A 72,089-nucleotide genomic window follows, 5' to 3' on the forward strand; every position below is an offset into this window, starting at 1 on the left:
TACAGACAAAGCTCTACACGAGATCCTGTGACAGGTATAAAGTTATCCAAGAAGTAAAGTCAGCAATTTAAATAACTTACCCTTCATTAGGGTAGAAAATAAATAATGCAAATATCTGAATTACAAGAGAGCTTTTTAAAATTAATTTTTAAATTGATTTATAATTCATTTAACTGAAATTAAATGAATGAGGCAGCCTTCTCTTTTCCTTCTGAGCTCTGTCGATTGGACTAAGACATGAGAATCACTAATGGTCATCCCATCTCTATTTTGTCATTGATCAGTATTTAAGGGGAACTTGTAAAATAAACTATACCTAGGGACTATGCTTTTCTACCTCAAGTGCTGATAAAGCACTCCAATACCCCCAAAACCCCTCAATTTGTCACATTGTATTTCCCCCCGAATCCTTTCACTTTCTTCTGGAAAATTTCAACTATATACAGAAGTAGAGGGAATATATAATGCACACTTATGTACCTTTCACCCAATTCCAATGACCACTGATGCTTAAACCATCTTGTTTCTTCTGCATCCTCACCAGCCCCTCCCCACTACACCCAGGCTAGATTACTTTGAGGCTAATCTTAAATATCATATCATTTCTTCAGTAAATATTTCAGTGTCATCTCATTGTTTTTTATAATTTTCTTTACATTTTAATGAGTCCCTAATGTTTTAAGGTATTAATCAGGCTACTTCACAGCCTACAACATATGCTAATTTCCCTTCTATCTACACATATAAGTGGTAGAGTTGGCCCATCTATTTTAAACAAATTATCACTGAAATCATCTGTAAGCATCATCATTTTTAATCATCACCGAGCTTTTGCACAGCTATGTATCTGAGTTTACAAGCTCACACTTTGTCAGTCACTTCCACACTATTATTTTGAGCATGTTAGTACTTGCCATTTATTTATTTAGAATATTTTTATATTATAATGAGTTTCTCACATTTTTGTTTTCTTTCCTGCTCCTCTGCAGTTATTGATCTGTGAAAGTCTCCTATTCCAGGGAACAATTATTCAGTCTCAAGGGAGGGAGCTACGCCCAGTTCATGGGTCTTCTTTCCATGTGGCATTGAAGGGACCAAAGCATCTAGTTTAAAAGAAATGACCAGGAAAAGCGTCTAAACACCTTGGGGATTCTTACGGGGTAGGACAAGCTCCTTGTGGTGAAATCAGCAAGAAAGTGAAAATTACATCACGAGGTTAAGTAGACAAGATGAATTGAAAAGTCACACTTCTTTATTCTAAATGAAGAATTGCACTCCCAAGCCTCACCTCTATGAGGAAAATGCAGTCTTATGTTTAGAGGGCTCAAGCAAAGCATTAAAGGGGAAAATAAATTCCCTGGTGCCTATAAAAAGTCAGCCTGCATTAGTCTCTCCTCACTGCCCAGAGTAAAAGCAAAAGTTTTGCGACGTTCAACAATAGGTCAAAATAACATCCTGTGTTCCGCACACCATATTCCAACTCAAGCAAAATGTCTATGGATATATATTTTTTTAATTTCAAAGCCTTTTGATTAAAGTATACCAGAAGGGCACTGACAGAGCAGGCTGTTTCTGTTCTTCTGTGGAAGGTTTCAATGGCCGCTATAGACTCTCTAAATCTATTTACTTCAAGGCTGGAATGAAACAAACATGACAGATGGCTTTAAAAAAAAAAATCAAAGGGGAAGTTCTTGGAACACATCCTTCAAAATAAAATTTTGTTTCTTTTTTTTTTTTTTCCGAGCAGCTGAAATGATTTTTCAGAACATCTGATGAGCGATTTTAATACTTCAACTTTCTCCTCCACGAAGCAAGCCCATTCATTTGGAGACTTCTGTTCTTTTGTTTTATTTCTGTGAGTGTCTTTCTTTGACAAGACATAACGTCTGAAAACGACAATATGCTAAATGAATGGACCCATCATATATTTGGCTACATAAGAGCTGCTGGAGCACACTTTGGATTTTGATGGGAGAACAGAATGCTTAATGGAAGAAATCTTGAAGAAATAAAAAAGGAAGTTAATGAGACTCCATGTTTGTCACTGCTCACGTACAAGGGACCAAGCAATTTCCCTTCATCTGTTGCAAGGGCAGTAACTAGAAGGCTAGTCCATTCTCCCAAAGGCTGGGGAGCTTGATGGTCAGGAAAATGCCAAGAAAGTGGGGAGAGGGCTGAGGGACTCGAGGGAGGGTGAGGGGTGCTCCTGTGAAGAGGCTGCTTTCTCCCACCCATGATCAGAAGAGCACTGACTTAACATCCCGGCTAGGATCTCACTTACAAAGCTAAGATTTAACTTCAGGACACGTGAGATCAACCATCGACATTAGCACAGTCTGTCAAAGCAAGTAATGGCCCTTGCTCAGTTCTGATGTGGACTGGATGAGAGGAAGGGGGAGGAGTCTGGGCTGGGTTACTGGGGGTGGGTCACATGAGTCCAGGGAATACAGGAAAAGAGCCCATTTGGATACTAACACTTTGACTTTCAAAGGCATATCTATCTAAGGATGTACGAATGTCAAAGTCACGCCATCCCTTGATCTCACAGCTAGAAACAGAAGGACTTAGATCTCCGCAGAAAAGCAACTTGAAGATATTGTATTCAAACACATACTTTGGAGTGAGAGAGACGTGGATCAAAATCTCTGCGTCACCGCCTCCTGGCCGTGTGACCAGAGATGATGTGGCCCAGCCTTTCTAGGTTCTGTATCAATGTCGGTCAAACATTGATCACTGAACCTACTTCTTAGGATTTTAGGAGGCTCAAAAGAGAATGTGTAGGAAGCCTCTATCATAATAGAAATAGAACCTTAATAAGCTATCTGCCACTCAGGCCCTGTAGTACCAGCCACAGGAGAGTATATTCTACAGAAACACAAGGATCTATGCTGACCATAACCTCTACCCAAGAAAACAGGGCATTATGCTAAGTGAAGCCAGTCAGAGAACAAATACTGTATGATTCCATTTATATGAGGTATCTAACATTGTCACACTCATAGAAGCAGAAAGTAGAATGGTAATTGCCAGGGCCTAAGGGCAGAGGGAAAAGGGAAGTTGCTATTCGGTGGACATAGAGTTTTGGTCATACAAGATGAAAAAGTTCTATTGCTACACAATAATAGGCATATAGTTCCCAATACTGTACTGTACACATTAAAAATTTATGAGGGTAGACTTCACATTATGAGTTTTTTACCACAATTAAAAAAGAAATTAAAAAAATAAAATTGTGCTGTCAAACTCCCATCAGCTCCCCCCATGGTCCCAAACTCTGACAGCATTCCTGCAAGGACCACCCAAGAGACCTCACCAATAGTTATCCTGGTTACAAGCATAAAAAGATAATAATAATGCAAGGGCAAAATGATAAATACTAAATGCTAAACAAATAGTAATGACAGCAAACAGTTCTCTCTTTGAGTTACAAAAGAGAACAGTCACTTTCATCAGAGGGGTAAGAAGATGAGGAAGGACAGGGAGAAACAGCCAGCTTTGACTGAATGCTTATGCCAGACCCTCTCCCAAGTGTTTTCAGAAAGTACAGCTGAAAGAAGAATCCAGGGATAGATCAACACGTCTCATCCTTTAATATAGTTCCTGGTCCAGCTTAATGTTTCATACACGTTTGGGGAATGAATGCAAAATCCAAATTTGACAAAACCATCTACTACAAATTTTATTTATTTAGCTGATACAAGTTAATGATGTCTTTACAAAGCTTATAATAAAAACATTTGGTTTGGCAGCGTCATTTCAGACTAATGATAAGCTTATGCTCTGACCCAGACATTCCAGTTCATCATGTTTGCCTGAAGAACCCTGCACAGAGCACAAGGAGATATGTACAAGGATGTTCATTATAACATTGTTTGTCGTGGCAATGGCTGAATAAATGTGCGGTCTGCTTATACTGTGGAATACTACACAGCACTGAAAAGGAATGAACTAGATCTTTTAGAAAATGGGGATAACCTTTGAATTCCTTGCTCTGAGCTGACAGTGCCACTTCTTTAGAATTGTCTTCCCTAAACCCCCTGGATGAGGCTTGATCTAGACTGACAGCCCTCTAAGCTTCCTTACAGCACTCTTCACAATAATAACTGACCGTGAATGGCCAGCACCCTGCACAGAGGCTCGCTCCCAGTGAGTGCTAAGTAGTTACCAGTTAAAATGCTGAATGAATCATGACATTATAACAGTAGCATAGAACATTTACTGAGAGCTTACCACATGACTGTTTCAAGAATTATAAAAGCATTCACTCATTTAATCTTTGCAACACCCTCATGAGGTATAAAACACTACTTTTATATATTATGATGAAGACTACAGAGGCAAAGAAAATGCTTGAAAAAATAGAAATAGAGCAAAGCCTACTAATCAGTCCATCTGGGATGAGACCCTGTAAAGTTGGTCTTTTTAACATTGGGCTTTAGCCAGCTGGGATAATCAGACCTCTACCCTCCTTGAATATATCGCTTCCTTTAACAAACTAAAACACAAGGAAAATAGTCATTCTTTCTGAGCAAGCTTTTGCCCACCATAATTGTGGACTGGAATTTTCTAGGGAAAATAATGACGACACTGATCCGAAAGTTGGTTGGATAGCAGAAAACATGGTCCGGTAACATTGCAAAAATGCATGTGTTCCCACATGTGTTCCTAGAGTTCTGGGCCCTGGAGACTGCTCTGATTCAGGAGATAGAAGCACCCCGGAGACCACGCCCCAGAGGGAATGGAGAACTGCAACTCCCTGCTGGAAACGACACGGGCCTGGCCATGACCATGGGACACATTCTGGTCCTAGGAGAGCCCTAGCCACAAAGGATGCATCTTCTCCCTGCCACTGGGATAATAAGGCTCATTCTCCAGCTGAGAAAAAACAATCTGGTCACTTTGACTAACCTGCTTTAGACAAAGTTTATACTCAGAGAATCACATGATGTTAGGGGAAGCACAAGAAATAACAGAAACAGAAGGCCAGTTGAAGAGCTCCTCAGAGGATGTGGCAGAGGAGAACAAGACACAGAGAACTGACAAATTGAAGGGATTACTAAAGATACCTGATACTTATCCAAAACTGAAGTTAAATGTAAAACATGGCCCGGAGGACCTTGTAATAGATGAGGTCTCTCTTCCACCATAATATTTGCCGAGATTTGTAACCTGGGCCAGTAGCCACATGTTCCTAAAACCACAGTCTCTTCTAAATACATCCTTCCTGAGTGGGTGTATTGGGATATGGGGATATATGTATACGTATAGCTGATTCACTTTGTTGTACAACAGAAACTAACACAACATTGTAAAGCGTTTATACTCCAATAAAGATGTGGATAAATAAATAAATAAATGCCTCCTTCCACTGGAAATTGATATGTCAATTTTTCATTGAGAAATGATTAGGTCATTAAGTGTCTCATTCTAATAATTAGTGTAAAACTGAGAAAATCATCAAGATAATTCAGGGATTGCTTTAAGCGCTTTTGGCTACTATCTAGATATACCAAACCAAAATTGTTTTAGAAGGAAATTTCCGAGTATTTTCCTATGTCTTCCTTGTTACTTGACATTGTATATACACACAAAACAAAGGTAACTAGAGAGGGAGATTCAGACTGTAAAATCTGGGGTCTTTTCCTCTCTTCCTCCCATCAATTTTTTTCAACTCTTTTGGGGTAGAATTGATGAGTGGAAATTGTCTCCCATAAATTATGTACATTAAAATAATGTTTGCTTCTTTACGATTTTCAAATTTTGTCTGCCTGTAAAGTAATTCTTAATGTTTTGTGTGTCACAACCAATTAGTTCAAGAGATATCCCCAAATTCTCAAAACGATTTTTTCCCTTCATTTTAGGTAGTTTTCTTCAATCTGTTTAGCACATTAGCAGAGGGAACACAGAACTTCAGCAGGGGGTGTCAGAGATTTAAAAGGGCAGTCTCAGAGTGTGTCACTCAAGATTGGCAATCATAATGTCAGGGATCCTTCATAGCTGACTCACAGATTTAAATTAATGGAAAGCAAGGTCCTTGCCATGTTATTATTTCCACAACAAGCTTAGTGCTGCATTTCATTGATTCTTTCAACAAATAATTTACTGAGCATCTTCTATGTGTAAGACCTCTGCTTGGCACTTCAGGGCAGGAGGGGAAGAAGGCAGAATAACAAAATTAAATAAGACACAGAGCCTGACCTTTAGGAATTTACACCCTAATAAAGGACATAAGTTCATTATCTAAATATAAGGAAGAAAAATAGTGCCAGAGAGCACCATGGCTCTGGCATTTATGGAAAGGAAAGATGAACTTTAGCAAGGAGGGTATTGGGAGTCAAATTTGGAAGTTCTTAGAAAATATGCGTTTTAATGAAGTCTTAAAATGTAGGTGGAGTTTTGGCAAGCAGAGTTAGGAAGAGAAGGGAACTTATTCCATAAAGAAAGCTCAACATGAATAGAAGCTCATCTGAGAAAAAGCAGGGCCACGTCCAACATTACAGAAAGTTCCAACTCAAAAGCATCTTATTAACTGTCTATCTCTTTGAAAACCACAGCCCTCTTAAAGACCCAGAAATGTTATCTTGTGCTTTCATTGTGAGACTATCTACTTGATTCCTTCCGGATGACTAAAACGGAATCACAAGGCTCTAGATGCACTCCAGTCATTTCTCCTCTGTTCAGTGTCCTCTTGAGCTTTTCCTTACAAAATAAAGCTAAGTGTATTTGGATGGGTAGGATCTTCTTCACATCCTTTTGAAAATGCAGAGTAAATATTCTGTTGGCTCCTTTCTGCACTCAATTAATGTATCCTTCTTGCCAATGTCATAAATATAACTTGTTTCAGCTGATGCGTCTCCTGTTGCAGACACGTGCTATTGATAATTACTTGTTTTTGAGCTCCTAATCGCTTGTGCATGGAAATACATCTGAGGTTTAAATGTTAAGACTATTGCATTATGAAATGTCTTCTTTTATAAGTGAATAGGTCATCACAAACCCTATTCTATGTGCTAAAATCGCACTCACCAAAGGAATCCATTTCCATACTGAAACCCTGAAACAATCAGAGGTTCTTGTAAGAAAGTGAGTACAACAGCCTCTGTGCCCTCTCTGTAATCAATTTCCTGCAGCTTCTGTATGATGGCAGCTTAGGAAATTCTCTGGTTTTATTTTCTGTGCTTAGATAAAACAATCATGATTCAATTAAAGATGCTTGGTCTTGAAAATGAATTTGAGGGAGGTCCTGTTTGGGTCTAGAGTAAATAATTATGGCTTTCTTCTGTGGAACTATTATGGGTAATGGGAGTAGGGAGGGTCAGGACAAGCAATGGAATGAATCACTGCAGAGACATAAGGTTCCCATATTAAAACATTTATGCCTGTTTCTGCCCCTTTTTATTGCAACGAGGGGCGGACTGTTTGTCTTAGTATAGCTCAATCATGAATTTTCTGCTAGACCCCCAAGGAGGGTGGGAAATACAGTTGTTTTTCTAAGTGTGAATATTGCATCTTTAAAAAAAGAGCCTTTGAGATTTAGAGCTTAACGGGCTTCTGTTCTATAAATTCGTGGGTCATGTTTGAGAACATCTCTGCCACTTCCTGTGCTGAAGTCAGCACACAGAGCCCTTCACTTTAAAACCAGGTGGTATGGATTTCCATCTACCATCACCCAGAGTGAATGTGCCCACTGGCACGCATGCCTGATTGTTTTATGAAATGTACTGCAGTTATAGCTAAAAAATTTTCCATAACAAAAATTAAAATAATAACAATAATAATAGCTTGTACCCCAGTCCGTCTAGGATTCTGACTCATTGCAATTTTAATGAGCCAATGTGGCCATTTCTGAAGCCTGATTTGTGTCAGGGTGTTTTCAGACTTGTATTGCCTAGCAGGTCTTTGTTGTGAGACATTTTGTCCATTTACTTGGCCTCATTTTATAACAATAGTACTCAGCTTTATGAATAAGGGAAGGTCAATGGATTAAGCCATGGGAAATAAACTCAAACCTCTTTAGATTTATTGGAAGGTCCGAATGAACTTTTTTTTTTTTTTTTTTTTTGTGGTACGCGGGCCTCTCACTGTTGTGGCCTCTACCGTTGCGGAGCACAGGCTCCGGACGCACAGGCTCAGCGGCCATGGCTCGTGGGCCCAGCCGCTCCGCAGCATGTGGGATCTTCCCAGACCGGGGCACAAACCCGTGTCCCCTGCATCGGCAGGCGGACTCTCAACCACTGCGCCACCAGGGAAGCCCCGAATGAGCTTTTTTAAAGTGTGAATTATAAAATTTTGAAGGAGTTCACTACTACTTATTTTTAGCTGTAATAAATTATTACTAAGTAAAGGTCCTCAGACAATGAATACATATTTGTATTATGTGTAATTTTCCCATTAGTTGTTCAAATGTAATGATGCTCCCAGATGATTGTTAGTTACATTATTACTCTTAAATAGGCTTGAGCCTGTGGTCAAACTAGTTGTCAGTGTTCATTTGCTCAGTAAACTTGTACATCGATCAGGCAACTTTGACTGCCAGCCTAGCCCCTAGTCTAAATTATTGACGTTTATTTAATGACAATGATGCTGCCTTAATAGCAAATTTGCTTTGGCTCAGGACAATGTTTCAGTAAAGCACTTAACCAAACACGACTTGCTGTACCTTTAAAAAGCACATCAACATCATTTTAACCCAGCACCATCCACAGAAATAGAATGTAAATCGCATATGCCATATTAAATTTTTCTAATACCCACATTGAAAAAAGTAAAAAGAATCAGGTAAAATTGATTTTAATAATGTATTTTATCCAAATACATTATGTATGTATGTATCCAATACATGTTCAACATATTCTAACTTCAACATGTAATCAATAGAAACATTGTTGAGATATTCTGTTTTGTTTGTTTTTTTAATCTTTATTGGTGTAGGGGGTTTTTGTTTGTTTGTTTTGTTTTTTTGCTTTACTAAGTCTTCGAAAGCCACTTTACATTGGTCACAGCACATCTTAGTCTAGACAAGCCACAGATCAGTGCTGCAGCTGGTGGCTACTGTATGAGCCAGAACAGTCCTAAATAATTACAGATGGTTCCTGCCTTAGGAAGTTTCGACTTAGAATTTTTCGACTTTACAATGGTGCAAAAATGATATGAATTCAGTAGAAACTGTACTTCCAGTTTTGACTTTAGATCTTTTCCAGGGCAATATGTGAATTGATCCTCTCATGACGCTGGGCAGGGCAGCAAGCCACAGCTTCCCAGTCAGCCTCAAGGTCATGCAGGTAAACAACAAACACATTGACTACCGTTCTGGACCCATTCAACCATTCTGTTTTTCACTTTCAGTACAGTATTCAATAATTACATGAGATATTCAACACTTTATTATAAACTAGACTTTGTGTTGGATGATTCTGCCCAACTGTGTGCTAATGTAAGTGTTCTGAGCATGTGTAAGGTGGGCCAGGCTAAGCTAAGATGTAGGTTAGGTGTAATAAATGCATTTCTGACATGGTATTTTCAACTTATGATGGGTTTATTGGGAGGTAAAACTACTTTTTTTTTTTTTTTTGCGGTACACGGGCCTCTCACTGTTGTGGCTTCTCCCGTTGTGGAGCACAGGCTCCGGACACGCAGGCTCAGCGGCCATGGCTCACGGGCCCAGCCGCTCCGCGGCATGTGGGATCTTCCCAGACCGGGGCACAAACCCATGTCCCCTGCATTGGCAGGCAGACTCTCAACCACTGCGCCACCAGGGAAGCCCATAAAACTACTTTTATATATATATATATTTAAAGATTTTTTTGATGTTGACCATTTTTAAAGTCTTAATTGAATTTGTTACAATATTGCGTCTGTTTTATGTTTTGGTTTTTTTGGCCACAGGGCATGTGGGATCTTAGCTCCCCGACCAGAGATCGAACCCATACCCCCTGCATTAGAAGGCGAAGTCTTAACCACTGGACCACCAGGGAAGTCCCTATATGTATTTTTTAGCTTTGAACTTAGAACCCCCAAATTACTATCTAAAGAAAGGGGATAAAAAGGAAATAAGAAGGGAAGAAAGAAAATGAGTTTGGCTTGTATTTTTTAACCTGACCTCCAAGGGGCTTCATGGTCTGGCCTCTACCCCCTTGGCAGCCTCATCTCAACTCACTACCTCCCCTGCCTTCCCTTGAACTTGACACTCCAACCAAACAAATTCTAATTCCCTGACTATCCCAAGCTCTCCTGCCTCAGTCTTTTTTTTTTTTAATTGGAGTATAGTTGCTTTACAATGTTGTGTTAGTTTCTGCTGTACAGCAAAGTGAATCAGGTATACGTTATACATATATCCTCTCCTTTTTGGATTTCCTTCCCATTTAGGTCACCACAGAGCATTGAGTAGAGTTCCCTGTGCTAGGTTCTCATTAGTTATCTATCTTATACATAATAGCTTATATATGTCAATCCCAATCTCTCAATTCATCCCTTGGTGTCCATACATTTGTTCTCTACATCTGTGTCTCTATTTCTGCTTTGCAAATAGGTTCATCTGTACCATTTTCCTAGATTCCACGTATATGCCTTAATATGTTATGTATATGCCTTAATATATTTTTCTCTTTCTGACTTACTTCACTCTGTATGACAGTCTCTAGGTCCATAAGACTCGCTCTTTTCCTGCCTCAATAAATCTTTCCACTCCTCTCTGCCTGCTAATTCCTCCTCATCTGTCAGTTCAGCCTAGAAGCTCTCCCAGCACTGCCTGGACTACATGTGCCACTGAAGCCACCACGTGGCCTTGCACTTTCCCTTCCATGTGACCTTTATACATTTGAGGGTCTTCCTTCTAGACTGTAAGTTCCGCAAAGGGAAAGATCATTTTTTTTTTTAAATCATTGCCTTCCAGTTTCTAGCACAATGCGTGGCTCATTAAAAGTGCATACTAAGGGCTTCCCTGGTGGCGCAGTGGTTGAGAGTCCACCTGCCGATGCAGGGGACACGGGTTCGTGCCCCGGTCCGGGAAGATCCCACATGCCGCAGAGCGGCTGGGCCCGTGAGCCATGGCCGCTGAGCCTGCGCGTCCGGAGCCTGTGCTCCGCAACAGGAGAGACCACAACAGTGAGAGGCCTGCATGTCACAAAAAAAAAAGAGTAAAAGTGCGTACTATATTGTGTTCAATGAATAATGAATGAATTGATGGTGGAGAAAGAAAGAAACATTGGAACTAAAATGACCATCTCTTCTCTTGTTCCCATCCTCTGATTTGGATGTTGCAAAGTTGATTACTGTGTCACACTAGACATGGTGTGGGGATCCCGACATCTCCTAACATACATGGGTCACATGAACTGCTTGGTTTAACCTGATTCCTGCTGTTAAGTCACCCTGTTTGATGCTGAAGTCTTCTGGTCCTACACTGGCTAAATGATTAATTCATTCTAGAGCTAGATGAGAAGACAGCAACATTTGTACTCAATGGGTATTAGGTTCCTTGGTATTCTTTAGAAGGAAAGTGTCTGTATCTGTTCAACTCACTTCTCCTTGGAGATATTTTAAATGTAATGCAATGAAGCAACACATCGAAGTTGGGTCTTATTTTTGTGGTTGAAGGCCTCCACTTTCTAGTCCCATACCTATCACCTCCCCAATTACAGAAACCTCTGTGTTCATCAAATCACTAAGTCTGTTATTCCCCAAATGCACCCCAAGCTTCCCTGTTTCTATGCCTTTTCTCCTCATGCATCCTCCTCCCGGAAGGATTTTATCCCAACACCACCTGTCAAGTCCTCATTCAATGCCAGCCAAAGACCCTATCTTCTAAGAATTTTTTTTCTCTAATTTCCAGTAAAGCTATTCATTCTTCTTCCAAACTTCCTCTAGTACTTTATGTCATTATAGAGGCTGCAATCACATTCTGATCTGGGTTGTATAACTGATTCACTTTGTTATCTCTTGTGCTGGACTTCGCTAAAAGATAGACTGGGGCATTTTTCAAATTGTAAGAGTTCAAAATTGATTTAAATTGGGAAGTGCCAAATCAGAAGTGGTTAGGAGCGCTCTCCAACAGGAGCCCGAGAAATACTTACATAGAGAAAGTGCAGAAACAATGAAAGGAAGTTACTGCTTGGCTATAGCTTAAAACCTCATTGGCTGTTGGTGATTGGTTGTCCTTAGGTTTCAGTTTCATAGCCTTGAGGCATTTACAGGCTTAGATTTTGGTGTCTACCTAAACTGCCACACATTAAAGCCACCTCAGTCTAATGACCTCTTGTTTAATGAATTTAACAATTTATAATTTCTTGGAAATGAGGCAATGATGTTTGCGTTGTTACATATCCTCATAGCACCCAGCAAAAGCCTTATCTACAATAGTTACTCAACAAGAAAAAGCACTGAAGTGTCTCTAAGCCCAGAAAATATACCATACAGTATAAAAGTCTTCAATAAAGTTTTTCTAGCAGTAACCAGAGGCTAATCCTACACCTAAACCTTAGGTCGATACAGCTTTTAAAATACTGACCATAATCCCACTGTATATAAATCATGTTTTCCAGATGGTGGGCTGTTTTTTTTCCATCCCTTTCTGCCTTAGTGAGCTCCATAATAAATGTATAACTGCTTAAGTTCTGTAACTGAGTAGCTGCATGAGCTTGGATCAGATTGAGCCCCTTTGGAACTCAGTTTCCTTACTTGCCAAATTAAAGAACTGAATTAACAAATCTCTACTGTCTTTTTCAACTTGAAAATGCCAATTATTTATTTTTTTAGAGCACTCTTTCTTTGCCTCGATTACAATAGGAGCGGTGGATATAACTCAATATTTCACTGTAAATGCAGCCCTCGGGGAGGATGAAGATATATAAGGGTCCAAATTCACCACCAGTTTTAGGTATTCACAGAAGCAAGCAGCAATCTCCATTATGAAATGTAGGCATAAGCCTGATTTCTCTGTAGATTTATCTGGGCAAAGTTTTCATTTTAAAATAAATGAGTACAATGTTAAGATTTTGAAGGTCAAAGAGATTCTAGGTAGGTTGTCTATTGATTCATCTCACACTACTCCTCTCAAGAGATGGTTTCCTGATGCCTAAGAGAGTTCTTCCTTCCACGAATCTCATCATTTTATCTTTGGGAAAATCCAGAATGTAATGTGAATGGTAATGTACATGATAGGGCACTGCCAAAGATTAGAACCAAAGTTTGTTTTGATTCATCTTGATGGTCCTTTTTTTTTTCTGGAAGAGAGAAGTGCTGTGTAGCTGCTGTTGGTTTTCTTTAAACTAACCTAATCTGAATGCCTCTTGTTTGTAACTGAACGTTATTTAATATTCACTATACACCTTCTGCAAACAATACGCCAGGCAGAGCCCTTGTTCTTTTGGAACTCACAGAGAATTCAGGGAGGAGAGGAGGAGATAGGATCTACATTATGTAAATAAAATGATCTCTAATGAAAACATTTTCCTTGAGGCATGAACAAGTGTACTAAGTACCAATTTTGTGATGCAGCAATCAATCGCTTTCCAGCCCTAAAACCCTCTGGTACAACAACAGCTTTGTAAAGACTGCTGGATTCCAGATGTAAGAATTCCTCCTCCCTTTCCTCGACCCTACAGGATGGATTGCAAGCTATCCCCCTAAACCCCCTTTGCAAGGGACTCTGGATCTACTCTGTGGAAGTTTGGACCCAGCCGGAAGACAGGCCCTTCTTGTTCTGCTCATTTATTTCACTATTTTATTTTAATTGGAAAGAATAAGAGCCTTTTATGCCTTGCTTCTCAATACGGTCCCTACTGGTCAAATATTGCTCATGTGTGGGGCCTTGTCAAAGCCTTTGGGGATCATCATTATTATCAGTCATGATGTTAATGGGCTGTCACCGTTGGCTGAAGTTGACTCATTCTAGATGCCTTGTTTACTCAGCTAACAAAAAGGCAGCTTGGAATTAAAAAAGGAAACGTGCCAAGCAATTAATCCATAACTTGGTTGGAATGCTTTGGGGATTTTCTAACATTTCTTTTATTGAATTTTTGTTTAAGTGCAGTATCCTTTTTTCCTCTGAAATTTCATTCTAGAGTTTTTTTATTACATGCCATTTCTGCAGGAGGCACATTGAGCCATTGAGACCTTCTGGGTAAATACCACGTGTTTTAAAATATTTATCAATAATGAGGCTACTTGCTCACACATTTCCTGAAAATGCCAGGCTGTGAAGCCAATTCATCACACAGGTTTTAAAAAGATATCAAAATGCATATGCCATAAACATTTTTGTTACAAGGCACTTTTTTTGAATAACATACCAAATCAATAACAATCCAAAAACAAACAAAAAAATAAATAAAAATAAAAACCCTGCAATTAGAGAATGAAATTCAACTAAATCTATAGACTATAAATACAGAAATTCTTTAAATGTTAGCAGTCTAACACATAATATGGAAATTTCTCTATAAAGAGAGCAATAGTCATCTATTAAGCACATATCCTAGTAATACTTCTTAATTTTCTTAAGAGAATGTCAGCTCTATCTTTTGGCTTGGTTGATTGACTGCCAAAACATATAAATCTGTCTTCAACCAGCTGCACACAAAAAAACCTCACCGCATAATTTTTCCAGAGACTATTACCTTGAACTCCTTGCTATCCAAAGGGTTGTATCAAAAGCTTGACTGTGAAGAATAATATTCATAGTGTATTGCCTGAAGAGGACATGTTCTATCAATTTATCTAGATGGTCTAAGTTTGCCTTTATTTCAAATCAAACCGTCAGAAAACTGCATCCTTTGTTGCATTGATTTGCATCCTAAAATAGCATTTATTAAATTTTGCTTTGGCATTGTGCCAAAGTTTGCTTTGCCAGTACAAATAGAATTGTCAATGAAACAATGGAATGAGGAGACAATAAACAAAACTCACCACTGTATTTATTGTATTTATCGAGGCTGTTGTTGAAAATGTGATCTTACCATATCACACTGTGTCCTCTTTCGGGTCTCAGAAATGCTGTACTTCTGGTCAACTGTCTTTTGTTTTGATTTTGTGTTTTTTTTTTTTTAACTTCAGGAACACTATGTCACTTACAGGTGATTATTTTCCTTCATATAACTGATCATCTTCCTTCTTGGCTTTGCATGTTACAATGTTCAGAGACCAAAATCATGGCTCAATTCTTGCAAATACACAAGTTGCACTCTAAATGTGTCATGATTTTATACACTAACTCTCGCCTTAGATTTATTTTATTTTGTTTGCATATTCTCTCTTTGCCTGATATCCTCACTTCTTTATCTTTGTATCTTTATAAGTCACCTTATGTGTGTTTTTCTTGGTCATCTTACATCAATTTTAGGGGCAAGATGGACCATACATCAATCTATAACATTGGTTTTTGATAGGTCAAAATTAGACATACTATAGGCCCAATGACTTGGGAAAATTTAGAACAGAGGAAAAAAAAAAGTCGAAGAGTTAGAATACAAAGTCATAGACTGAAGCCTGAGGGCTGACAAAAGCCATCCTTCAGTCTGATATTTAAAATGTGGAGCCTGAAGTTGTGGGCTCACTCTGGGGGTTGCAGAGACTATTGGACTCCAAGTTCATATCCAGGGCAAACTGGAGTGCTGGGGTGAGGGAGGAAGCAGAAGCAACCTGCATACCTGATACCTGCATTCACTTACTTGAGTCCTGATCTTGCTGTGTCCTCTGTACTGCTTGTTTGCTGGTCCAGCAAACAAGTAAATCAAACTGAAAGCAATCTCAGGTTTGAACTACATGCTTTCGGCTCTAGCTTAGACCTTGCAGCAGACACCACCAGTGCCCCCTACACACTGTTCTGATATATGCCACACCCTCCCACCTTGGCACCTGCAATTCTGCCTGAGGGCCTTCTCTCAGGTGCACCTGAGCTGACCAGAAGTGCCAGAACCTGGACACTTTCTTCTTTATTCTTCCATAACTCACCAAAATATGCAAAGATATGTTTGATTATAATAGCTATCATTTTCATCACAAATATTCTTCCCACATATTCTTATTTCAATTGGAATATCTTTAAAGTTTTATTTAAAAAGTACTGCCTACTCTTGTGGTTGCCAAGGGGAAGGGGGGTGGGGTTTGGGGAGGGATGGAGTGGGAGGCTGGGATTAGCAGATGCAAACTATTAGATATAGAATGGATAAACAACAAGGTCCTGCTGTATAGCACAGGGAACTATATTCAATAGCATGTAATAAACCATAACGGAAAAGAATATGAAAAAGAATATATACACATATGGATAACCGAATCACTTTGCTGTACAGCAGAAATTAACACATTGTAAATCAACTATACTTCAATGAAATAAATGTTTTAAAACAGTAGTGCATGCTCATTACAAATAATTTCAGAAAATGACAAAAATTATAAAATAGAATGTATCACATAGACATTATTTTTAATATTTTGGTGTACATCATCTAACATTTTTTTCTTTGTGTGTAAACTTACAAGTCTTTTTCATGATTTACCCATTCATTTTATTTAATTTTATTTTATCCTTCAAACTACTTTATTGAAAACTTACATTTTAATATAAAGATAGATTCATACTGTCTATACAGACTACTTCTTTCTGTATCTTTTTACTTTGTGGAAATCTTTCCATATGTTGAAGAAAGACCTACCTAAGCATTGCAAAGGCTGCACGGTATTCCATTGTATAGGTACAGTATAATATTTTAAGTACAGTCCTTATTGATGGTCCTTTGAGTTTATATTTTCTGCAATTAAAATTATTGTTTTTGTTTCATACATTGTATAATGTTCATAAGAAAAAAATTGTCATTTAAATGAGTAGATAAAAGAGTCCTTTGCCTGATTATCATTCTGAATGACTGCACAATTTACCTGCCCAAACCAGAGTAGTAGATTGTTTATTTTCTGACACCTTCATCAATAAGGGGACTGATTTCTTCCTCTTGTACAATATGATATCTCAACATTTTATTGCATATTTCTTCATTCATTTGTGGGAAGTTTAGTGCAAATTTTTGTGTAGATTTCTCACTTATATCTTTTTCCCTTTTTTTTATTGGAGTTGTCACCCTTTTCTTATTGATGTGACAGACTTCGATATAATTTAAAGACAAAGATCCCTTTGACATGTATGCTTCAAACGTATTTCTTACCTTTCCTTTTTTTGTTTGTACATGGTATTTTTTTAAATTGATGGATAGTTAATTTACAATATTATATTAGTTTCAGGTATACAACATAGTGATTCAAAATTTTTACAGATTACACTCCTTTAAAATGTATTATAGAACATTGGCTATATTCCCTGTGTCGTACAATATATTCTTGTAGCTTATTTATTTCATACATAGTAGTTTGTACCTTTTAATCTCCTACCCCTATCTTGCCCCTCCCCCCTTCCCTCTCCTCACTGGTAACCACTAGTGTGTTTTCTATATCTGTGAGTCTGTCTCTGTTTTGTTATATTCATTCTTTGGTTCTATTTTTTAAGATTCCACATATAAGTGATAACATACAGTATTTATCTTTCTCTGTCTGACTTATTAGCATAATACCCTCTAAGTCTATCCATATTGTTGCAAATTGTAAAATTTCATTCTTTTTTATTGTTGAGTAGTATTCCATTGTGTATGTATCCCACATTTTCTTTATCCATTCATCTGATTTTTTGTGTGTGTTTTGTTTTGGGGTTTTTTGGTTTTTTGTTTGTTTTTTTTTGTTTGTTTTTTTATCATTCATCTGTTGATGGACACTTAGGTTGCTTCCATATCTTGGCTATTGTAAATATTTTGATCATATATTTTGTTTCTCATATTTTAATTTTTCTTTGTTTTGTTGTGACCTTATGTGGTCTAATTTATCAATCTTTTCTTTTTATGATTTCTATCCTGGGTATCAGGCATAGAAAGGCCTTTTCCACCTCAATATTACAAAAATAGTTCTTAAATTTTATTCTAGTTATTTCATAGTTTCATTTTTTACATTGAAAATCTTTAATCTAACTAGAATTTCATTTAGGTTAAAAAATATGTGAACTAGAAATGTAAACTTTTAAACATAATCTGATTTAAATAAGGTTAAATTTGGGTAATTTTAATGGTTTAATAATTAGCCTATTGTTCCAATGTCAATTACTGAAAACATTTCCCCATTGATTTGAAATACCACCTTTATTATATAATAATTTCCGTATATAATTTAGTCCATTTCTGGACTGTTTATTATGTTTTATTAAACATAGATCTTAATGGCTTTATGCCTGACACCACTTTCAATTCATCTTCTTAAAATCATCTACTACATCTGCACTGATTTTTTTAAAGACCATTGGGTCACCTGAAGAATTCTCACTTCTCATCTGTTACGTGCATTTTTTAAATTAAAACAAGTCTAGCACCATATCCTTTTAGCTTTACTGAGGCAAATATGAGGTCTCACCTGTCAAGTTCAAGTGGAGCATCAAATAACACTGGTCTTGATCAAATATAATGAGTCATTAATTTCCAAGCCTTTCCTTGTTTGCTTTACAACTTATATCTGACCTTTTTCTTTTGGTTTTTCTTTCCCTCATTTTTCCTACGCATCTGCCTGAGCCTAAACCCACCCACCAACTCCCACATGCATCTGTATTCTCATTACTTTGCTCTTTTCTTACATATTTCTCCCCTGCACCACTCTTCTCCCAAAATCCAAGCAGACAGCCTGTTAAAACCAAATGGTGAAAGAGGCATTTAGGAAAGACGTCAACTCATTTCACATTCATCAGAAGCAGAAAGAGCCCTGGGAAGTACCTAGTTCTGTTCTCCCATTTTACAAACAAGAACCCTGGGTACCAGCTACGGCAATATCCTGCTCACTTTGACCTGATTGGTATTGGAAGTCAGGTCTCCCTGCTCTCAGACCAAAACTCTGAGTCTCAGTCCCCCCTGTCCCTCCACTGAGAGGTAGGATGATTGGAGTTACCTTCCCTGGAAACGAGCTTTGCCGAAGCCCTCCATAAGCAAGAACATTATGCCTCTTTATTATAGACCTTAAGAGCCAATGAGCACTGGAGTCAACATATTACTGTATTTAAGAAGCTAGGTGCCCTCTGTTAAATTCCCTTCACACAGGCAACTTCAGTGACTCTCCCTTATGGATGGAAGAAGCAGCAGGGTTAGAGACAGACACCTACTTAACTACACCATATAGTTACAGTGACATTAGCTAACATTTTTGGAACACGTTATATGTCAAGCACATTACATGCATTATCATGTTTCATTCTTCCAACAGCCCTGTATAGCAGGCTCCTATTAGCTTCATTTCACAAGAAGGAAAGGACAGCTCAGGGAGGTGTAGAAACCTGCCCCCAAATCCCATGAAGACAAAGTAGCAGAGCTGGCCCTTGGCCCTTGGTCCCAGGCAGCAGGACTGCTAACCACTCCTTACAGTGCCTTTAAGACATAGCAGCCTCCAAGATTTGGCATCAGCCTGCCTGAGTCCAAATCTCAACCTTACAAGTTACTAACCATATGAACATTGGTGTATGTCTCAATCTTGCTAAACCCCAGTTTCCCCATCTGTAAAGGGAATGATAAATATCCCTTCCTCATATGATTGTCATGAGAATTAAATGTTTAGTGCCTGCCAAGCAATGGGGAAATAATGGCCACGTAGGAAAGAGTATGCCTGACTACTTGAAGGCCAACAGTCCCAGGGCACTGAGAAGCCCCAAGAGCATACCTACACCCCAATGTTCAGACCCATTCAGGAGGTGGGAGTAGTTTTCTCAAGCACCAGACTGAATTGAAAATGACCAGCCGTGGAGCATACTCCCTTGGGTACCACTGGAAGAGAGAAGAGTGTCAGGGATTCAGTACAGCTGTGAGATCCATGGGCAGTTTCGTTGGTTGTGATGGCAGATTTAGCATCTTGAACTTGAGCTTGGTGAACCTCCCAAGCACAGGGAAGAACTGTTGTGCCCTGAACAAAAATCATTTTTTCTGACTTAGAGTCTCTGTACAGAGAAAAAAAAAAAGTGATAAACCGAATCTCCTTGAGGAGGCCTCTGAGCCCTCCTGGTACTAAGAAGAACTCAGAAGGAGTCTTTAGGCCAATCGGTACAATTTTCTGATCTGTCTGTTGCTGATTGCCCAGGTAGTTTGAATTTGCATCATTAACGTTCCCCAAGATACATTGTCATCTTAGAATGCAGAGAGAAGAAATCATACCTGTGCATTCGAACAATACAATCATGGAAGCAATTTATTTTGAACATTACTTTGGAGTGAGGCCTTTATGCAGCCAGAGATTTAATAAATACAGGGATATGAGACTGCATTTTTCACTTAGGTTCATCAAACACAGAGAGATTTCCCATTATGGAGAGAGAGAGTTTGGAATCGGGCTGAGGTTTTCCTTGCAGAGATTAAAAAGACAGATGGCAAGGTGATGTACTCAGGGAAAAAGCTTTTATAATCAAAGAATTAGAATTTATTCCTCAATCTGGCATTTACATTCAGCCTCTATACACTGGGTCAACTCATGTGCTACCAAAAGATTCTCTTATTTCAACTTCCTGTGGACCATCAAGCCAACATTACCAGTTGGGTGAGTCTCCGGGTAGACACACTTCAGGATATTAAAATATCTATTTCAGTGATGTCTAATTCCACTGCATAGATGTATGCATATAGGTATTTACACAGTCAATAAATGGCACTTCCATCACAATGATGATCACTTCTATTGATTTAGCCCTTGAGCTTTATATACATTCCTACATTTAACCATCTCGACAGCTTTATGGGGTATATCATCCAGATGTTGGTTGGTCACTTGTCCACTTGCACTGAGCTGTTTTAGCCCTAAAGCAATCTGGATACAAAATCAGCCCTTTCATTGGTCCCCACAAGACATCCAACCACATCAAGTATTCTATAGTTTTATTTTTGTACTTATTTAAGAATCATGGGATCTTGGCAAGGAATTGCAATGCACAAGATTGTCCTTCATAAAAATCAGGGGTGTGGACAAGCCCTCTTCCTGAGTTGGCAGAATGTCCTAAGAATTCATTTATATGATTAACAGAAGTAATATGAGATGAGATTCTCTGAAAATGTGACATTATTTGAAGACCACATTTCCATTTTAAGGAACACATGGATTAGTGAAGCTAATCACAAAGAGAATCCCCATTTGTAAATGAGTAGCCTTTTGCAATTTCAGTGATCAGTTTCATTGCGTACCCACTGTATACCAGGCTCTGTGGAACTAGAAAAAAAACACTGTCCCTGGCCACCAGAAGCTGAAAATCTGGTTGGAGAGATATCATAAACAATGCCCCAAATGTTCAGGAGTTAAACAGTAAAACAAGTTTGTCAGGAGGTGGGACACATGGATGTACTGAAAGATCCTTGACCAGAACTGCATAATCATAAGAGAAGGAATTCCTACTGTGGAAATGAATGAGTCTAGGCTTTGGAGGAAGATGGAGTTAGGATGAACAAAGAGAAAGGGGGTGGGCAGGGGAGCTAGGAAGGCTCACCTGGGTAGACAATGGGTCAAGCAAACATGATGTTCATCTCAGAGACCAGAAAAGACTAGAAAAGTGGGAAAACTTGGGAACCTTGGCAGAGAAAAATAAACTAGTAGATTCATCATTAATTCTCCTCCCAGCTCTTCCGTAGCCCTGGAGTCAAAGATTCTGAATCACGTGTAAATTCACTTATAGGACGTATGATGTCATCAAAAGGTATCATGGCCATATTCTCTCACCCCAAGCTTCCCCTGCTCAGCTGTGCTCTTTGGTATGTGGTTCAGAGGTGACAGGACCCTGGAGGATGTTGTCTCTGGCTCTAGCTAACAAACCCAGCCTTCACACCTGAACGATGCCCAAAGGAGTTAACGGTGGTAAAGAGCTTTGAAAAATGGTCACCTCACATGACCACACAATCAGTCAAAAGTATATCTCAGGCACGTACTTTGCACCAAACTCCTATTAAGAACACTAAAAAGCACCATCATATGCTATTATATATTTCAGACTCTGTCATGAGAAGTGGAATGAATTGCGGCTTCTCCACACCCAGTCAATTCTTCTCAAAAAAGATGTTTAAGGCACTTGTGGGTTGAATTGTGTGACCCAAAAAATATGTTGAAGTCCTAACTCCCATGTCTTAGTCTGTTTGGGCTTCTTTAACAGCATACCATAGACTGGGTGGCTTATAAGCAACAGAAATTTACTTTTCACAGTTTTAGAGGCTGAGAAGTCCAAGATCAAGGTGTTGGCAGATTTGGTGTCTACCTGGTTCATAGATGGATGTCTTCTTGCTGTGTCCTCTGGAGGCAAGAGGACTCTCTGAATTCTCTTTCAGAAGGGCACTAATCCAATTTATGAGGGCTCCACCTTCATGACCTAATCACTTCCCAAGACCTCACCTCCAAATACTATCACATTAGGTTTCAACATATGAATTTTGGGGGGAAACAAAAATTCAGTCAGTAGCATCTCAGTACCTCAGCATGTGATGTGATTTAGAAATATGGTATTTACAGAAGTAATAAAGTCCAGATGAAGGCATTAGGGTGGGCCCTAATCCAATATGACCAGTGTTCTTATAAAAGGGAGAAATTTGGGCTGAGACAGATACACACAGAGAGAAAATAAAGTGAAGACACTGGAAGAGAAGACAGCCATGTAACTGGAGAGATGCACCTACAAGCCAAAGGATATCTGAGGCTTCCAGAAGCTAGGAGAGAGGCTGGGAACAGATCCTTCCCTAGTGCCTTCAGAGGAAGCAGGACCCTGCCAACACCTTGATTTCAGATTTCAGACCCCCCGGAACTGTGAGACAATAAATTTCTGTTGTCTTAAGCCATCCAGTGTGTGATACTTTGTTACAGCAGCCCTAGGAAACTAATACAGCACTTGTTTAAAATCCCTTCTGAAATCATTTATGGATGGTAAAGGAGAGTGAATGAATATGTGTGAGTCAATCTTTAGCTGTTTTAATGCTATGATTCCTTCTTTTTTGGAAATATGCCAATGATCAAAGATGCCATTTTTTACATTACTGGGTTAAATTTCACTCTTGTTCCCAACAGCAAGGAATGTTTCCTTATTTTTACCTCTTATTGCTATTGGGAGAGAAAAAAAACCCAGAGAGTTCTTCTGTAAGGCATTATACTCTGAAGTTATTTAGTATCAGGCTGATTACTGAATAAAAAGATCTGGTTACCGTCACCTCTAATCCGCCAGAACTGAATTATATCTACTACATGGTTTTCTCCTACGTTTCCTCTAATTTCCCCCAATCAACCACCTTTGAGTACATTCCAGTTTCTAGCAAATGCTGCTGAAGCTTCAGCTATTTTCTTTAGATTATATAATTTTCCAGAAAACTCAGAAGTCGATCTGCTTAACAATGTATTCATTTTTCCTCTAAAGAATGGTATTATTTTCCATCCCTAAGAAAGTGAGCTTTGTAACATTTCCTCTCCAATTTAAAAAGAAGCATTAGCCAGCTTGCACTGAATATTAAAAAAAACCTGAATGCTACTCTGATTCTCACCAGAGTGAAATATTTTCTCCATGAACCAGAAATAGTGATGGAAAAATCTTTTCCTTTCACACAGTATTTGAGCATAATTGATAAAAGACTTCAATTATGGATAAAGTCTTATAAGAACTAGTCTTTCTCTCCACAAGAACTCTAACCCATTCGGATTTATGTGACTCTATTAGCTGAAGCCTTTCTATTAATAATATGAAATGCTTTTTTAAAATTTGCACAGAGTATCTCCCATGAATGTCTCCAGCCATTTCACCACTTCATCATAAAATTTAGATGTAAGAACACTTTGCACCTTGGTGCTGTTTTATAGAAATACTACATGACTAGCAAGTTACAATAGTACTCTACAAACTGAGTCTAAGATTGCCCATCAACATAGAAGAACTGTTGAGATAAATTAGCTTAAATAATTGGGCATTATAAAAATGAATTATTAAATTCAAAAAAATCTTAAAGATAAATTATCCCTTTTCTCATATTTAATAAAGAGACTTGACTTTGAATAATGCTTAACAGACTATAAACTCTAAGACACTCAATTTGAAGGAATTGTGTGTGTGTGTGGAAATTATTGGGCAAATTACAGGACTGAGTATTGATTCTTACACTATTCTCCTGTAAGTTCATGGGCAAATAAACTCATTTCTTTTCATTTTCATTTTCAGTCTATAAAATAGAATAATAATATATAACTAACAAAATTCTTAAGATGATCCAATAATACAATATGAAAAATATAATACTGTTGATTTCTCAGGCTTGACAAGAACCAAAGTGGGTGCACACACGTATCAAATTTGTGGTGCAAATTATTTACAATGAGACGTTCTACACATAAATACACAGAACGTGCTCATGCATATCAAAACATTTGCTATAAAATTGTAGCATCTTAATCCAATCTTCTTAAGGAATATTAAGGCAGGAATAGTCCCTACAAAACCCTTCAAAAGTGGTCACCCCACCATTGCATGAGCACCTCCAATGGTGGGGAGCCCACTCCCTCACAGGAAGACTCATTCCATTTTAGAACAGCTTCAGCTATAAGAAAGTTGTTTTTGCTGTACTCTTTTTAATTTCTCGTGTTCTAGATCTGTGTTCTACTGCTATATAGAACAAGTCTGATGTCTCTTCCACATAATAGCTCTTTGGTTATTTAAAGAGTAATATCCCCACCCACACATACAATGAATAACAGATATCACTGGATCCTTGATAGGGCAACCTGAGGTAGGAAGCGTATTTACATTGCTCACAGATGAAAGAACTGAGGCTCAGAGAGGGTAGATAACCTTTCCGAGGTCACACAGCTAATAATAAAAAAGTCAAGATTCAAACCCAAGTCTGCCAGACTCCACAGTCCATGCTCTTAACCATTATACCTTACTCCTAAATATTTCTTCTTCAAGTCAAACATCCCTGAAGCTCAGTTCCTTTAGTCCTTCCTCACTGGGAACATGACCCAGACCTTCCTTCATTCCTGCTCCATTTACAGGACTCTCTTAACACCTCTGTTTAATATGCCAACCTCAAAATGAATCACCTACAATGGCCAACGCACATGCCAACCATTCCAGACACTCTTACTATACTTGGAGGTTTGCTCCTCCACTCTCCCAAAAGACAATTTCATACTCTCTCTTTTCTAAAACTGGCTATACCTCCTCCACCTTCCCATTCTCAGCTGATCACTGCATCTCCTACTCCTTTGAGAAAATAAAAGCAATCCAACTGGTACTCCCTCACAGTCCCATCAGTAAACATGAGCCCAACTGCAGTGTCTATACCCTGTCTCATCCCTTCTGTCACATTTGTGTCCTGTCTCCATGTCTGGCACTTGTGTTCCCACCTTCTCATGGACAGCCTTCCTGGAATGGAAACTTCTTTCCCCTGCACCATTGTTCTCCTTCAGTCTAATGATTCATCTCCATCAGAACACCAACAGCACCTAGTACTTCCCACTTTGAAAAGAAGAAAGGAAGGAAGGGAGGGAAGAAGGAGAGGAAGGGAGGGAAAAGGAGGAGAAGGGAGGGGAAGGAGGGTCTCAACCTCACTACCCCATTTCCCATATTTTGAAAGTGATACCATCATTTCCTCCTGACCATCTGTCCAGGCCACACACCAAGCTTCAGTCCACAGCACGCCCTGTAAATATTCCTACCATTACCTTCCACACTTTTCTCCCTAGTTCACTTTGCTCCAGTCCCATGGGTCTTCCTTATGTCTTTCAAAAACGTGTCATGCTTGTTGCCATGCTATGACTTCATCTCATGATTCAGGTCTCAGCCTAAATGTCCTCTTCTCGAAAAGGTCCCCCTCCACTCCCTAACCCAGGCATACTCTATCAGAATTTCCCTGTTTCATTTTCTTCATAGAATGTATTATTCTCGGAAACTATTTATTTGTCTCCTTGTTTACTCTCTTTTCCCAGTAAAATGAGAGCAGGAATCTTACTTGTCGTGTTCACCACTGTATCTCCAGTGACTAGAACAATACCTGGCACGGGGTGCACACTCAATAAATATTCTTCTTCTTTTTTTTTAACGTAGGGTTTGTTTGTTTTTTTAAAAATTAATTAATTAATTAATCTATTTATTTTTGGCTGTGTTGGGTCTTTGTTTCTGTGCGAGGGCTTTCTCTAGTTGTGGTGAGCGGGGGCCACTCTTCATCGCGGTGCGTGGGCCTCTCACCATCGTGGACTCTCTTGTTGTGGAGCACAGGCTCCAGATGCACAGGCTCAGTGGTTGTGGCTCATGGGCCTAGTTGCTCCGCGGCATGTGGGACCTTCCCAGAGCAGGGCTCGAACCCGTGTCCCCTGTATTGGCAGGCAGATTCTCAACCACTGCGCCACCAGGGAAGCCCAATAAATATTCATTGAATGAGTGAATGCTGTCAACAAATTAACCAACAATACTTTATAATGTGACAATTGTCCTAACCATGACCACTGTTTTAGATTCAGTAAAACCATTCTTTCAACCCATCGTTCATGTCATTAAATTAAGTGTAATTTAATTCAAGACAAACTTATTAAGCATCTACTATGTGCAAGGCACTGTGGTAGATGTTTCGTGTGACATGAGGGTGACATATTGTCACAGTCCCTGCCTCTCTTGGGAATGTGTAGGGAAAAATATATCCAGAAGTAGTGGGGATGTTCTTGAAAGGTTAGTCTCATAGAATTTATAATTTTGAGTATTTTGAAGCTATGGGGAGGTGTTGTGACAACTCAAATAAATAGCAGGGCTATTGGAAGGATATGAAACACTACAGAATTTCTAAGGACATTGAGTGAAATTCCTCTTGGAGGAGGATCTGGGTAGACTTCTTGAGCTAAACTTGGAAGAATGCGTTTGGGTTTTGAAACAACATGTTCTAAGAGGAGGGAAAACATGACAAAGATGCATAGGCAAGAATGCCGGTATTCCCTGCAAGGTAGAGCATTTTTCTAAGCCCTTCTCAGTGAGCACCAGTGGTCTGACTCCACACTTAAGGCCTACGACAGCTTGAAAGTCCATGAACCTGCATGGACCATTTCCAGGTTCTAAGTTCTCCTCAGAATTTAATCCAGATCTTAGAGATGTTCACACCTGGTTCCGTTTTGAGGTAGACTCAGAAAGGATCTTCGAACTCACACCAGATTTGGATAAACACACTCAGACACACTCAAAGACAAATCTAAGGGGGAAGATTTCAGAAGCATTTTGAAGAGTTAAAACCACTGCACTAATATAAGATGGTGTTGCTGTTAAAAAAGTAAACCAGTTTATGGAGAATTATTATTAAATGGCTCCAACATCAGTGATAGAGGATAAGTGAATCCAAAGAGATGAAGCATAGTTAATGTAATTACACATCCATTTCTTGTGATGTACGACCATGTGAAGCATTACTAATCCCCAAACAGATACCTGCCGGGAAGACTATTGAAAACAGCTGTTTGGTCCGCAAGAAATGAACCAAGTGAATTCAAAGTACCACGGGCATTGAACTGATGGAGTCCCAGAGTCAGACCCTGTCCACTAAACCCAGGATTTATAAAGAATTAAAGAGGATTCCATCAGAAGGTACATTTGTTTCAAGCATAAATCACCCTGCCAACTCATTTATTATTGTAATAACCTCTCAGCATTTCCATTATTGGAGAGGACTTCTTTTCAAATGAAAAATGGCGTACCTGATTATTTGCATGGGACTTGGCGTCATACTCATTTCGGTTTTTTGTTTGAAGCAGTGAGAGGGCCAAGGAAAGGCCTTTACATCCTTGCACGCATATCAATTACAGTTAATGGAGTTCATGGGTTTATTACGCGTTGGGGAGTGAAAAAGCAAGAACTGTAATGATGGAAGCTGTACTAATCCTACTGGTATATCCAAGAAAGAGACTTCAAGCACTAAAAATAGTTAAAACTATTCTCAGAAACACTTTATATTCAGCAAGGATAATTGCATGGGCCTATAACTGTTTTCCATCATATTAGAACACTTTAATAACCTATATTTTATTTATATCTAGTTGCTAAGTTTATTAGTGCTTATTATAGAATATGTTCTTAATTTTATGTTTTACAAAACAATTTGAATAATCAGAATTACTTTTGTGAATTTTTTTCCACTTGCAATAAGATGAGTGAATTATAAAAAGCCATTTTCTAAACATGCTAACAGGTGCAAGAAAGATTGACAGAGCGATATGAGAAAGCATTCTTAATGTAGGCTTTCCAAGATTTTAAATGGAATTTCTTTAATGAATGCATATCAGCTTTAATGGGCCCAGCTTACTACTCAGGGGATGCTGAATATAGGATATAACAGTATATTTCATTCAACAATAACCATAATCAGAGTTACATGATATATGGATGTGTGTACAAAAATGAGAACTAATCAGAATTCATTATCTAAAAACAATTTAAAAGCAACACTGTGACAAAATACAAAGCGGTAGAAACTAATAACTTTGATTATTGAAGGAAACTTCAAATTACAGGTACAGATGGAAAAAAAAAATGGCCTCATGAAAGCAGAAGGAGGTGATGACTTTTAAGCTTTCCTTTGAGCCTATGACCATGTCCCTGTCACCAGTTGACTTATTAATTGAGCCAAGTCTTCCTAAGTGCTTGCTGTATGGGGCCCATGTGAGGACACAAACTTCCCACAGATAAGCAGTTCCCTGTCCAGGGGATGGTCATACATTATAAGCCTGAATCAAGACCTTTCCTGGTCTCTCAAATATATCACTCCCCCTCTACTTGACTGAGACGTGCCTTGGTTATTTTTTAAATCACTGTATATGAATCACCAAAATTCCTTCTGATTTTTGTTCTCAGTTTTTCATGCCAAAAGGAATGTTACCTGAGTACGGTTCTCAGAACTGAACTCTGATGTGAGACCTCTGGGAAGTAAGTCGCCTTTAAGAAGTTCTGAACATAAATTGAATTACCAAGAATTCTATTCATTGAAAAACACATTATATTGCATCATGTCCTTTTCAAATAGAGTGAAACTTGCTTATATTAAATTTCTAGGAACCCGAGGAAAAAATTTGATAAAGGATGGAATTTGATATACTCTAGAAATATTACATGTGCGTGTTATAGACCTGGATTTCCAATTTGATTGCTATACACAGGGATTCAATATAGGTGGGTTCAATATTAGGGGGCTCATTGAATTTGCATTTGTGTTTTTCAGGACATATATGGTATATGTTTCCTCAAGGTAAAAATCAGATTGCCTCCTGGGTTCAGGAAAGCTAAATATTCATGGGAACAGGAATTCTGGGAGGAATTTGACCAGATGAGGGTAGTGCAAGCAATCTAGTTTTCACTTCATTCCACTTTAATATTAATTTATTTGACTGGGGTTCAGACTATTGAATTCTGGAATGGCATCTTTCTCTCTTTACCTAGCCCTATAATTCTCTGGCCTATAACTTCTTTATCCCTTTATTCAACATTTTAATATTCATCTGAATGAAAGTGTTCAAAAGAAGGGAATTTACCAAAAAGTTTCAACAGGTGAAGAAATTTTTTGTCCCTAAGAATGTCACAAGTCTTAGAAAATCATAAAAAGAATGAAAAAGTGGTGACTGTTATAAAAACTGAAATAAATCATATTAATATTTAATATATAAAATGTACTACCCCTTTAAATTATAGACACTGAAAATTATTAGCATTTTCACACACACTTTTATTGTTCCATTGTTTTTTGTTTGTTTGTTTGTTTTCATTCTGAACCCAAACACCATCATTTTAGAGACTCACACTTGGGTGGGAGAAACAGCTTTATCAATCTTTCCCTCCCCCACGGAACACTCTATCACAAGGAATTCCATGGAATCAACCCTCTTCACCAAAGGAATGAATGTGTTAACTAAGGATAAACTCCATTTAGGAACCCTCGGATACTTTGAAAAACATGTTTCTTTTACTTGAGAGAACCAAAAGCTAAAATCATAGAGTTTGTCACCATACAGCTCTATAATAGCTTCTAAATCCTACAGATTTTACTCAGTGTTCCAAGTAAGCAAATGTAATGAAATAAATAGAAACATATGTTTTGAGTACCATAACAGATTGACTTCCCAACAGATAAGGAACTCTGAGCTATTTCTCTTACACACAAGTTAGGTCATACAAACATACAAAACAATACTAATCTCTTTCACCTGAAATATTTTACATGGTTGCTTCAAAAACCATTTTCATCATAAAAATGATACATATTTAGCCCGCTAAGCTCTTCTTTATACACAGGGTTATACTAGGGATTCGGCAGTTTATAGAGAGAGCCACTGCTTTCTTAGGCTCTGCATATTTAGTTTACACCACAAAGGAACCTCAAACCAATGATTGACTTCAATGACTATTTCACTGAAATGGCAGAGCATCCCGTGCAAAACCATTGATCCTGTAGTATCGTACAGCTCCCTCTTCAGTTACATCAAAAGGAGGTGAAACTGACATATATCTAAAGGAGGTACCACAGAATAAACATAAACAACACACAAAACTGAATTAAATACTTGGATAAATGATGCAGAGTTCATGCAAATCTTACACATTGGCTCCATGAGAACTTTCCTATAACTGCTAACTCTCTCTCTCTCCTTCTGCCCACCCAACCCCCTCCCCCAACACACACACACACACACACACACACACACACTCACCAGCTGCCATGGTTGAAATACTGCCTCTGGAGATGCATTTTTTTTTTTAATTCCCTCTTGCATCTCCCTCCCTCCCACTGGAGATGCATTTTGGTTGACCAAGTATCTTGTTTCTAACAACAGGCTTGGGAAGGAGGTCACACATTCACCTGCTCATAATCTTTGGTGCTTTGCTGTGAATTCTTTATGGCCTTAACCCTGGAGACATCTAGCTGATTGCTGTGATCTGAAGGAAGGGAAACAGCAAGGGAAATGGTGATTTGGAAGAAGGGAAGGCTGGGGACTGCCTTGAAGAAGGGCAAGGCTTGGGCTTCCCTGGTGGCGCAGTGGTTGAGAGTCGGCCTGCCGATGCAGGGGACACGGGTTCGTGCCCCGGTCCAGGAAGATCCCACATGACGCGGAGCGGCTGGGCCTGTGAGCCATGGCCGCTGAGCCTGCGCATCCGGAGCCTGCACATCCGGAGCCTGTGCTCCGCAACGGGAGAGGCCACAACAGTGAGAGGCCCGCATACCGAAAAAAAAAAAAAAAAAAAAAAAAAAAGAAGGGCAAGGCTGGAGGGGACATTGTGTTTGTGGGTGAGAGAGGGTGACCGGCTACGGAAAGGACACAGAAGAGAGAGCAAGAAGACCTGCCTTCTCTCTCAGTTTCGCCTCCTTTTTTTCCTGCTGTTTGCGTGAAGCCAGCCCCTCCAGCCAGAGCTTCCCAGCGTCTGTGGGGTGGAGGCCTCCCAGTTGTAAACACTCCCGACACAGACGTCTACGGGGTTTGTCTGGCAGCAAGCGTGCTGTTTCTAATTCAATTTTATATATAAATATTTGCAGTGACTTGGAGATTACTGGTGGCCAAAGTGCCCCCGAGCGTCCCCCTTGTCACCTGCAACTGACCACGGGGCACAGCAAGGAAACTTGGTCTCCATTAAGTAGCAGAAAGGGGGAGCTTGGTAGCTGCTTGGTTGTCCTCTAATTCTACGGCCATTTGCCCACGTGGTTTTGGACATTCAGATTCAGTTCTCTCCTTGAAGGCAGGGACATTGGGTCCAGACTGCCTGGCTGGCAGACTTCTCTCCTGTTCTTTACCATTCGACATTTCAGGCCAGATTGAAAGCCCTGGGACTTGTCCAGTGTAATATCTCAGGTGAAGCCCCACTCTGGAAGCCCCTTGCTCCATGGCATTGATAACTCCAGGTGGAACATTTTTTTCTTTAGTTTTTATTGGAGTATAATTGATTTACAATGTTGTGTTAGTTTCTGCTGTACAGCAAAGTGAATCAGTTATACATATATATATGTCCACTCTTTTTTAGATTCTTTTCCCATATAGGTCATTACAGAGTGTCAACTCTGTGCTATACAGTAGGTCCTTATTAGTTATCTATTTTATACAGCAGTGTGTATATGTCAATCCCAATCTCCCAATTTATCCCTCCCCCTCCCCCTTCCCCCCTGGTAACCATAAGTTTGTTTTCTATATCTGTGACTCTATTTCTGTTTTGTAAATAAGTTCATTTGTACTTTTTTTTTTTTTTTTTTTGCGGTCCGCGGGCATCTCACTGTTGTGGCCTCTCCCGTTGCGGAGCACAGGCTCCGGATGCGTAGGCTCAGCGGCCATGGCTCACGGGCCCAGCCGCTCCGCGACATGTGGGATCTTTCCGGACCGGGGCATGAACCCGCATCCCCTGCATTGGCAGGCGGACTCTCAACCACTGCGCCACCAGGGAAGCCCGTGTACCACTTTTTAAGATTCTACATATAAGCGATATCATATGATATTTGTCTTTCTCTGTCTGACTTACTTCACTCAGGATGACAATCTCTAGGTCCATCCATGTTGCTGCAAATGGCATTATTTCATTTTTTTACAGCTGAGTAATATTCCATTGTATATATGTATCACATCTTCTTTATCCATTCATCTGTCGATGGGCATTTAGGTTGCTTCCACATCGTGACTATTGTAAATAGTGCTGCAATGAACACTGGGGTGCCTGTATCTTTTTGAATTATGTTTTTTTCCAGATATATTCCCAGGAGTGGGATTGCCGGATCATATGGTAGCTCTATTTGTAGTTTCTTAGGGAACCTCCATACTGTTCTCCATAGTGGCTCTACCAATTTACATTCCCACCAACAGTGTAAGAGGGTTCCCTTTTCTCTACGCCCTCTCCAGCATTTACTGTTTGTAGATTTTTTGATGATGGCCATTCTGACTGGTATGAGGTGATACCTCATTGTAATTTTGATTTGCATTTCTCTAATAATTCGTGGTGTTGAGCATCTTTTCAGGTGCTTTTTGGCCATCTGTATGTCTTCTTTAGAGCCTTTCAAAGGAATTGAAGTATCTGTCATTTGCCAAGCACATGGCATGCACGAATCCAACTTTGGGTGGGTTTTCTGCTTCTTTAAGGAAGGTATAGGATTTTATAAAATAGTTTACTTATAGAATATTCTCTTGACCACAAAAACTTTGATGTTTTACAGCTTCACCCCTTCCGACCTCAAATCCAACTGCTGCTATTCCAGAACAGAGGCCCTTTCAAGGAGCAATAGTAATTCACCTATTTCTGAATTTCACAAAAATTGGACAAAGACTGTCCTGAAATTTCGCTTCGTAATCCCTGCTAATATTAACCCTTTCTCTTTTCTCTTCATGTATAAAACTATAAGGAAACTTTAAAATACTTAAGAACAATTTTTTTCAAATATCCTACAGCAATTTGGAAGTTCACATTCCCTTCAAGTTTGATCATCTTATCTATTCATTGATAGTCTCTTAATGATCGCTACTTACACAACATTTCTTTAGCCTGATTTGTAGTGTTTTATTTTTTTTTAATTTGTAGCTTTTAAAATTTTTTTAGGTGTTTTTTCCTTATGTGGACCATTTTTTAGGTCTTTATTGAATTTGTTACAATATTGCTTCTGTTTTATGTTTTGGCTTTTTGGCCACGAGGCATGTGAGATCTTATCTCCTGCTTTGGAAGGTGAAGTCTTAACCACTGGACTGCCAGGGAAGTCCCTGTAGTATTTTAAAAATAATCAAATGGCATCTTTGTAATCAGCCTGTCAGTGATTTCTTTCTAAACAGGCTGAATTTAAGTGGGAGAGGGAAAAGTCGTCCCTTGCAAACAGACAAGCTGCCAGAAACCACCCTTATCTCCTCCACATGGCCCTCACTCTCCCTGGAGGCTGGCATGGCCCATCACAAGCTGGCACCAGGAGGGACCCTGGATAGAGGGTAAGCATAAGAAGCCCCAGCCTCCCAGAAACTTCAGGCTTCATCACTTCATCCAAAGTCTCAAACCTCAGTTCTGGATCTGGACCACTTGTTGCAAAGGCTCTGATCTAAGTACCTCATTAAGTGGACTCCAAATCTGCCTTGACCCCTTGACCTTGACCTTGACTCCTAATAGAACTGTTCCCTGAATTCCTCACTGAATTCAGCAGCTTGCAGCTTCTCTCCCCTGGGTCCTTTCTTCCCTCATCTATTTACTTCCAGAGCCAGCCAGACACAGCAGTACAGAGCCCCCCAAATAAAATACACTGAAGTCCATTAAGAATCACCTAAAATGTCAACACAATTCGAAAGCGGGCTATTAACAGTGCACCTGTGAAGTTGACAGTACTTGTGATAAGCAGGAAAAACAATGAATACTAATGTCTTATATTTGTATAGCACCTTAGAGTTTTCAAACTGCTGTCATAACACTGTTGAGATAAGCAAATGGGGTATTATTTTCCCATTTTGCACACAAAAACACCTGAGTTCGGAAGGGTTAAATGCATGAGGCAAAACAAATAGAATTCAATTCTTGGACCCACAACTGTTCTGTGTACTATACAGGATGGCCCCAGGAAAACAATTGGAAAGTACTTGTAAGAGAGTCAGGCTTTGGGAACTTGTTTTTAAAATGCTATCAGTTTCCCCAGTGTGGCCATGAAGCACCTGCACCAGCCATGAGGACTGCTTATCACGTATGCAGACCCCCAGGCCTTGCCCCAGCATACAGAATCAGAAGTGGGGCAGGATTAGCATATTAAATAGTGCCCCCAAGTAACTCTGATGTACCCACCCTAAGCGAGATAGAGCACACGAAGAGTCAGTCCCCACCTAAACAGGACTTTCCTGATGGAGAACTACAGAGAAGCAAGGTCACCATGAACTGTCATTCTGAGGAGCAGCCAATGAGTCAGGATGGCATTGAGGTCCTACTCATCAACCTTGGAAGGCAACTAATGGGGCAGCTTCCCTTAGGGGTTAAGATCATGGGCACTGGAGACAAACTACATAGGTTCAAACCACAGTCCCACCCGTTACATGTGACCATGGGCAAGTCACTTAGCCTCTCTCTGTGCCTCATTTTTCTCATCTGTAAAATGGGGATAATAATACAGTTATTATTATACCTCATGGAGTTGTGAGATTAAATGGGCTTAGCGAAAGTAAAGCACTCAGAAAAGCACCTAGCATAGAGTAACTGTTGAATGAGTGTTGAATATTAATAAACAAAGACTCCCTTTCCTTATTACAGATCTTTGCAGTGACACACATTGGTCATAGTCAACACTGTAGGGACTCAGGCTGATGAGATTTCCAGCACCTGGCACAATATCCACAATTAAATACTTGCCATGGTAAGTATTTGATAGATAGTCATTGTATATAAAATGGTACAAAGTCCAACATTTTACCCAGATGGACGATTTAGAAATGAACTAGATGGGATCAAGCATCTGTTCTTTGGTCCTACAGACCAACCAAATTCCCAAGGCCTTTGAAGTGTGTCCTGAGAAGAAGCAAATTATATTTTGTGAGTTTTGTTTTAATAATCCTTCATGTAAATTCTAGCTGAGATCAGCATCATTAGCCGTTCTGGAGGCAAAATAGGGGGCTCCCCCTGCTGAGTTGTGATTGTCCTGTGCAAACATGCCCTCCAGCAACCTTTATCCACCCCTGCCCTCTGTTTTCCCTCTTCCCTCCCCTCTTCCAACAGAAGCCACATTCACAATCTACTTTTGCTGTTTATTATCTTCTTAATGCAATGCCTTAGACATTTTGGAGAGCAATGCAAGAAACAAAATACTCTAGCTGTTATTCAATTTCTAATGAACAATTGAATTGCTGATATACTATTCGACTACAAAAAGTAGCTGATAAGTTTTGAGAGCTTCTCAACTTTAATGCACACATGAGTCTACCCAACAGGATTGTAGTCATTATGCTATTTTAAAAAGCTTAAAAAGAAGCTATCACTCGGCACATGGTAAAAATGGCAGCCACTTGGAACCACCCATGAAGATGTTAAGGCTGAGCTCTTGGGGAACTGTAGATATTTTCAGCATGGGCAGGAAAGAGCAAGTTTCCCTAAAAGAAAACACATTGACAACAAGGGAACAGGTTGCTTCTATTGTCAATGCCCTAATGACTTTCTTAAATTAGCTTTTTATGGGAACCCTTTCTGCATGCTTGATGACGCTTAGACCACCCAAGTTAATATGATACAAATGTAATTTAAGAGATTCCATGTGTGTCTTAAAGAATATTTGGGTAGGTGGGGTTTGAGTTGTTATTTTGGGGGGGTGGTTCTCTCTTTTTCTTTTACTTGTTTTTGTTAACTTGTTACAAGTTCTTTACCATATACGTGCTTTTGAAAATGAGGGTTTTCTGCTTGATTTTTACTTACAATCCAGGATAACAAAGTAAATGAATTATATAATCTTCATTAACATCAAATACAAATCAAATTTCAAATTGTGTTGATATTTTAGGTGAATCTTAATGGACTTCAGTGCATTTTATTTGGTGAGTAGGAGATGTATTGTACTTAGGTTTATACCTTGGACCAGGAAAATAAAAGTGTATTATTTTATGGAAGGCTGAAAGCAGAGAAGGAATTTGAGTTGTTCAATTGCAACCTCCTCTGTTCTTTAAACTTTTTATTTTATATTGGAGTATCGTTGATTAACAATGTTGTGGTAGTTTCAGGTGTACAGCAAAGTGATTCAGTTATACATATACATGTATCTATTCTTTTTCAAATTCTTTTCCCATTTAGCAACCTCCTCTTTTTAAGGATGAGGCAACTGAAGTAAGACCTCCAGTGCTGTACGCATGACTCCTTGACACTTTTCTGGTATTCAGTAGAACATTTAAAAGCAATCAGAAATACTATAAGAGAAGAACTTGTGGGGTGATTCTGTTTAATATTTCTATCCATAATTTTTAATTGGCACTTTCTTATTTTCTTACATTGTAATTTCAAATTCATAGCATAAAAATTCACAGAGCTAAAATTTTTCTAGCTTTGCCTGAACATGCCACAAGTTGAGATTTGATTCTAAATTTTAAACATCCACAGAGAGAATGGAGAATGCAGGCTTTGGAGTCAGACATTTCTAGGTTCAAATCCTAGTTCTGTCACTGGTTCTTTCTGAAAGTTGGGAGTTAGTTAACTTCTCTATGGGTTAGTTTCTCTGGTGAAAAATTGAAATACGTAAGACTTTTATAAGAATTAAAAGAGGCAACCTTTGTGAAATACTAAATACATGGTATTAAAAAGAAAAGAACGAATGGAAGGAAGAGAGGGGGAGGGAAGGGGGAGGGAGGAAAGAAGGGAGGAAGAAAAAGGAAAGAAATGGCAGTGGTTCGGGTGTTTTTGCTGAGAGGTCTTGGCACTCTAAAGGCTCCCGGATGTACCCAGCCCAGCCCACTAGACCATTGATCACCCAGGTTGCAGATTTGTTCTCACTGTTTGGCTGAGAGTAAAAGGAAATTAATCTCTCTACCAAGGTAGATTACCTTATACTACTTTGACAAGGATGAGACTGGAAGAAATGATGATCCAAAGAAATGGTCAAGGGGGAAAGAGCAAATCAGGAGTTTCATAGATCTATGTACCATAAAGAAAAAATATAAAGATTTACAAAACTTTCATATGCTTTACTGAAAAAAAAATGAAAGAAATATGCCCCTAATTTAAGGATACAAGTCCAAGTATCAAATCTGTAACAGTCAATAAAAGTAAATTATAAAGCTGTCAAGAAAAGACATCCTTTAGGTAGAGAAGCTCCCCTAAGGCTTCTTTAGACAGGTCGAGGAAAAGCAGGACTGAGAGCTTGGAGAAGAGATTTCTTAGGGCAAATCATCAGACACAAGTTCAAGTGGTGGCCACTGGCTTAGTGCCTAAGCAAAATATGCCACAGAAAAGGATTCTCTCTAATGCTTTACATGGATTGCATCATTTGAACGAGGCTTAAAAAGCAATGTCACCAAAAACATGAGGAAGCATACTTAAAACCAAAGAAAATTTCTTTAGGACAATTGTCCATAGCAATCTAGGATACACAAGACTTTGACATTTCTTGACTGAACCCCTCTCAAATAAAATGTTGAGATTTATATAATAGTACGTATGCAAAAGTAAATTCGTTTTAAGATGTTACGGTTTCATGCCTTACACTTAAGACTTTCATCCATTTTGAGTTCATTTTTGTCTATATATAAGAGTACTACTCAACCATAAAAAAGAAGGAAACCCTGCCATTTCACAACATGGATGAAGCTGGCGGGCATCATGCTAAGTGAAATAAGCCAGAGAGAGAAAGACGAATATTGTGTAGTATAACTTATATATGAAATTTGAAAAAAAAGTCAAACTCATATAAACAGAGAGTGGAGTGGTGGTTGCCAGGGGTTAGGGGGTGGGGAAAGTGGGGAGATGTGATTAAAGGGTACAAAATTTCAGTTATAAGATAAATAAAGTTCTGAGGATCTAATGTAGAATTAATAATACTGTATTGTATACTTGAAATTTGCTGAGAGGAGATCTTAAGTATTCTGACCAAAAAAAGAAAAGGTAACTATGTGCAGTGATAAAGGTATTAATTAACTTGATTGTGGTAATCATTCCACAATGCATACATATATCAAATGGTCATGTTGTGCACTTTAACTATATTACAGTCTTATTTGTCAATAAAGCTGGGGGGAAATTTTAAGAAAAAAAAATTAAAGGCACGTTAAAAAAAAGTTATGAAATAAAATAATAAAGTACCTAGAACATTTCCTTGCACATAGATTCTATCCAATAAATGCTAACATTATTATTGTTACTAAATAGATATCTCAGCAGTACCCAAATAATCTTCACTGTTGTAATTTTATTACATCTCTAAGCCTCAAATGCCCACACTGCTCTTTAAATCCATTCAACCGTTAGCACAGAGGCATAAGCAATTTAACAGTTATATTACTACCTTCTTCTTATTTTTTTTTTTTTTGCGGTACGCGGGCCTCTCACCGTTGTGGCCTCTCCCGTTGCGGAGCACAGGCTCCGGACGCGCAGGCTCAGCGGCCATGGCTCACGGGCCCAGCCGCTCCGCGGCACGTGGGATCCTCCCGGACCGGGGCACGAACCCGTGTCCCCTGCATCAGCAGGCGAACTCTCAACCACTGCGCCACCAGGGAAGCCCTACCTTCTTATTTTTGAAGCTCTTTAATACAAGTTCTTCTGCCTCATCATAGAGTCTGTTTTTCAATCCTTTGATCTTTTTCTGGACTTTGTCCTAAATTCTTTCTGTCCTCCCTAAGCACTCTTTACAGACCAATCATCACTCTAACCCTTCCTTTTACCTCATGTCTCTGTTACCTGCACTTCTGACCCCATCAACCACATCATTTCCAATTTATTTACTCCCTCTCCTCTTCAGCTGCCCGTTCATCATCCACTCTTGTTTTAGTTCAATGGTACTCAAACTTTTTAGTCTAAAGACCCCTTGATACTTTAAAAAAATTACTTAGGATGCCAATGAGCTTCTGTTTACATGGATTATATCTATCAGTGCTTATGTAATAGAAGTTAAAACTGAAATTTTAAAAATATTTATTAATGCTTTTTTTTTTTTTTTTTTTTGCCACACCATGTGGCTTGCAGGATCCCAGTTCCCCAATCAGGGATTGAACCTGGGCCATGGCAGTGAACCCACCAAATACTAACCACTAGACCACCAGGGAACTCCCCTATTAATTCATTTTTAAATGACAATTATAATCCTTTTCACATGTAAACATATCTTTATGAAAATACTATACCTTTCATAACAAAACAAAAGTGACTTTTTTACATTTTGGAAAATCTCCTCAGTATCTGGTTTAATGGAAGATAGTGGATTATCATATCTGCTTCTGCATTCAATTTGTTGAGGTAAGTTGAGATAAATTAAGAATATTCAGCCTCACACAGATGTACAGTTGGAAAATGGAGAAGTATTTGTATAGCCTTTTCAGATAATGATGGATTTTCTTCTTTGATCATACATGACACTCAACATGAGTAGTTTCTTAAAAGCCGGTTGCAATATGGAATGCGAAACCGTATCAGTCAAATATTTATAATCTGCTCCATTAAGATCAATTGATCTATCTTACATATTAAGTGAATCGAGTGTCCATGCATGAATTTATATTATTAGCATTAGTCCTTTGTAAAATATTGGTTCCCCAAGTTATGTAGATCTTCCTAATGTTGGCAAGTTTATTTACACAATATTGAAAAAATTTCATTTGTTAATATCACCACAAATTGCATCACAAAAATCTTTAAGTATTGTGAAGCTGTCAAGTTCATGGTGGTGGAATGAAGTTTTCCAAAATTCTAATTTTCACTTGAAAGCTCAAATTTTTATCATAGGCAAGAAACACTGTCAGTTGTTTCCCTTGAAGTGACACTTCTTTCATTTTCGAGAAACTGCCTGCCAAATACACAAATCTGAAGAACTCTAGTTTTTCTGCCAGTCTTTCTTTCAAGTAAAAACAAGTGTCTCATGAAAAAGCCACTGGATCAGTTCATAGCTCAAACAATCTCACGTGTATTTTTCCTAGAGGTGACCGTTGTCCTTTAATAACCAGCAGACGTGCTATATTTGTCCTTCTCATCAAACCGTACAAAATAGTAAAAAGATACACTCGAGAGTTAAAAATTTTTTATTGCTTCATTAAAAACATTTTAGGTGAAACTGGCTTCTTTTCCCCCACAAATGCATGACAGTGGTACGTACAATAACTACCGGTGGAGTTTGATTCCACTGACTTGATTTATGTTAAGATGTCAGAAGTATTTCCCACACTTGAAAACCATTGTTTTAGTTGTCACTGCACACTTTTGAAAACCACTTTCCCTTCTCAATGAGAGTTTCAAGAACAAAGAGTTAAGAAATTTGCTTCCCCTCTCTTAAACTTGTAGAGGCTGATATAGCCCCAAGTCTCCTCAGATCTTGTCTTGCCTTCATACTTTATACTTAAGTATTTATATGAAGCGTTTAAGAAATATAAACTCTTGCAGATTGTTTGATTGATTTTTTAAAAACTTTAAAAATCAACTGCTCATTTACAGATTAGCCTACACCTGGCTTAAGAATTCCGCGTGACTGACTCATTAAGAAGCATTTTGGAAAACTGAAGGGTGTCTGGGAGAGGTCAGCTGGGTTAGTGGAGTGACTGAAACCACATCGTATTAGTACCTACTGCAAGAACTAAAGGTGTTCAGGCAAAAGGTCTCTTGGGAGGACAGATGGGCTGCCTAAGGATTGTGTAGTGTGGAAAAGAGATTAGATATCTCCCTAGTAGTTCCAGGAGACCAGAGAAGGACAAATAAGAGAGAGTTACAGAAAGATTAACTTCAGTTCAAAACTTAAAAAAAAAAAAAAAAAAGATTTTCTAGGAGTTCCCTCTACCCACCAGTGGAGTGGGTTATGTTGGAAGCTGCAGTCAACATGTTTAACAGAGGCTGAAAGATGCAAAGACATAGAAATGGGGACTGGAACAGCAGTACAGACATGTGCACACAATTTCAAGATGGCCATGAACCTGAGGTTGAGTTCTAAAGACCTTTCCAGCTCCCCAACTCTATAATTCCATAAATTTTAGGCACTAGCATGGCTTAATGAACGATCATTTTCATAACTGCTTTGTTCCATTTATTGTGAGAGTAAAAAGAAATGTGGGATGAATTAAAACTGGAGCGATTCATTCTTCTCTATGGCAAATTCAAGACATCACCGCCTACTAGAAAATGTAAGGGAAGAAGGTTACTGCCATGATCAGAAGCTTAAAAAGGACTCACAGTATGGCGGACATGTGTGGAGATGGGGATTCAATCAGTGATGGTCAGGACTTGTGTATTGGCCTGAGTGTTCTGAACCTCGCCTACAAAATGTAACTGTATGTTTTCATACAGAAATGCGATTACAGAGCAAGTGACATTTGAAGAAATAATTGGTGTTTTTCCCCCCCAGTAAACCTCTACCATACCAATGCCAGAATTTATTAAAATTTGTTTGAATGCTTGCCTCAGGAAACTATTTGCTGAGAGAAATGAAAAATGAGTTAGGTGAAGGAAATGCAGCTAATACTGCGTGATTAGAGTGGCACATTTAACACAGCATCTCATTAAATGTTCTTTGCTAAATTCACTCAGATTATCTTGGTTATGACTTGTGACAAGGACTAAGAAACGGGCTTGAAGGCCCTGAGGGCCAAAGCGACAGTAAGTGGTCACTGAGTTGTGAGAAAATGCAAGAGGGAAGGAGCAGCAGGGGGAGGAAGAGGAAGGGTGCTTCGGGGGTTGATGTTTGATCTGGTCTTATTTAATAACTTCATTAATGATCCGGAAGAGGGGTAAATAGCCTGTTAATTACATTTGCAAATGAGACTAAATTGGGAGATGTTGTAAACATGCTCAAGGACAGAGACGTAACACAAAGGCACCTTGAGAGGCTGGAAGGATGGGCCTGAAAAGAAACCCAAAAGCATGTATGTGTTCTAGAAGGAAACAGTGGGTGGGAAGCAGTAGGAGCCCCTTGCGTGGTTTTTTGTGTTCTCCTGTTCCTTCGTTTCTTCTGTCCATCTTTACTGTAGCAGACATAGTTGATGACTGCCTACGCCACTCGGTAGGATTCCCTTCCACACACCTTGAAGCCTCCTCCTTGATTTCACCTTAGGGCTTTATTCTGGCCACAGCAGCAAGACAAGCCAGAAACATGGAAGAGTTAATGCCTCAGGATATCTCTCACCAATGATGAATGGGGTTGGGGTGGGGTAGATAAAAACCCAACCTTCTCTGTGTGTCTCCTAGGATTCCCCAGCAAGACTGAGCTCCAGCTGCCCACAGAGGTAACTGGCTTAAGGTCACAACTTATACTTGCTTCCAACCCACTTTGAGTGAGCTCACCTCTTAAACAGATGAATTGCACTCGAATATTTGGTCTACTTCTGGGGAAACCCAACCCAATGCATGTGTCACTTCTTCCCATGTGCTAAGCACTGTGCTACTTACGACTGGGTCTTTGCCCTCAAGGAGTAGACCTGACTGGCTAATCGAATAGCAAACATCAAATGAAAGTTACCATCTGTAATATCCTTGTATCTGCTGTAGGGTCTAAGAGAAGCATGGTTTCTAAGTACTCAGTGCGCTCAGGAAAGCACAGGACTTACTTTACTAGGTTCTGCATAATATTTCTCAGGAATAAGGTTATTCTCCATTTCCATGGTTGTAGTGAGGACTCTAAACTCCCGAGTAACTCAGTCTTGGATCTAGGACAGAGGGCTTCCAAGCCCCTCACTTCAATCTGCCCTACACTCAGCAGTAGAAATCCTCCCTCCCTCAGCTGCCACGCTGGTCATATCATGGCCCTTTGAGTGACCCTATAATGATGTCCAACCGCCTCCAAAGTTCATTAAGACCCCTCATCAGGAATTTGGGCTGCTGTTTAAATGCCTTCCCACTTTACTCACTGGTGTCCACTTTTCTGTTCAGACCAGCCTACGTTTTTGCATTTCCCTTCTTCTATTTGTCCTATTTGTCCCTATTCTGAATTTTTACTCATGTCATTTATTTTCCTCAAAAGGTCTCACAAATGCCTCTACTTTAAGTCATTTCCTGTTTCTTTGGGACCCTGATAAATAATCATCTCTGATAAAATCTTTCTAGGTTAACCATTCCCAATTCTATTATCCCCAAACTACCTAAAATTCCCCCAAAATCTAACATGTTAAGAATATGTTATATATACTACTATACCTCTCTCACAAAATTTTTATGAACGTGTAATTGGACAATGTACATAAAAATTCTTTGTAAATGATAAAGCGTTACACTACCATAAATATGACTTCTTGTTTTCCTTCTGCTTCTTTGTTTTGTGATGAAAAGGATAATGAATGTGTTCTCTCCTTTTATTTTACCTGTTTGACATTTCATTTGGATACTTTCTTAAGTCAGGGGCCACATCTATTTCTTTTGTAATTTTCCCTACCCCTATGTACATGCTCAGCAACTCAGAATGTGTGCAAAGATGTTAATTACTGATTACCCATCCTCTGCACATGTTAGAGTCATCTGTAGGTGACTTACGAAGAAGTGCACTGCAGATTGTATTTTCCAAAGATGGCTGCAGAGATAGAAAAATAAATACACATATTGTACAACATGGGGAATATAGCCAATATTTTATAATAACTATAAATGAATCATAACCTTTAAAATTGTGAATCACTATACTGTATACCTGTAACATATAATATTGTACACCAACTATATTCCAATAAAAAATACCAAAAAATACATACATACATATATACCATATACTCTACTCATAGTATGACAGACATTCCTCCCACTGAGAGGTGAAGTTTATTTTTCTCCCCTGAGTAAGACACTGTCACTGCCTCAATGGATAGAATTTGGGGAAAGTGATGCTGTGTGACTTCTGAGGCTAAGTCATAAAAAACAACATGGTATGGTTTCCACTTTACGTTCTCACTGGTTCTCTTTTCCTCTATACATATGCTCACCCTTGGTACCCAGTCACCATGTTGTAAGGTAGTCCCTGTCACGGCTCAACTCCCAGAAAGATGGTTTTAGCTCCTAACCTTTGAGCTGCCCAAGAGACAAATCAACCCTTCTGAGTCCTACCCAAATTGACTTTTGAACAAAAGGAATGTTGCCATTTTTTAAGTCACTAAATTTTGGGTTCATTTGTTACACAGCCATAGTAACTAGAACAAAGTGCACTTTAGTGAGTTGGTAAGACACATACAGGTAAGGTATCCAATACACAATTAGAAATTTCAAGTTCAGAACTCACAGGAGAGGCCAGAGCTAAAGCTCTGTGGGTGATAGTTTAATCCATAAAAGTAGGTGGGATGGCCCAGAAAGAATAGGCCAAAATCTCCTGTGGCTTGGGGAATGCCTATGTTTACAGTAAGATGAAGAAAAGAGCACCCTTCAGCTCTCAACTCAAATACTTCTGACCCCACGAGATGAAATCTAGTCCTCCCTTTAAATGACCTAGCATCCTACACATCTGCCTTGCAATTCATATCACAATAACTATTGACTAATCAATCATATAATTTTATTACTCAATTTCCAATTCAACCAATAGAACATATGAGATCCATGAGGGCAGGGACTGAGTCTGTCTTGTCCACTATTGTATGCCAAGTGCTTAACATGGTTGGGGTTGGGGGAATGCTAATAAATGAATGAATATTTTAAATGCCAGCATTTAAAATATTAAGTGGTACTAATTAGGATGAAAACTGAATTTTTTTCTATTGGATTTGGCAACTAGTAGATCTCTGATAACCTTGACAAAAAATATTCCATTTAGCAATGAGTGAGGAAACAAGGTCATGTCAAGATGCTAAGTTTAACTGCATATCACCTGGAGGAGACTGAAATTCACATGATTTGCTCCAAGCCGTGTACCTTGTTTATGGATCATCCAGCTCCAAAAGGTCCAAGTCTCCAGAAAAGATGTGGAAAGTATTATGACTGACTATTGCAGTGAACATTAGATGCCTCTTTCCCCAACATAAAGATGTTGTCCTCAGTCTTGTTTCCATTTTGGCTTGGAGAATTAATGATTTTACCAGAAATATTATATCAAACAGGTGTGGTTTTTGATCACTGAGCAAAGTACTGGAACTTTGGTGCCAGGAAGGAAATGTAAGACTCCGAAGTTTATTTTAAGCAATTCATTTCAACATGCCGAACAGTCATTAGAAAGGTGTATTTCATTCTAAGTGCTAAGCCTGAGACTTGATGTGTGGCCATAGCTACAGTCGTAAAAACTGTAGTTACGTATGCTGTCCTCTTGGTGGCATATATCCAAAGATTCTGCCTGCTTTGAGGTGTTCCCCTCTAAGCCTTTCCAGCTCTTAAGATGAATCCCATGTATACGTACAACTAAATCAGTTTGTTGTACACCTGAAACTAACACAAGACTGTAAATCAACTATACTCCAATATAAAATAAAAATTAAAACGAAACAAAACAAAAAAACCACATGAATCCCAGAGGCTGGGCCAGTGCCTGCAGCAAACAAAGCCTTCTTAGAATTTGAAAACACATCGGATGGTCCTGTTCAGATGGCTTGGACAGGATCATGGCCGCCACATAAACTAGGGTAGATTGTGCTTTGTGCCATGGACTTTGCAAGAAGGAACTCCTATAATTAATAGGCTCTCAAGTGACTCAGATCAGATTGAGATAGACAAGAGAGTAGAACATGCTGACACTTTTCAGGACAGCATTGCTTGAAAAATCTTTGGCCATATTGAGTCTCTCTAGTTCAAGTTAATGCCTAACTTTCCACTGGCTTGTTTATCATCAGGAACAGATACCTGAGATACTAGAGCCTCTGCAGTCTCCCTGAACGACATACTCCTGAAAATAAGGCCAAATCCCCAAGGCAGTGACCCTGTTTCTCCAGCCTTAGGATGATACACCTTTTGACTTTCACATCATTATGTAACTTAAACACACGTCCCTGGCATCCTCAGCACTCACTGGAAGGGCGTATTGGTTTGTTTCCTTGGATTTCTTTTTTTTTTTTTAATAGATCTTTATTGGAGTATAATTGCTTCACAATACTGTGTTAGTTTCTGTTGTACAACAAAGTGAATCAGACATATGCATACCTATAACCCAATATCCCCTCCCTCTTGAGCCTCCCTCCCACCCTCCCTATCCCACCCCTCTAGGTCATCACAAAGCATAGAATTGACCTCCCTGTGCTATGCGGCTGCTTCCTACTAGCTAGCTATTCTACATTTGGTGGTGCATATATGTCCATGCCACTCTCACTTCACCCCAGTTTCTCCCTCCCACCCCGTGTCCTCAAGTCTATTCTCTATGTCTACATCTTTATTCCTGCCCTGCAACGTGGTTCATCAGAACCTTTTTTTTTTTAGATTCCATATATATGCTTTAGCATACAGTATTTGTTTTTCTCTTTCTGACTTACTTCACTCTGTAGGACAGATTCTAGGTCCATCCACCTCATTGCAAATAACTCAATTTCATTTCTTTTATGGCTAAGTAATATTCCATTGTATATATGTGCCACATCTTCTTTATCCATTCATCTGTCGATGGACATTTAGGTTGGTTCCATGTCCTAGCTATTGTAAATAGTGCTGCAATGAACATTGTGGTACATGTCTCTTTTTGAATTATGGTTTTCTCAGGGTATATGCCCAGCAGTGGGATTGCTGAGTCATATGATAGTTCTATTTTTAGTTTTTTAAGGAACCTCCATACTGTTTTCCATAGTGGTTGTATCAATTTACATTCCTACCAACAGTGCAGGAGGTTTCCCTGTTCACCACACCCTTTCCAGCATTTACTGTTTCTAGATTTTTTGATAATGGCCATTCTGACTGGTGTGAGGGGATACCTCACTGTAGTTTTGATTTGCATTTCTCTAATAATTAGTGATGTTGAGCATCTTTTCATGTGCCTCTTGGCCACCTGTATGTCTTTCTTGGTGAAATGTCTATTTAGATCTTCTGCCCATTTTTTAATTGGATTGTTTGTTTTTTTGATATTGAGGTGTATGAGTTGTTTGTATGTTTTGGGGATTAATCCTTTGTCTGTTGTTTCATTTGCAAATATTTTCTCCCATTCTGAGGATTGTCTTTTTGTCTTGCTTATGGTTTCCTTTGCTGTGCAAAAGGTTTTAAGGTTATATAACTCCCATTTGTTTATTTTTGTTTTTATTTCTGTTACTCTAGGAAGTGGGTCAAAAAGATCTTGCTGTGGTTTATGTCATGGAGTGTCTTTCCTATGTTATCCTCTAAGAGTTTTATAATGTCTGGTCTTACATTTAGGTCTTTAATCCATTTGGAATTTATTTTTGTGTATGGTGTTAGGGAGTGTTCTAATTTCATTCTTTTACATGTAGCTGTCCAGTTTTCCCAGCACCACTTATTGAAGAAGCTGTCTTGTCTCCATTGTATACTCTTGCCTCCTTTATCAAAGATAAGGTGACCATATGTGTATGGGTTATCTCTGGGCATTCTATCCTGTGCCATTGATCTATATTTCTGTTTTTGTGCCAGTACCATACTGTCTTGATTACTGTAGCTTTGTGGTATAGTTTGAAGTTGGGGAGCCTGATTCCTCCAACTCCGTTTTTCCTCCTCAAGATTTCTTTGGCTATTCGGGGTCTTCTGTGTTTCCATACAAATTGTAAAATTATTTGCTCTAATTCTGTGAAGAATGCCATTGGTAGTTTGACAGAGATTGCACTGAATCTGTAGATTGCTTTTGGTAGTATAGTCATTTTCACAATATTGATTCTTCCAATCCAAGAACATGGTATCTTTATCCATCTGTTTATGTCATTTTGATTTCTGTCACCATTGTTTTATAGTATCCTGAATACAAGTCTTTTGCCTCCTTAGGTAAGTTTATTCCTAGGTATTTTATTCTTTTTGTTGAGATGGTAAATGTGATTGTTACCTTAATTTCTCTTTCTGATTTTTTGTTGTTGGTGTGCCCGAGATTTCTGTGCATTAATTTAGTATCCTGCAATCTTACCAAATTCATTGATTAGTTCTAATAGTTTTCTGGTAGTATCTTTAGGATTTTCTATGTATAGTATCATGTCATCTGCAAATAGTGATAGAAGTAAAACACTTCTTCTTTTCCAATTTGTATTCCTTTTATTTCTTTTTCTTCTCTGATTGTCATGGCTAGGACTTCCAAAACTATGTTGAATAAGAGTGGCGAGATTGGACATCCTTGTCTTGTTCCTGATCTTAGTGGAAATGATTTCAGTTTTTCACCATTGAGTATGATGCTTGCTGTGGGTTTGTCATATATGGCCTTTATTATGTTGAGGTAGGTTCCCTCTGTGTCCATTTTCTGGAGAGGTTTTTATTATAAATAGGTGTTGAATTTTGTCAAAAGCTTTTTCTGCATCTATTGAGATGATCATATGGTTTTATTCCTTAATTTGTTAATGTGGTGTATCACATTGATTGATTTGTGTATATTGAAGAATCCTTGCATTCCTGGGATAAATCCCACTTCATCATGGTGTATGATCCTTTTAATGTGCTGTTGGATTCTGTTTGCTAGTATTTTGTTGAGTATTTTTGCATCTATGTTCATCAGTGATATTGGTCTATAATTTTCGTTTTTGTGATATCATTTTCTAGTTTTGGTATCAGGGTGATGGTGGCTTCATAGAATGAATTTGGGAGTGTTTCTCCCTCTGCAACTTTTTGGAAGAGTCTGAGAAGGATCAGTGTTAGCTCTTCTCTAAATGTTTGATAGAATTTGCCTGTAAAGCCATCTGGTCCTGGACTTTTGTTTGTTGGAAGACTTTTAATTACGGTTTCAATTTCATTACCTGTGATAGGTCTGTTTATATTTTCTAATTCTTCCTGGTTCAGTCTTGGAAAATTGTACCTTTCCAAAAATTTGTCCATTTCTTTGTGGTTGTCCATTTTATTGGCATATCGTTGTTTGTAGTAGTTTCATATAATCCTTTGTGTTTCTGTGGTGTCAGTTGTGATTTCTCCTTTTTCATTTCTAATTTTATTGACTTGTGCCCTCTCACTTTTTTTCTTGATGAGTCTGGCTAAGGGTTTATCAATTTTGTTTATCTTCTCAAAGAACCAGATTTTAGTTTTATTGATTTTTGCTATTGTTTTCTTTGTTTCTATTTCATTATTTCTTTTTTAAAATTTATTCATTTTATTTACTTATTTGTGTCTGCATTGGGTCTTCATTGCTATGGGCGGGCTTCTCATTGTAGTAGCGCACAGGCTCAGCTGCTCCACAGCATGTGGGATTTTCCCAGACCAGGGCTCGAACCCATGTCCCCTGCATTGGCAGGCGGATTCTTAACCACTGTGCCACCAGGGAAGTCCCTATTTAATTTATTTCTGCTCTGATCTTTATGATTTCTTTCCATCTACTGACTGTGGGTTTTCTTTGTTCTTCTTTCTCTCGTTGTTTTAAGTGTAGGGTTAAATTGTTTATTTGAGACTTTTCTTGTTTTTTGAGGTGAGATTGAATTGCTATAAACGTTCCTCTTAGAACTGCTTTTGCTGCATCCCATAGGTTTTGGGTTGTCATGTTTTCATTGTCATTTGTTTCTATGTATTTTGTTATTTCTTCTTTGATTTCTTCAGTGATCTCTTGATTATTTAGTAGCACACTGTTTAGCCTCCATGTATTTGTGTTTTTCACGGGTTTTTTTTCCTGCAATTGATTTCCAGTCTCATAGTGTTGTTGTCAGAAAAGAGGCTTGATACAATTTCAATTTCCTTAAATTTTCCGAGGCTTCATTTGTGACCCAAGATGTGATCTATCCTGGAGAATGGTCTGTGTGCCCTTGAGAACAAAGTGTATTCTGCCACTTTTGAGTGGAATGCTCTATAAATATCAATTAAATCTACCTGGTCTATTGTGTCATTTAAAGCTTGTGTTTCCTTATTTATTTTCTGTTTGGGTGATCTGTCCATTGGTGTAAGTGGGGTGTTAAAGTCCCCTTCTGTTATTGTTTTACTGTCAATTTCTCCTTTCATGGTTGTTAGCATTTGCCTTATGTATTGAGGTGCTCCTATGTTGGGTGCATAAACATTTATAATTGTTATATCTTCTTCTTGGATTGATCCTTTGATCATTATCTACTTCCCCTCCTTATCTGTTGTAAAAGTCTTCATTTTAAAGTCTGTTTTATCTGAAACAAGTATTGCTACTCCAGCTTTCTTTTGATTTCCATTTGCATGGAATATCTTTTTCCATCCCTTCACTTTCAGTCTGTACGTGTCCCTAGGTCTGAAATGGGTCTCTTGTAGACAGCATATATATGGGTCTTGTTTTTGTATCCATTCAGCCAGTCTGTGTCTTTTGGTTGGGACATTTAATCCATTTACATTCAAGGTTATTACCGATATGTATATTCCTATTACCATTTTCTTAATTGTTTTGTTCTTGTGGGTCTTTTTCTTCTCTTATGTTTCCTGCCTAGAGAAGTTTCTTTAACATTTGTTGTAAAGCTGGTTTTGTGGTGCTGAGTTCTCTTAGGTTTTGCTTGTCTGAAAAGCTTTTGATTTCTCCACAGAATCTGAATGAGATCCTTGCTGGGTAGAGTAATCTTGGTTGTAGGTTTTTTCTTTCATCACTTTAAGTATATCCTACTACTCACTTCTAGTCTGTAGAGTTTCTGCTGAAAAATCAGCTGATAAACTTAGGGGGATTCCTTTGTATGTTATTTTTTTTCCCTTGCTGCTTTTCATATTTTTTCTTTGAATTTAATTTTTGTTAGTTTGATTAATATGTGTCTTGGTGTGTTTTTCCTAGATTTTATCCTCTATGGGACTCTCTGTGCTTCCTGGACTTGGGTGAGTGTTTCCTTTCTCATGTTAGGGAAGTTTTCCACTATAATCTCTTCAAATATTTTCTCAGTCCCTTCTTTTTCTCTTCTTCTTCTGGAACCCTATAATTCAAATGTTGGTGCATTTAGTGTTGTCCCAGATGTTTCTGAGATTGTCTTCAATTCTTTTCATTATTTTTTCTTTATTCTGCTCCTTGGCAGTTATTTCCAACATTTTGTCTTCCAGCTCACTTATTCGTTCTTCTGCCTCAGTTATTCTGTTATCGATTCCTTCTTGTGTATTTTTCATTTCAGTTATTGTGTTGTTCATCTCTGTTTTTTTGTTCTTTAGTTCTTCTAGATCTTTGTTAAACATTTCTTGTATTTTCTCAATCCATGCCTGCATTCTATTTCTGAGATTCTGGATCATCTTTACTATCATTATTCTGAATTCTTTTCCAGGTAGATTGCCTATTTCCTCTACATTTATTTTGTCTTGTAGGATTTTACCTTGCTCCTTCAACTGTGACATATTTTTTTGCCACCTCAATTTTTTTTTTAAGAGTGGGATTGTGTTCCCATCTTACTGTTTGTTTGGCCTGAAGCTTCCAACATTAGAGTTTGTAGGCTGTTGGGTAGAGCTGGGTCTTGGTGTGGAGATGAGGAACTCCATGAAACCTCACTCCAATGAATATTGTGAGGTTCTCTGTTAGTCCAGTGGTTCGGACTCAGAGCTCCCTCCACAGGAGCTTCAGCCCGACCCCCAGCTTGTGAACCAAGATCCCGCAAGCCATGTGGGGTGACAAAAAAAAAATCCTTGTATTTCTTATGCTCAAAAAGAAGGCATCGTGTCCATGTCCCAATGTCCCATGTCCCAACCACAGAATGAGGCATTCTAACGTCACTATTTATCATGTGGCAAGCAACCAAATGTCACCTCAGTCAGTATTAAAGGCAATGAGTTGACTAAAGAAACCAAAAACCCCTGGAACATATGACATTACATTAGACTGTGTGAACAATAGGGTGATAATGGTCATAACCTATGTCTGAGGAGAGTTTTTCAGAGAACTGAAAACATTTTACAATTACATACCATGTAAGTGCTAAACTTATTAGTGGATAATTGGGCGCAGCCTTACCAAAACTCAGGATGGACAGTAACACCCCTACCAAGTGGGACACTATTTTTTCCATCACTTCCAAGTTAGCTTCTCCCAGCATCCTTGTCAACAGGAAAATACGGCAGCTTTGAATATGAACTCTGGTGAACCAGATCAAGGTTATCTAAAAAACATTGCAACTAAAAATATACCTATCTTTCTACAACATAAAGAGATAATCCACATCCTAAGATTCATTTTTTTAGAATAACAATGGTTTCAGCAGGAGTGCTATATCATACAGTGGAGTTCAAGCAATCTTTTCAAATATATTCAAATCTCAAAGCCAAGGGCATTGAATTCATTTCTGTGCTTGATCTTGAAAAATGCTGTAGGAAACACAAATAAGTGGTTAAAAAGGTCCATAAGAATGCAAAACATGTAATTCCATTATGGTATCATAAGGAGAATGATAGAATATCAACATGCTAATGAAGCAAAAGAGAAGGTTCTATCATCCCTGGCTTAGAACACATTTAACAAATGAAATCTGGATAAAAACAGAACTGCTTATAGCAGCTCCTGGGAATAAAAGAAATCACCTTTGTAACATATTTTGTTTTCATGTATCTAACTGGTTAAACTTGGTAATTTGTATTTGAAAACTAGCTGGGAAATAAAGCTGGAGACTTCCAACTTAAAATTATAACTGAATAACAGCTCTGGACACAACACCACCAGTATTCCCACAAAAATACCTATGAAGACCCAGAAGACAAAAACATCACAGCAATAAGAAAACTGTGATTTCCAGTCAAACTCTTATCAGAATCTAGAAGGAAGTTCTACTAATTAAGAAGAAGATCAAACCAGACTGGAAATTAATTTTGTGACTCACCATTTTTGTGCTTGATTGGAAATATTCCCCCATTGTCCATTGAGATTTAAGAATTCAGCATCTGTGCCAATCACAAAATTAAACAAACATCTGTGTTTCCACCATGAGCAGGGGGAAGGCCTCTTTTTGAAGCTATCAGTGTACTGTTTCATGCCCTCCACCTCAATCAATACCTCTCTTTATAACTCTATCTAAAGACAGAATAGTAATATTAATAATGACAACAGCAGCTAAACTTTATTTTAATATTTATTTATTTATTTGGCTGTGCCAGATCTTAGCTGCAGCATGTGGGATTTTCATTGCAGCATGTGAACTCTTAGCTGTGGCATGTGGGATCTAGTTCCCTGACCAGGGATCGAACCTGGGCCCCCTGCACTGGGAGCACAGAGTCTTAGCCACTGTACCACCAGGGAAGTCCACAGCAGCTAATCTTTAAAATTTACTCTGCAGTGTGCTAAGGGAGCAATAAGCATTATCTCATTTAAACCTCACAACACTCCATAATGATAGCAATATCACTGACTTTGTTTTAGGTAAGGGAAGCTCAAAGAAGTGAAAGAACTAAACAAAGTTCACAAAACAGTTCAGAAATAGCATGGGGGCATGAACTCAGATTATGAGACCCTCAAGAAAGTAATTAATGGATTATACCACAGACCTTAGAAGGTATTTTTCAAGAAATACAGAGAAGCTGAGAGTCACATTTAAGATCACAGGAGATATTGTGCTTCCAGATGATGTGACATAAGGGGCAAGGGGAAAAAGAGACATGGAGAGTTCTAGGATCAGTCTATGCTGGGAATTTTCACTTCTGCCCATTCCATCTTTTCAGAACATTAGAGCTAGGAAGACTAAAAAGAAACTCCCATCTCAGTCATGAAGAGTCACCCTGGAAATAAAATGTAGCTAAGCCTCTGAGAAAAAAATGCAACCAGCACCAGAAAGCAAGGTCAAGAGTAAGAGAGACATTCTTTCTATTTGAGGACAAACCAAGCAGAAAAATATTAAAAGATGAAGAACAAGGCAGAAATTGAATAAAAATAGGGAAAACCATCATAAAAATTCAGAGGGTGTTCAGGCTTCTGAAAAAAAATACATTATGAAAAATGGAATTGGGGAAGATATTCTGGACTTATCATTTAAATAGAGAATAAACTGGCCTCTATGAGGCAAAAAAGAGAACCTCAGTAAGAGATAAATAATTGAGGTGAAAAAAATCAGCAGGATGAGATTAAAAGTGATACAGGTCAGATAGAAAAGGCTTCAGGAAAATTAGAAAAGCAATAACAGAATATAACACTACATTGGAGACAGTAAAGAGCATAATTGACCTTGCAGAAGATCAATTAATAGTATGAAGGGCAAACTTCAGTAGTTCTCCTAGAATCCAGACAAAAATTTAAAGGATGGGAGAAAAATTTTAAATATATATATGTATAATAAAGATCAAACTTAAAAGGGAGAAGAAACACCATATCCAAATTGGAATAAACACAATATCTAAAACCATAGTTAAGGAAAATCTTCCTCTAGAAAAAAAAAAAGTATGAATATGATGATCAAACAGCCCATCATGTTCCAAGAAAATCATGGGGGTGGGGTGGGGGTGTAAGGGAGGGTAGGGAACTAGGATGTATTTTAAATGTTTTTTGAAGCAATGACCTTTTGATGACAAAGTTATAAACCAAGAATATTATACCCTGCCAAGTCATCTTTCTGAATAATGGAACAGAAACCTAGTCTTGGAGAAGCAAGCGGTCTGGTGATGTACCATCCAGTTGCCCTTCGTTTAAAATTACAATTAAAATTAGGAACTCAGGACTTCCCTGGTGGTGCAGTGGTTAAGAATCTGCCTGCCAATGCAGGGGATATGGGTTCGAGCCCTGGTCTGGGAAGATCCCACATGCCGAGGAGCAACAAAGCCCATGCGGCACAACTACTGGGCCCGCATGCCACAACTACTGAAACCCATGTTCCTAGAGCCCATGCTTCACAACAAGAGAAGCCACCACAATGAGAAGCCCACACACCACAAGGAAGAGTAGCCCCCCCTCACCGCCACTAGAGAAAGCCCACGCACAGCAACGAAGACTCGACACAGCCAAAAATAAACAAACAAATAAATAAATAATAAGGAAGTTGGCAGAGAGGAAATCATATTATAAAGCACTGATGGAAGGGAGACCTTCAAGATGGCAGAGGAGTAAGACATGGAGATCACCTTCCTCCCCACAAATACATCAGAAATACATCTACATGTTGAACAACTCCTACAGAATACCTCCTGAACTCTAGCAGAAGACCTCAGACTTCCCAAAAGGCAACAAACTCCCCACGTACCTGGGTAGGGCAAAAGAAAAAAGGAAAAACACAGACAAAAGAATAGGGACAGGACCTGCACCTCAGGGAGGGAGCTGTGAAAGAGGAAAAGTTTCCACACACTAGGAAGCCCCTTCCCTGGCGGAGACAGGGGGGTGGTGTGGGGGGAAGCTTCAGAACCACAGAGGAGAGCACAGCAACAGGGGTGCAAAGGGCAAAGTGGAGAGGTTCCCACTCAGAGGATCGGTGCCAACCAGCACTCACTGGCCCAAGAGGCTTGTCTACTCAGCCGCTGGGGTTGGTGGGGGTTGGGAGCTGAGGTTCAGGCTTCGGAGGTTGGATCCCAGGGAGAGGACTGGGGTTGGCTGCATGAACACTAGCTCTGGGGCTAGTGCACCAGAGCTAGCTGGGAGGGAGTCCGGGAAAAAGTCTGAAACTGCCTTAGAGGCAAGAGACCATTGTTTTGGGGTGCACGAGGAGAGGGGATTCAGTGCAATGCCTAAACGAGTTTCAGAGATGGGGGCAGCGCAGACCCCAGAGACAGGCATGAGATGTTAAGGCTGCTGCTACAGCCACCAAGAAGCCTCTGTGCAAGCACAGGTCACTATACACCCCTCCCTTCCCAGGAGCCTGTGAAGCCTGCCACAGCCAGGGTCCCATGACCCAGGGACAACTTCCCTGGGAGAACATACAGGGAGCCTCAGGTTGGTGCAATGTCATGCCGGCCTCTGCTGCCACAGGCTTGCCCCGCATTCCGAATCCCTCCCGCCCCTCAGCCTGAGTGAGCCAGAGCCCCCGAATCAGCTGCCACTTTAACCCTGTCCTGTCTGGGTGGGCGGGGAACAGACACACTCAGGTGACCTACACGCAGAGGTGGGACCAAACCCAAAGCTGAACCCCAGGAGCTGTGCAAACAAGGAAGAGAAAGGCAAATCTCTCCCAGCAGCCTCAGGAGCAGTGGATTAAATCTCCACAATCAACTTGATGTACCATGCATCTCTGGAATACCTAAAGAGAAAACAAATCATCCCAAAATTGAGGCAGTGGACTTTGGGAGCAACTGTAGACTTGGGGTTTGCTTTCTGCATCTAATTTGTCTCTGGTTTTATGTTTATCTTAGTTTAGTATTTAGAGATTAATAACATTGGTAGATTTGTTTATTGATTTCGTTAGTGTCTTTCTTTATATATATATATATATATACTTTTTTCCTTTTTCTCTTTTTGTGAGTGTGTATGTGTATGCTTCTTTGTGAGATTTTGTCTGTATAACTCTGCTTTTACCAACTGTCTTCAGGTTCCGCCTGTCCGATTTTTTGTTGTTGTTTTCTTTTTGTTTTTTTCTGCATAGATTTCAGCACTTGCTATCACTGGTGGATTTGTTTTTGGTTTGGTTGCTCTCTTCTTTCTTTCCTTCTTTTATTTATTACTTTTTAATTTATTTTATTTTTAATAATTTTTTATTATAATAACTTTTATTTTATTTTATTTTTCTTTCTTTATTTCTTTCTTTTTGTTGAAGCCGTGTGGCTGACAGGGTCTTCATGCTACAGCCAGCTGTCAGGCCTGTACCTCTGAGGTGGGAGACCCGAGTTCAGGACATTGGTCCATCAGAGACCTCCCGGCTCCAGGTAATATCAAATGGCAAAAGCTCTCCAAGAGATCTCCATCTCAATTCTAAGACCCAGCTCCGCTCAATGACCAGCAAACTACAGTGCTGGACACCCTATGCCAAACAACTAGCAAGACAGGAACACAACCTCACCCATTAGCGGAGGCTGCCTAAAATCATAATAATGTCACAACACCGCAAAACACACCACCAGACGTGGTCCTGCCCACCAGAAAGACAAGATCCAGCCTCATCCACCAGAACACAGGCACCAGTCCCCTCCACCAGGAAGCCTGCACAATGCACTGAACCAACCTTACCCACTGGGGGCAGACATCAAAACAACAGGAACTATGAACCTGCAGCCTGTGAAAACGAGACCTCAAACACAGTAAGTTAAGCAAAATGAGAAGACAGAGAATCACACAGCAGATGAAGGAGTAAGGTAAAAACCCACCAGACCAAACAAATGAAGAGGAAATAGGCAGTCTACCTGAAAAAGAATTCAGAGTAATGATAGTAAAGATGATCCAAAATCTTCAAAATAAAATGGAGAAAATACAAGAAACATTTAACAAGGACCTAGAAGAACTTAAGAGCAAACAAACAATGATGAACAACACAATAAATGAAATTAAAAATTCTCTAGAAGGAATCAATAGCAGAATAACTGAGGCAGAGGAAAGGATAAGTGACCTGGAATATAAAATAGTGGTAATAGCTACTGCAGAGCAGAATAAAGAAAAAACAGTGAAAAGAATTGAGGACAGTCTCAGAGACATCTGGGACAACATTAAACGCACCAACATTCAAATTATAGGAGTCCCGGTAGAAGAAGAGAAAAAGAAAGGGACTGAGAAAATACTTGAAGAGATTATAGTTGAAAACTTCCCTAATATGGGAAAGGAAATAGTCAATCAAGTCCAGGAAGGACACAGACTCCTTTACAGAATAAATCCAAGAAGAAACACGTAAAGACACATATTAATCAAACTATCAAAAAGTAAATACAAAGAAAAAATATTAAAAGTAGCAAGGGAAAAACAACAAATAACATACAAGGGAATCCCCATAAGGTTAACAGCTGATCTTTCAGCAGAAACTCTGCAAGCCAGAAGGCAGTGGGAGGACATATTTAAAGTGATGAAAGGGAAAAACTGTCTACAAGAGACACACTTCAGACCAAGGGACACCTACAGACTGAAAGTGAAGAGATGGAAAAAGATAGTCCATGCAAATGGAAAACAAAAGAAAGCTGGAGTAGCAATTCTCATATCAGACAAAAGAGTCTTTAAAATAAAGACTATTACAAGAGACAAAGAAGGACACTACATAATGATCAAGGGATCCATCCAAGAAGAAGACATAACAATTATAAATGTTTATGCACCCAACATAGGAGCACCTCAATACATAAGGCAAATGCTAACAGCCATAAAAGGGGAGATCGACAGTAACACAATCATAGTACGGGACTTTAACACCCCACTTTCACCAATGGACAGATCATCCAAAATGAAAATAAATAAGGAAACACAAGCTTTAAATGATACATTAAACAAGATGGACTTAATTGATATTTATAGGACATTCCATCCAAAAACAACAGATTACACTTTCTTCTCAAGTGCTCATGGGATATTCTCCAGGATAGATAATATCTTGTGTCACAAATCAAGCCTTGGTAAATTTAAGAAAATTGAAATTGTATCAAGTATCTTTTCCGACCACAACACTATGAGACTAGATATCAATTACAGTAAAATAATCTGTAAAATATACAAACACATGGAGGCTAAACAATACACTACTAAATAACCAAGAGATCATTGAAGAAATCAAAGAGGAAATTAAAAAATTCCTAGAAACAAATGACAATGAAAACAAGATGACTCAAAACCTGTGGGATGCAGCAAAAGCAGTTCTAAGAGGGAAGTTTATAGAAATACAATCCTACCTCAAGAAACAAATATCTCAAATAAACAACCTAACCTTACACCTAAAGCAATTAGAGTAAGAAGAATAAAAAACCCCTAAAGTTAGCAGAAGGAAAGAAATCATAAAGATCAGATCAGAAGTAAATGGAAAAGGAAAGGAAGAAAACAATAGCAAAGATCAATAAAACTAAAAGCTGGTACTTTGAGAAGATTAAAAAAGTGAATAAACCATTAGCCAGACTCATCAAGTAAAAAAGGGAGAAGACTCCAATCAATAGAGTTAGAAATGAAAAAGAAGTAACAACTGACACTGCAGAAATACCAAGGATCATGAGAGATTACTACAAGCAGCTACATGCCAAGGAAATGGACAACCACAAAGAAATGGAAAAATTCTTAGAAAGGCACAACCATCTGAGACTGAACCAGAAAGAAACAGAAAATATAAACAGACCAATCACAAGCACTGAAGTTGAGACTGTGATTAAAAACCTTCCAAAAAACAAAAGCCCAGGACCACATGGTTTCACAGGCAAACTCTATCAAACATTTAGAGAAGAGTTAACACCTATCCTTCTCAAACTCTTCCAAAAAAAAGCAGAGGGAGGAACACTCCCAAACTCATTCTATGAGGCCACCATCACCCTGATACCAAAACCAGACAAAGATGCCACAAAGAAAGAAAACTACAGGCCAATATCACTGATGAACATAGATGCAAAAATCCTCAACAAAATACTAGCAAACAGAATCCAACAGCATATTAAAAGGATCATACACCATGATAAAGTGGGGTTTATCCAAGGAATGCAAGGATTCTTCAATATATGCAAATCAATCAATGTGATAAACCATATTAACAAATTGAAGGAGAAAAACCATAAGATCATCTCAATAGATGTATAAAAATCTTTCGACAAAATTCAACACCCATTTATGATAAAAACCCTCCAGAAAGTAGGCGTAGAGGGAACTTACCTCAACATAATAAAAGCCACATATGACAAACCCACAGCCAACATCATTCTCAATGGTGAAAAACTGAAACCATTTCCTCTAAGATCAGGAACAAGACAAGGTTGTCCCCTCTCACCACTATTATTCAACATAGTTTTGGAAGTTTCATCCACAGCAATCAGATAAGAAAAAGAAATAAAAGGAATCCAAATTGGAGAAGAAGAAAAGCTGTCGTTGTTTGCAGATGACATGATACTATACATAGAGAATCCTAAAGACGCTACCAGAAAACTACTACATCTAATCAATGAATTTGGTAGAGTAGCAGGATACAAAATTAATGCACAGAAATCTCTTGCATTCCTATACTCTAATGATGAAAAATCTGAAAGAGAAATTATGGAAACACTCCCATTTACCATTGCAACAAAAAGAATAAAATACCTAGGAATAAACTTACCTAAGGAGGCAAAAGACCTGCATGCAGAAAACTATAAGACACTGATGAAAGAAATTAAAGATGATACAAATAGATGGAGAGATATACCATGTTCTTGGATTGGAAGAATCAACATTGTGAAAATGACTCTACTACCCAAAGCAATCCATAGATTCAATGCAATCCTTATCAAACTACCAATGGCATTTTTCACAGAACTAGAACAAAAAATTTCACAATATATATGGAAATACAAAAGACTCCAAATAGCCAAGGCAATCTTGAGAAAGAAAAATGGAGCTGGAGGAATCAGGCTCCTGAACTTCAGATTATACTACAAAGCTACAGTAATCAAGATGGCATGGAACTGGCACAAAAACAGAAATACAGATCATGGGACAGGCTAGAAAGCCCAGAGATAACCCATGCACAGATGGTCACCTTATTTTTGATAAAGGAGGCAAGAATATACAATGGAGAAAAGACAGCCTCTTCAATAAGTAGTGCTGGGAAAACTGGACAGCTACATATAAAAGAATGAAATTAGAACACTCCCTAACACTGTACACAAACATAAACTCAAAATTGATTAAAGACCTAAACGTAAGGCCAGACAGTCTAAAACTCTTAGAGGAAAGCATAGGCAGAACACTCTATGACATACATCACAGCAAGATCCTTTTTGACCCCCCTCCTAGACATATGGAAATAAAACCAAAAATAAATAAATGGGACCTAATGAAACTTAAAAGCTTTTGCACAGCAAAGGAAACAATAAACAAGACCAAAAGACAACCCTCAGAATGGGAGAAAATATGTGCAAGTGAAGCAACTGACAAAGGATTAATCTCCAAAATTTACAAGCAACTCATGCAGCTATGTATCAAAAAACAAACAGCCCAGTCCAAAAATGGGCAGAAGACCTAAATAGACATTTCTCCAAAGAAGATATACAGATTGCCAACAAACACATGAAAGAATGCTCAACATCATTAATCATTAGAGAAATGCAAATCAAAACTACAATGAGATATCATCTCATACCAGTCAGAATGGCCAGCATCAAGAAATCTAGAAACAATAAATGCTGGAGAGGGTGTGGAGAAAAGGGTACCTTCTTGCGCTGTTGGTGGGAATGTAAATTGATACAGCCGCTATGGAGAACACTATGGAGGTTCCTTAAAAAACTAAAAATAGAACTACCATAAGACCCAGCAATCCCACTACTGGGCATATACCCTGAGAAAACCATAATTCAAAAAGAGTAAGGTACCACAATGTTCACTGAAGCTCTATTTATAATAGCCAGGACATGGAATTAACCTTAGTGTCCATCGACAGATGAATGGATAAAGAAGATGTGGCACATACATACAATGGAATATTACTCAGCCATAAAAAGACACAAAGTTGAGTTATTTGTAATGAGGTGGATAGACCTAGAGTCTGTCATACAGAGTGAAGTAAGTCAGAAAGAGAAAAACAAATACCGTATGCTAACACATATACGGAATCTAAAAAAATGGTACTGATGAACCTAGTGACAGGACAGGAATAAAGACGCAGACGTAGGGAACATACCTGAGGACACAGGGTGGAAGTGTAAGCTGGGACGAAGTGAGAGAGTAGCACTGACATATGTACACTACCAAATGTAAAATAGGTAGCTAGTGGGAAGCTGCATAGCACAGGGAGATCAGCTCAGTACTTTGTGTCCACCTAGAGGGGTGGGATAGGGAGGGTGGGAGGGAGACACAATAAGGAGGAGATATGGGGATATATGTATACGTATAACTGATTCACTTTGTTATACAGCAGAAACTAACACAACATTGTAAAGCAATTATACCCCAATAATGATGTTAAAAAAATAAAAATAAAAATAAAGCACTGATAGCCTGTCCTGTGGGCTACCACCCCAGGGAACCACCATGTATCCAACTAATGAAACTGCAGCGGCTGATGGAGGCTATCGGAGGCTTTTTTTTTTTTTTTTCATTCTGGGTAAAGCTTTAAAAAGATTTTTTTAATATAATGAGTTGTTACTCTCAATTATTCAGATTTAAGATATAATTCTGGAAAAGAAACTTCAGAAATTCAAACAAATATAAATATCATTATGCAAAAAACCCCACAAAAACTTGCCTACTTCCATTTAGGAAAACTGGGGGAGGGGGGAGAAACTTTGAGATCACCTTTAATGGATAGAATGTTTTTCCTTTTTTCAGTTACCACACTTCCTTTAAGGATCTCATATTATTTAATAAAAATGCAACAATTTAAAAAAGAAAACAGCACATTCAGAATCTACAAGGATTGATATCTTTGGCTTTGCTCTGCTGGCATTAAACCTTTCCAAGTATCTCTTTTAAAGAAGTAGGACACTGCTTCTGGCTAGTTCTGCTCTTTGCACACTGACTGGTGCGTGAAGGGTGTTGACTAGATGACCTCGATGGTCCCTCTTCAAAACTGTGATGGCTCTTCTGATCCAGGATGCTTGACCAAAGGAGCTGTCCAGTCCACTGGTCCAGCTCGAGGGCAGGCAAGTCTTGTTGACTGTGGTGAATTTCAGAACCTTGCTTCCCCTGATTTGTTTAAATAACTTTTTTTTTTCTAATTACAAACGTAGGCATGCTTATGACAAAACATTTGGAAAACTCTGAGATATATGGGAGAAAATAGAAAATCTCCCGTATCCTCCAGATTCAGAGTCATGATTGCTGGGAAGCAGGATACCAGTCCCAAGCGGCGGCCACGGTTTCCATGGCTCCACTTTGGGAAGGAGACAGGGACTTACACAAGCGGACGTGCTGACGTGGAAGGATCTGGGGGCTCCTCGTCTGTTCACACACCTCAAGCTCAAATAAAATCCATTAGATAACACCCATGGAAGCACTTCATAAACTCTCCAGGATTGTACACATGGTACTTTGTAATTATTCTCAGGAGCAAATGGGTTGGTATCATGATATTTTCTTGATCGCACTGAAGGGAGTGGGTTTCCAGGAAGCATTTTCTGAATTTCCTGCCACTGGAGGCATTGCTGCCACCCCAGCGTTTCTCTGTCATGGCAGGCTGCTCTCTGCCACTTCAAACACTTCACTTTAAAGCACACCGCAGGCAATGGGACTTGCCTCCCAGAAGAATGCAGCAAGAGCCCAGCATCACTGCAAGAGTCCCCATCGCTGTACATGCACTCCTCTGTGACTGTACCTCATTTGCTCTATCCCGATATGAATGATGTTAAAGTAAAGCCTCTTGAGAAAAGGCTGAAGAGGAAACGTTGGAAGTTGTCAGGGTGTAAGGTGGTAAACAGATTTTTTGACAGTCCCCTCTTTAACTTCTGTTCCCCGCCAGCAGGGCTGGAGTGTTCTGGAAACACTCTCTTCTTTGGGTTTACTTAACACCACTCCCTCCTAGTTTCCCAGACACCTCCCTGGCCAGTCCTTCCTGGTCTCCATACTCACTCCTCCTTTTCTCCTCAACCTTGAAGTGTTGCAGGATCTCAGCCTACAGCGTCCAGACAGCCAGGCTCTCACCTGGTGGTTTCCCTCTGTATCCTCAGGATTATTATGTGGCACTTAGCAGATGCTCACTAAGTATTTTTGAGTGATGAGTAAATGAATGGGTGAAAAAATTGCTAGCAAACTCTCCATTGCCTTAACACAATGTTTCCACACACTTCCAAACAATTCATTCTCGAGCCTGGAGCTGCCCACCGTGGCTAGGTTGGGTCACTGAATAAGATTCCTGGATCCACCTGTAACTCCAGAGCCAAGGACCCAGTTCCCTTTATGGGTCTTCCTAAAGCTGCACGGCCCATGGATCCCCTGCCTCAAAGTCAACTCTCAACAAAGCATCCAGGCTTGTCCTTATTCTTCCAAGCCCGTTGCAACCAAAAGGATTATCGTGCCTTGTCAGCAGTATTTTCCCAACCTTATCAAGGGAAGCTCACATCCATCCCAAAGACTTTGACCTTCTGGGAAATTTCCCCAGCATTTCTCCTCCATTGGAAAACTCGAAAACACTTTCTACAGAATGGCATCATATAAAATCACTAGTTTCAGAAGCCCATTACCACCTGAAAGCAAACTGGGTTATTTTCTAAGCTTCAGTTGCCCCTTGGCTAAGGTGGGCATAATAATATAGAAAGGCTTAGATAAAATAATGCACTAGAAAGGGTCTAGAAAAATGTTTGCGACATGAAAAGCATTGAAAAGACACTGGTTGAACTTGAATCTTTACACCCCTTATTTCCAGAGTTCATTGACATTCCCATCCCAGGGAACAGTAACCAGAAAACCACACAAAACAAAGGTGGTGCAGGAGTTGCCACTGGCAAAGGAGGCTTTGAATTCGTGGAGGAAGAAGGCCGTCTCCGAGGCTGAAATGACCTTGCAGCCAAGTGGTGAAGGCAGAGAGGGGAGAGGAGAGGAGGATGGCGACTGGGCGTGAGAAATTGGTTCTCCACCACCCAGAGCAGTGCTGAGACAAATATCAGCAGATCTTGAATTGTGAATCATCAATCAACAGTTTTCGGAGGGCCAGGTCTCCAAGGAAGCACTTGCAGGAGGCTGGGAGTGCCTCCTTGAATCCTGCACCCTGGGTGCCTGGCTAGCCTCGTCCCAATTCTGGCCCTTCCCAGCAGGCACCAGCCTCAGAGAACAACGCTGTGAAAACCTAGAGGTTCTCCCCAACAGCCCCCACGTCCCAGAACACCAGCCCTACCCCCTCAGCATCTGTGTGCTATGAACCATTACTCACATGGTTAGGAATCTGGCGGCAACGGGTGAAGCATTGATGCCATCATTATATCGAAACTACCAAATGAATGCGCTTTTATACCAATTAATATTTTACTACCACTCTGCGGTGGGAGAATCTATCCTGTATTTCAGATTTCCCAAAGGTGCCAAAAAGGGGGAAATAACGCTAACCCAGCAATAATCCACAGATCTAATTGCCTGGGAAATTCACAAAAGGATGCACCTGGCTTGGGCGTTACCTTTGAATGTAGGTAATCACCCAGATCACAACAGCCTTTAAAGTTAATGAATAGGGGCTCTCAGCAAGAGAAGAAAAGTCTAGTAGAAGAGCATGGCTCCCAGTAAAGATGGTTTTATTAAGAACAAGTAATCCACAAGTTCTTCTATGGGGATATGAAATAGAACTTATTTTCCATCCCCCTTTTTTAAAAAAATAAATTTATTTGTTTATTTTTGGCTGTGTTGGGTCTTCGTTTCTGTGCGAGGGCTTTCTCTAGTTGCGGCGAGCGGGGGCCACTCTTCATCGTGGTGCACGGACCTCTCCCATTGCGGAGCACAGGCTCCAGATGCGCAGGCTCAGTAGTTGTGGCTCACGGGCCCAGTTGCTCCGCGGCACGTGGGATCTTCCCAGACCAGGGCTCAACACTGTGTCCCCCACACTGGCAGGCAGATTCTCAACCACTGCACCACCAGGGAAGCCCCATCCCCTTTTTTAATGGGGTGTTTCTTTTTATATCTTTGACAACTGAGACTATCGTCCAAGTCTATTGATAATAGTCGTCGACTATTGATAATACACTATAATCGACTAATAGCCAAACTGTGATGAATTTGAACATCAGATATGCTCACATTGAAAGCAATCTTAGGCATTGTCAAATCTAACACTTTTATTTGGGGGGAGGAAACTGAGGTCCAGAAAGAGTGTATTATTGTTCCAGCCTGAGGTCTCAGAGGTGAGCCAAGACCCAGGAACCCAGGAATCTTCATGATTTTTTCACTATCCGCTTACCACTCCTACCTTGTTCACTTAAGAATTTTCTTTAAGTCGGCATATTTTTTTCCTTACATACATTTACATTTCCATTCATTATAAATGGAAAACCTGTATCACTTGCCATCAATAAAAGCCAACCATAAGCAGAATTAAGGTGAAACAATGTTAAATTCTAAGAAGGCTCTGAGATCACATCTCTATAAACAGTGATATTAGCGAGTGAAATGTCATTGATAGCATAAGAAGCACTGAAAAGAAAGTGAAAAGGCGACGGTTTTCTCGATATGCGACTTGATGACATTTAAGGTTTATTCGTGTATCAACTGCCATGTGGTTTCATTCGGGAATTCTTCAGCTATCCTCTTATGCCAGCCACGAGGCTCACCTCCTCCAGGCAGCCTACCAGAATCTCAGAAGAAACAGCCTCGTCAATGAATTAACTTATTAAGACTTTCTTGGTGGCTACACACTCTGCCCCATCACCTTATTCTGAAAATTGAAAACCATTCTTGAATTTTCAGCGAGAATTGTTGAGAATGCATTCAGGGAGTTAAAAGCACACTAGGGGAAAAAACTCAATAATAGTTTACAAAATAAAAAAATCTCTAATTATAATCACTGAGATTCATGCTTGTATAAAGGAAACAAACATTTAATGACAAATACCGACTACTCTGAGACATATGCTTTATCTCATCTAATCTCACAGTGACCTTAGAAAGGTATTATTGGCTCCATTTCACACACGAGTAAAGTGAAGCTCAGAGAGGTCAAGGAACTACATACATGCCTAGCGTCACACAGCTAATAATAATAGCAGGATTCAAATCCACATCTTTTACGTCGACTGTGGCTGCCCATGCGAATCATCTGGGACCTTTTATACTGATCAGTGTCAGAGCCTCACTCACATTAATTCTGATTAAACTAGTGAGACGTGGCGCCTTGGTCTAATGTGCAGCCAGCATTGAGAAACTCTTGCCTTGTACCATAACCTTTTGTGGTAATTCCCTGGTCACTTTTTCACTTATTTATCAAATCGGGTTTCCTATAGTTCCTTTATCATTTCCTAGTGAAATTTCAACAAACAGGAGTGGCCGCCACATAGAAGAAGCAGGTCCCACTGCCTAGTGCTGAGGAGCCCCCAGGCTGAGGGTAGGGAGTCCTGGGCCCCAGCCCTGCTTCTGCTCTGATTTAGCTGGGACCTTGGGCAAAGCCTTCAACCTTGGTTTCCTCATCTGCAACATAAAGGGGTTGAATTTGGTGATCTGTCAGCTCCCTTCCAGCTCTGAATCTCTGTGATCCGGTTCCAAGTGCTCAGAGCCGCTGCAAAGCCCTGTGGATGTACAGCTTCCCTGCCTTTCCAACCCATTTGCTTTCTTCTTCCCCCAGAACCGTTTCTATTTAATGAGCTTTGGCTCACTGTGCCTTGCCTGTTTGCCTGGTCTCCTCGGCCTGCGTCTAGGTCCCTAGATTATTTTTTACCATGGGAACGTGTTTTCATGACTAATTTGCTTTTACTTTTTTACCCAACTCCGCTTCACTGCAGGCTATGGGGACTCTTTTAATACACCAAAGTGTCCATCAATGGATCTTAATTGAGCACAATCATTTTCTAAAACTCCTCCAAAGTATGGGCCGGGGCCCAGTGGGTAGGAGTAGGGAGAAGCATGCACAGGAAAGAGGCAAGTCATGACGTTTATAACAGGATAAATGTGATTATCAGATTCACCCCAAACTCAGAGAGAGAAGTTAAAATTCAAATGTGCATATATATGTGGAAACACACACCCATACACACATATATGTACTTCCAACTTTTAAAATATTTTGGATAGCTCAGTTTTGGCTTCATTCTCTCCTATGAAGTTTTTAACAGAAAAGAATATTTTTCAGAATATGGATCGTTTCACTCCATGGAATTATTTTACTTCTTTCTGTTTGTGCATTTGTTAGCGTGTTTCTTAGACATACAAGCTTCAGGATACATCACCTGAAGCAATTTAGAGAAACTAAAACACAGGTTAATACTTGGCCCCCATCCTATGTTGTACCGTAAATCTAAGTGTGTGGAGTACCCAGAGTTCCAAAAGCCAAAGCCAATGCCAAGGGCTGCTGTGAGCCCTGGGCCACGCCCTTCCGATGGCTCCCATCACAAGAGGTTCACCTTGTCTCATCCCAGACGCCTCTGCCACTAGCCTCCAATTTTTCTTAATTGCAGCAAGCCTCGGAAAATCTGTAACATTCAATCTGAGGTTGATTATTCCACAATGACACTCAGAATTTTTTAGGGCATGACGGTCTTGATGAAGCGTTTGAACATCTCCGTGTTTCACAGGAAGAAAGAACAATTTCCAGGCTGTGCCAGGACGGAGGATGGGGAGTGTCCGACTGTTTTTTTCTGAAGGAAACAATTCTGTTGATTGGAACAGAATTTTGCAAACGACTACTTCATTTTTCAGAGGTTGCAGCTTTTAAAAATCTCCTAACATCAGTTTTACATTTATCCTTGTTGTTGCTGCTTTTTTTAAGTGGAACTAATAATCAAGCCTTTTTAGGGCAAGTTTACTATTTTGGATACAACTGTTCCTCGTCCAACTACAGGCAACTACCTTCCCTCTATTAGGTGGGAAGAAAATTTTCCAGTTCCTTTCATTATTCGTCCTTTGCCCTAAAACCAATGGTGTGTTTTTGATTTCCAGAGAGAAAGGAGAGGTGTTTATGGTTTTGTCTTTATTTTTAGACAGTTCATTCTTCTTCTCACAGTGTATACTGTTATAGCAATCTCAAGTTCTAATTTATTTATTGTTAAAATGCTCATTATGCATTTGCCTTGTTTTTATTGAAACTAAATAAGTACAAAGTTAATGAAGAGTGTTTCTGAATATCCTATGGAAGGAAAATCAGGTCCAAATGTAAAATCGAGACTGACAGACAGTAGGACAGAAGCCCCACTGGGATTTCAGGCTCAGGAGCCATTTTCAGATGAGGTCACTGGCCGTTTTAGCGATAAGGCAGCATCTAACTTATTCCAGGGGGTTATTTTAATAAAGCATATGGACCATGGGGAGAGTAGGAACCCCACAATTATATCCCACCTTCATATGGACAGCAGCAAACAGTGTCAGTGAAAGCATGAGAAGTCTCCAGTCTTTGCAAAGAGTGTGATGACAGTGGCCCTTGTAGACCCTGGGGACCCATGCCACTAGCTGTCTGCTACAAAGAGCCCACGGTTACATCAGGATGCTGGAGCTGGTGGAGCTTGGAGACTCCTCAGCCCTGATTCCCATCTTACACTTGAGGAAACTGAGCTCCAGAAATGGGAACTTACTTAAGTCACAAACACTTAGCAAGTGAATGACAAGCCTGGTTTCCGCCTCTCAAAACAGAGCTCTTTCCCAAAGCGAGCCTCATCAGCATCTAGTAGCAGAGGACCCTATTCCGCCCTATAGGCTCAGAAATAGTAAAGGAGCCCCTGCTTCTTAATCCCTTAACACATACCAGCTCAGCACTAAGTCCTTGCCCACATTATCTCATTTAAGTATCGTAACAACCCTCTGAGGTTGGTATTATTACAGATAATTCAACTACAAAGTGGAGCATTAAGTACTAACTCATTTGCCCAAGATCATAGGGCTGGTAAGGAGCAAATCCAGAATTCACTCTTGGGTCCTGTGTCCATGACCCACGGGCCAACCCACTCCTTAGTCCATCTCTTATAATTGCATCTCAACTCTTCGATGCCAGCACCAGCACACCCTACAGGCTGCCCAGACACTGCCCGTGACCTTTCCTGACCACAGACCTCTGACAATGAGTTCAGGTAGCCAGCAGATATCTCTAGATCTCAGGGAAGCAGAGTCTCTCCCCAACACCCGGAAGTAAATACTGGCTGAGCTAACAACTCATGGTAATCCCATTCCCCTGCCCTTGTGATTATGCAGGGCAGTTGTGTGATAGCATTCTGGACAATGAGAAGCAAAGGGGAGAATTCCTTTCCTTACTGTCTAAAAAGGCAGAGCTTCAGAGGGTAAGACCTTTATTTAGCCTCTGACCTTCCATTTCTGCTTAAGGTGCTGGCATGAGCACATGATGCCTGGAACTGAGGCAGCCATATTGTAAACATTAGGTGACAGCCATAAAGGGAAAAAAATGAAAAAAAACCAATACTCTGAGGATGGAGAAGCAGCACTATTAGAAGAATCCTGGCTCCTGGATGTTTGAAGACATTAATGAGCCATTGTACCAACCGAAATGTGTCACCTTCATATTTCTTACTGTTTTCAAAAATTCAGTGTCTATCGTTTAGGCCACCATTAGTCAGATTTGCAGTCCCTGGAAGCTGGCAGCATTGAAAACTGCTACGAGTTCAGAGGTATGTGGTCTGAGGATAGCTGTCTCATCCCATGCCCCGACTCACCTTCTTTATAAAAAAGTGTACTAGCTAGAGTCATGCCAAGATTTTACAATGCATTTACGTTCAGTATCATTTAGTGTAAATCTTGAAGCATTTGCCATATACTAATTTACTATCATTTGAAGTATGGACTTTTGACTAAGCCACAAGGAAAATAAATCTTGACTCATTAAGAAAAAAATGTATATAGAGAGACACATACCTCACATATGTGTAGCCATATTTTAAAAATTAATTATTTTATAGGCACCATGGGTTAGGAAATCAAAAGATTATTCAGTATGCCATAGTAAGTTGATAAAATTTCAAACAGAATCCAAGTCTTAGCTTTTCAAGTTCAACCCAAGTTGTATACACCACATACACCTCAGTCTACAGGTCACCCACAGAAAGATACAAAAAATGGGGAGGTGGGGGACATATTCTTACAATGTTTCCCTCCCAAAATCTACAATTCTGTCACTTCCTTATAAGCATATTTTAGAATTAGTTTTGAATATATTCATAGTAGACATTATATTTACATTTGCTGTTCGATCCTCTTATTTTGAAACTATACTACAGTCCTTTATCACATAGAAACCTTTTCTGAGATGCTCTGGCTCCATGCCTGTCATCCCTGCATTGTCATTTGTTCAATCAACAAACACTGATGCATGCCAAGCATCATGCTGAGAACTTAGGACTCATGTCTGAAAGTGTTGGGCCATGAAGTTTGTTCTTTTTCAGCAACAACAGCACAAATAGAAGTGATCCCAACATGAAGATGTTATGGCATCCCTTTATTCTTAAACAAAAATTGCACCTCCGGTCCTGGGAAGGGAAACCAGAACAGTTTTCTCTGCTCCCTTGTTGGGAGAAGAATCAGTGTGAGACAAGCAGCCAGTTCAAATTCAATAAGACAAGAGCATCACATTCCTTGAGCTGGCTACTGTTCCACCAGCTGGGATTGAAGAGAAAATGGGAAAGGAGAGACTCACCTTCCTTGTTATCTGGACCTTGTGTATTCAGCAGGTCCTTTGGGAGAAAACTAGATAACTAGATTAGACGATTTATTTTTTTAAGCCCACTAGAGAGAGACTCACTGCAAAGACTGAGCTTCTTAAGGGTGCAAGGTGTGTTTCTTACTCATTTTTGTATCCTCAGCACCTAGGATACTACCCAACACAAAGCAGGTACCCAAAAAATGTGTATGTAAAAAAAAACTAAAATCAGTGTTTATTATTAGGTT

This window comes from Mesoplodon bidens, assembly GCF_964165515.1.
Source record: "Mesoplodon bidens genome assembly, chromosome: 13".
Lineage (NCBI taxonomy): Eukaryota > Metazoa > Chordata > Mammalia > Artiodactyla > Ziphiidae > Mesoplodon > Mesoplodon bidens.